This window comes from Pinus tabuliformis, chromosome 3_2, assembly GCF_031772625.1.
Source record: "Pinus tabuliformis cultivar Carrire ecotype Pingquan chromosome 3_2, CPIR1, whole genome shotgun sequence".
NCBI lineage: Eukaryota > Viridiplantae > Streptophyta > Pinopsida > Pinales > Pinaceae > Pinus > Pinus tabuliformis.
Genome location: NC_142302.1, coordinates 784,333,117 through 784,405,205, shown reverse-complemented (window position 1 = coordinate 784,405,205; position 72,089 = coordinate 784,333,117). Strand labels below are relative to the sequence as shown.

General features: G+C 37.7%; 2 protein-coding genes across 2 annotated transcripts; both read right to left on the bottom strand.

Moving 5' to 3' along the window:
* Positions 1-40,115: 40,115 nt before the first annotated feature.
* Positions 40,116-44,261, bottom strand: LOC149182956 (uncharacterized). The gene is made up of 2 exons (XM_089414742.1): positions 43,659-44,261; positions 40,116-43,508 (listed from the first exon to the last, which is right to left on the bottom strand). The coding sequence occupies exons 1-2, from the start codon at positions 44,259-44,261 to the stop codon at positions 40,116-40,118; spliced, it is 3,996 nt and encodes a 1,331-aa protein (XP_089270868.1).
* Positions 44,262-47,565: 3,304 nt separating this feature from the next.
* Positions 47,566-49,839, bottom strand: LOC149182955 (uncharacterized). Its single transcript, XM_089414741.1, has one exon. The coding sequence runs from the start codon at positions 49,837-49,839 to the stop codon at positions 47,566-47,568; it is 2,274 nt and encodes a 757-aa protein (XP_089270867.1).
* Positions 49,840-72,089: the final 22,250 nt, after the last annotated feature.

The following is a 72,089-nucleotide window of genomic DNA, read 5'->3' as shown; positions in this document are numbered from 1 at the left end:
GATATGCTTCTTCTATATTCTTTGGAGAAAGAATACTTATTTCGTCCAATATTTCCAGCCTTAGGCCATTCACAAACCTTGTTGTCTTCTCTGGGGTGTCTTCAGTATATCCAGCTCTCAAGTTCACCCGATAGAATTCTTCAGTGTATTCTTTCACCGTCATTCCTCTCTGCTTCAAATTTTGTACCTGTCAATGTAAAGAAATCTGATAATATTTGGGCAGAAACCTACCCTTCATCTTGGCGACCATTCTGATCCACTTTTTAATTGGTAACTTGTTCAATCTTCTCCTTTCTGCCTGGACACTATCCCACCATAAGGCTGCGTGTCCCTTCAGCTTGGTAGCAATGAATTTAACTCTCCTATCTTCGCTGACCTCCTCACATTCAAAATACTTATCCAACTCACTAATCCAGTCCAACAGCACCTCTGTGGACAAACTTCCATCATAGTTCGAAATTTCAGGTTTTGGCTTACTGCTAGCCAACAAAACTGACCTTAATAATTTAATCTCAGGTCCTTCTTCATCTGATCCATCTGTTGTAACTATAGCCTCTTCCTCACTGTCATCTCCTACTTCCGGATCCCTTCTCCTTCCTGCTTCTACTGCCGCCAAACAGGCATTCAGGATCCTAAGCTCTTCTCTCAACCCCTCATCTACGACTCTTCGAATAGCTCTGCCACAACCTCTTCTCCCAACTTCCATTTCAGTCCACTAACCTGCTCTGATACCAAAATTTGATGGGACCAGCCCGCGTACTCTAACTGGACACAAGATTTGGTTTATTTGAAATTATTAAATTTATGATTTTTGGTAGGGTGTAGTGGTACTTAGATATTTTGGTTGTGATTAATGTGATTGCTATGGTACTCTTGTGAGGGAGACACCTGTCTCGACCTCGGGCTCTGTTCTCCCGCCTTCACTGTGCTTGTAACCCTAGCTCCTCACTTGGTCCGTCATTTCGACTGTTGTTTGTTTGCACTGAGAGGGTCTACTCTCTGGTTTTCCTCCTAAGGGTTTCGTTAATGTTGCTCTGGCGCTCAGCATGGATTCTCGGCCACGGCTTGTCTAGTAACAGGACTCTGCTAGTGATTTATCTGTTTTGATGGATGCCTGTATTTGTTTTCCGTTCTACGTGAGGGTTATGGGCTGTCTTTCGGCATTCTGCGACTATGTCCGAAGGTTTTTTGTGACATGATGACAACTTATTTCCTCCTGAATGTGTCTGGCATTATTGTGTTTATGTTTCACTAGTTATTGTTCGATGGCTCTATTATTTAATCTTACTTTTGGTTACTTGTGCATTTAGGTTGCGGCCACGAGGTGACCCTGTTCTCGGCCTCAGTTCGCAGACTCCTCAGGTATGTTTTCTTTCTTTGCTTTAGTATTTGCTATGCTTCTCTTTCTAGTCCTGACAGTGAACGCTCCTTGTGAGTAGGGTCTCTTGCTGGTTTGTGACCTGTTGTCGTCTCTTTGCTTGCAGTTCGTCGACCCCTTCTCTGGTAAGTGAAACCCTTACCCTGTCTCTTTACTCGTTCGATTTCTGTTGTGTTCTTTTTTTTATTCTCTACTTGTGGTGGTTGCAGGTGGAAGGTGAGTGAGCAACGGTGGCTTCGGATCTTCTTGCGCTTCGCTAGACTGGGTAGGGTCTTTCCATGATGTTCATACTTGTAAACTGTTGATGCTACTGTATCTTAGTTTTAGGCTTCGGCCTCTCTTTCGTTTAATTAGTCACTCGGTGGAATATGGATAGGTAGCTTTTCTTGCTTGAAATCTTTGGGGTTTAAGGGTGAGCGCATGTTTAGGGCTTCGAACACAGGTCTTCAGTCTACTTGTGACACAAACTCGTTTAACTTATGTATATGTAATTCAGGGTTTTGAACCCAGGTCTTCGGTCTACTTGTAATATGAACTGTTTAACTTAACTTATAAATTACTTTGCAAAGACTCTTGTAACTTATTTTTCAAACCGTGTTTGCAATGAAAAGATTTATATAATGAGTCTTGTAGTACCTGGTCTTTGATGTTGTTTTTGTATTGGTGATTCTAGTGATATTAAATGTGAAACCCTTTGCTTGTTTGCTTTGATGTACGCTCGTTACCGCTCAGAACTGTAGGTGATTTCTTGTGAGGCTTTTCGGTTCTTCGATAGTTTCCTCTTCGTATGCTTGCAACGGCACTTCCACACTCTCGGTCTTGCTGTCTTTGTTTGTCTTGATGTCTGCTAAAATATTTCAATTTCTAATGCTTGCTTCTATTTGGAAATGTGCTCAATATATTTTAAGAACAGGAAAGAAAATAATTGAACATGGAATTCAGATGACTGCAAAATATTACTTGTAAATTCTTTATTGCTCTTCTACTGTGATGGAAATCAACCTTACAGTGATTTTTTATTTTTGCTTTTATATGATTTGTTAAAAAAAAATTGGAAATTGTTAACAGTTACATACAATTACCATAAGAAACTATCAATTTCTAATTTATCTAAATTCTAGGATTAATTTTAAAAGAAAATGAGTTTTTCTTTTATTTCTGTAAATAAATAAAACAAAAATCCTTAACAGAAAACGAAATTGAAACTGCTTTCGTGTCCCAATTGCTGATAACTAAGGAAATAAAATAAGAAAAAAAAACAACTCAGGTACAATTACCTATGAACCTGTTTAACTTGCGAGACAAACACCTCCACTTGTCTACCCCTGGTTGGATGCTTCTGCATCAGGCTCCCGGGGTAACAAAAAAGTCATGGCTCCGATCCATGAGCTCCTCGATAGAATACCTTGCACGTTTTATCTGTCCCGCATCAAGCCACGAACTATCCTCTATAGGGTGGTTCTTCCACTTGACGAGGTACTATAGGTACTCCTTCTTCCGTGTCCGCCTGGCCACTTGTGTGTTGAGGATTCCCTCGATTTCAAGCGGCTGAGCTGAAGGCATTTGTCTCATCCACGAACTACTCTCCTCCTGGGTGTCCTGTTTTGGCTGTGCCGAACTGTCCTCTTCTGAATTGGCAGTGTATGGGAATAAATCTGCCACATTAAAAATGGGTGATATTCCTATACCTAGAGGAAATTGCAGTTCATAAGAATTTGAAGAAAACTTGCGCAGAATCTTACAAGGTCCAATTTTTTTGAATTTCAGTTTGTTGTATTCGCCCCTAGGAAATTGTTCCTTGCGCAAATGCACCAAGGCATGATCCTCCACATTAAATTGTACTCACGTCGTTTCAAATCAGCTTTCTATTTGTACTTCTAACTGTTGTCCTGTAATTTCATCTTCACCTACTCATGTAGGTTGTTAATTGCTCTTCCAAAGTCTTCCCTGTACGCACTTCATTTCTCTAGCTATCCCAAATCCCGCAGTTCATGCACTCCTTGGGGATGAATTTCATACACAATCTGAAAAGGATTGCTTCCTGTGCTTCAGTTTGGTGAATCGTTGTAAGAAAATTCTGCTTGAGCAAGCACACGATCCCACATACGTGAATTTTCTCCCACTAGACTCCTTAGCAGGTTTCCTAGACTTCTATTCACCACCTCTGTTTGCCCATCCGTCTGTGGGTGATAAGCGGAGCTGAAGTTCAACTATGTGTCCAGCTTCTTCCACAGGGTGCACCAAAAATGTCCTGTAAATTTCACATCTCTGTCAGAGACAATGGACTTAGGCAAGCTGTGTAACCTGACAATCTCTGTGAAAAACAAGTGTGCTATGTGAGTGGCATCACTGGTTTTCCTGCAAGGAATAAAATGCGCCATTTTTGAAAACTGGTCTACTACCACCATCACAGAGTCATGACCGTGTTGTGTTCTCGGTAAACCCAAGACAAAGTCCAAGCTCACTGAGTCCCACGGTCTACCTGGAATAGGAAGTGGTGTGTAGAGTCCCATATTCTGACTGTGTCCTTTTGCCAATTGACACACTCTACACCTGGTTATAAATCGTTGCACATCCCTTTGCATTCTCAGACAGTAATAAAAATGACTAAGCTGATCTAAAGTCTTCTCAATGTCGAAATGTTCGGCAAGACCTCCAATGTGTTTCTCCCGGATGATGTTCTCCCTCATTGAAAAGTCGGGAATACATAGTTGTCCTCCCTTAAATAGCAGCTTCTCCTGTAGGTTATAGTCCAGCCATGGACTATTATTCCTCATCAAAGGGTTTTGGCAGGCTTCATAAGCCTCCTTAAAATCTGCATCTGTCTGATACAAGTCTTTCAGGTGTTCAAAACCCAGCACTTGTATCGTGCTCTCCTGCAAAAGAAAAACCCTTCTGCTCAATGCATCTGCTACCTTGTTGGCCTGTCCACTAATATGTTTCAACACAAACGTATAACTCTGCAAGTATTCAACCCACTTTGCATGCTTGTGGTTTAGTTTGTGCTGCTGCATAATGTACTGCAATGCAGAATTATCTGAAAACAAAACAAACTCATTACCCAGCAAATAGTTTCTCCAATGCTTCAATGCTTGGATGACAGCATAGAACTCCTTGTCATATGATGAGTACTTCTGCCTGCTTTCATTCAACTTTTCACTGAAATAAGCAACAGGTTTGTCTTCTTGGCTGAGTACGGCCCCAATGGCTGTACCACTGGCATCACAACAAACTTGAAAAAGTTTGTTGAAGTTAGGTAGCCTCAAAATTGGCCTCTCAGTGATCTTCTTTTTCAACATCTGGAAACTCCTTTCCGCCGCTTCAGTCCACTGAAAAGGTTGACTTGCCTTCTTGATTGTATCCAACATAGGTGCGTAGATTCCACTAAAGTCCCTTATAAACTTACGATAAAAACTTGCCAACGCATAAAAACTTCGAACTTCGAACAGACTCTTAGGGAATGGCCAGCTAAGTATAGCTACAACTCTTTCTTGGTCCATTTTCAGCTCATTCTCTGCAATCACGAAACCCAAATAGATCAACTCCTTCTGAAAGAAAGTGCATTTCTTTAGATTTATTAGCAACTTGTTTTGCTGTAATTTCTCCAAAACAGATTGAACATGTCAAAAATGCTCCTCCCTAGTTTTGTTGAAAATCAGTATATCGTCAAGATACACAATCACAAATTTCCTAATGAACTCCTTCAGCATTTCGTTCATCAGCTTCATAAAAGTACTAGGTGCATTACTTAACCCAAATGGCATCACCAGCCATTCATACAGCCCTTCATCAGTCTTGAAATTTGTTTTCCATTCATCCCCTTCCCGGATTCTAATATGGTGGTATCCACTCTTCAAATCTATCTTCGAAAAATAGGCTGCCCCACTCAAACAGTCCATGATATCGTCCATTCGTGGTAATGGAAACTTGTACCTGATCGTAATCTTGTTTATTGCTCGTGAATCTATGCACATCCTCCATTCGCCTCCTTTATTGGGAGCAAGCATCGTCGAAACTACACATGGGCTTAAGCTCTCCCGAATCAGTCCCTTATCCAGCAATTCCTGTTCCTATTTTCTAATCTCCTCATTGTCTTTTGGGCTCATCTGGTAAGCAGCTTTATTCGGTAGACTAGCTCCAGGGATGAAATCTATGTGATGAATGATACTCCACTTTGGTGGCAATTTATCTGGTAAATCGTCCACCACAATGTCACTGAATTCTTGCAACATTTCATGAATTCCTGCAAGTAAATAAAAAATTTCTGTGTGCAACAACACTATTTTTGGTCTTCTCACAACAACATATTTCACTTCATCATCTTCAATCTGCTTTAAAAATTGTTTTCAACCCACCAATAACACTTTTGTTCTGATAGTTTATGCTTTTTCCTCCCCCTTGAGGGGCACCAACGTATGCTTAATTCCATCCTTAACAAACTTGTAACAGTTTGTCTTCCCATCATGAACGACTTTTCGGTCATACTGCCACGGTCTTCCTAGTAGAACATGACACACATCCATGGGCATGATGTCACAAATAACTTTGTCCTTATATCTGCCAATATGGAATTCCACCTCACACTGCTTCAACCAGCAGTTGGTGACCCTTCTGTAACAACGACACCTTATAGGGGGTTGGATGCTTTAGTCGTTTCAGACCCAATTTTTCCACCATCTTTGTTGCAACTAGATTATCAGTGCTTCCACTGTCTATAATCAACTTGCAGCATTTGCCATGTGACTTGCACACCGTCCGAAACAATGCCTTCCTTTGGGTTTGTTCAGTTGTTTCCTTCGCTGATTTCAGCAATACCTTATTCAAAACTAAGGCCTCTCCTGTTTCTGGTGCATTTTCTACCTCCTGAGGTGGTGCCTCTGCTTCTTCTGTCTAAGCAACATATGCTCCTCTTTGACCAGCCTGTTCTCCTTCAAGACATTCAAAGGATTTGTGCCCCCACTTGTGGCACTTGTAGCACTGGTAGGCAACTCCTCTACGTCTGCCATTTCCCCCACCTCTCTAGTATGGCCTTCCTCCCCTTGTGCTGCCATCCTTTTCTGTTGTCCCTAAAGTTTTGGAACTACTACCACCTTCATTGTTATTGGCAGTCCTTCCTCTGCCAAAGGATTGTCCTTTTCCTCTGCCCATTCCTCATCCCCTCCTAGCATTCTATTTTCTTGTGAGCTTCTCTTATGTCTTTAAGGCACTCTAATATGCTTCTTCTATATTCTTTGGAGAAAGAATACTTATTTTGTCCAATATTTCCAGCCTTAGGCCATTCACAAACCTTGTTGTCTTCTCTTGGTTGTCTTCAGTATATCCAGCTCTCAATTTCACCCGATAGAATTATTTAGTGTATTCTTTCACCGTCATTCCTCTCTGCTTCAAATTTTGTACCTATCGATGTAAATCAATCTGATAATCTTTGGGCAGAAACCTACCCTTCATCTTAGCGACCATTCTGGTCCACTTTTTAATTGGTAACTTGTTCAATCTTCTCCTTTCTTCCTGGACACTATCCCACCATAAGGCTGTGTGTCCCTTCAGCTTGGTAGCAACGAATTTAACTCTCCTATCTTTGCTGACCTCCTCACATTCAAAATACTTATCCAACTCACTAATCCAGTCTAACAGCACCTCTGTGGACAAACTTCCATCATAGTTCGGAATTTCAAGTTTTGGCTTACTGCTAGCCAATAAAACTGACCTTAATAATTTAATCTCAGGTCCTTCTTCATCTGATCCATCTGTTGTAACTAGAAGCTCTTCCTCACTTTCATCTCCTACTTCTGGATCCCTTCTCCTTCCTGTGTCTACTGCTGCCAAATGGGCATTCATGATCCTAAGCTCTTCTCTCAACCCCTCATCTACGACTCTTCAAATAGCTCTGCCATGACCTCTTCTCCCAACTTCCATTTCAGTCCACTAACCTGCTCTGATACCAAAATTTGATGGGACCAGCCCCTGTACTCTAACCAGACACAAGATTTGGTTTATTTGAAATTATTAAATTTATGATTTTTGGTAGGGTGTAGTGGTACTTAGATATTTTGGTTGTGATTAATGTGATTGCTACAGTACTCTTGTGAGGGAGACACCTGTCTCGACCTCGGGCTCTGTTCTCCCACCTTCACTGTGCTTGTAACCCTAGCTCCTCACTTGGTCTGTCATTTCGACTGTTGTTTGTTTGCGTTGAGAGGGTTTGCTCTCTGGTTTTCCTCCTGAGGGTTTTGTTAATGTTGCTCTGGCGCTCAACTTGGCTTCTCGGCCACGGCTTGTCCAGTAGTAGGACTCTGCTAGTGTTTTATCTGTTTTGATGGATGCTTGTATTTTCTTGCCGATTTGCCTGAGGGTTTTGGGCTGCCTTTCGGCATTCTGCAACTATGTCCGAAGGTTTGCTGTGACACGATGACAACTTATTTCCTCCTAAATGTGTCTGGCATTATTGTGTTTATGTTTCACTGGTTACTGTTTGATGGCTCTGCTATTTAATCTTGCTTTTGGTTACTTGTGCATTCAGGTTGTGGCCACGAGGTGACCCCGTTCTCAGCCTCGGTTCACAGACTCCTCAGGTATGTTTTCTTTCTTTGCTTTAGTATTTTCTATGCTTCTCTTTCCGATCCTGACAGTGAACGCTCCTTGTGAGCAAGGTCTCTCACTGGTTCAAAACCTGTTGTCGTCTCTCTGCTTGCAGTTCGTCGACCCCTTTTGGTAAGTGAAATCCTTACCCTGTCTCTTTACTAGTACGATTTCTATTGTGTTTTGTTATTGATCCTCTGCTTGTGGTGGTTGAAGGTGGAAGGCGAGCGAGAAACCGTGGCTTCGGCTCCTTTTGCGCTTCGCTAGACCGGGTAGGTTCTTTCCATGATGTTCATACTAGTAAACTGTTGATGCTAATGTGTCTTAGTTTCAGGCTTCAACCTCTTTGTCGTTTAATTATTCCCTCTGTGGAATATGGATAGGTAGTCTGTCTTGCTTGAAATATTTGGGGTTTTAGGGTGAGCGTATGTTCAGGGTTTCAAACCCAGGTCTTCGGTCTACCTGTGTCACGAACTGGTTTAACTTATGTATATGTACTTCAAGGTTTTGAACCCAAGTCTTTAGTCTACTTGTAATATGAACTGTTTAACTTAAATTATAAATTACTTTGCAAAGACTCTTGTAAATTATTTTTCAAACTGTGTTTGCAATGAAAATATTTATATAATGAGTCTTGTAATACCTGGTCTTTGATGTTGTTTTCTTATTAGTGATTCTGGTGATATTAAATGTGAAACCCTCTACTTGTTTGCTTTGTTGTATGCTCGTTACCGCTCAGAACTGTAGGTGATTATTTGTGAGGCTTGTCGGTTCTTTGATGGTTTCCTCTCCATACGCTTGCAACGACACTTCCACACTCTCGGTCTTGCTGTCTTTGTTTGTCTTGATGTCTGCTAAAAGATTTCAATTTCCAATGCTTGCTTCTGTTTGGAAATGCACTCAATATATTTTAAGAACAGGAAAGAAACTAATTTCACATGGAATTCAAATGACTGCGAAATATTACTTGTAAATTCTTTATTGCTCTTCTACTGTGATGGAAATCAACCTTACAATGATTTGTTCTTTTTGCTTTTATATGATTTGTTAAACAGTTTTTGGAAATTGTTAACAGTTACATACAGTTACCATAAGAAACTGTCAATTTCTGATTTATCTAAATTCTAGGATTAATTTTAAAAGAAAATGAGTTTTTGTTTTTTTTTCTATAAATAAATAAAACAAAACTCCTTAACAGAAAACGAAACCGAAACTGTTGTCATGTCCCAACTGCTGATAACTAAGGAAATAAAATAAGAAAAAAATACAACTCAGCTACAATGACCTGTGAACCTCTTTAGCTTGCGAGACAAACACCTCCACTTGTCTACCCTTGGTTGGATGCTTCTGCATTAGGCTCCTGGGGTAACAAAAAATTCATGCCTCTGGTCAATGAGCTCCTCGATAGAATACCCTACACATTGTATATGTACCGCATCAAGCCACGAACTGTCCTCTATAGGGCGGTTCTTCCACTTGACGAGGTACTGTAGGTACTCCTTCTTCCGTGTCCACCTGGCCACTTGTGTGTCAAGGATTCCCTCGATTTCGAGCAGCTGAGCTGAAGGCATTTGTCTCATCCATGAACTACTCTCCTCCTGGGTGTCTCGTTTTAGCTGTGCCAAACTGTCCTCTTCCAAATTGGCAGTGTATGGGAATAAATCTGCCACATTAAAAATGGGTGATATTCCTATACCTGGAGGCAATTGCAGTTCATAAGCATTTGTAGAAAACTTGTGCAGAATCTTACAAGGTCCAATTTTTTTGAATTTCAGTTTGTTGTATTCGCCCCTAGGAAATCGTTCCTTGCGCAGATGTGCCAAGACCTGATCCCCCACATTAAATTGTACCTCACGTTGTTTCAAATCAGCTTTCTGTTTGTACTTCTGACTGTTGTCCTGTAATTTCATCTTCACCTGCTCATGTAGGTCGTTAATTGCTCTTGCAAAGTCTTCCCCGTCAGCACTTCTTTTCTCTAGCTTTCCCAAATCCTGCAGTGCATGCACACCTTAGGGATGTATTCCATACACAATCTGAGAAGGATTGCTTCCTGTGCTTCAGTTTGGTGAACCATTGTAAGAAAATTCTTCTTGAGCAAGCACATGATCCCACATACGTGAATTTTCTCCCACTAGACTCCTTAGCAGGTTACCTAGACTTCTGTTCACCACCTCCGTTTGCCCATCCGTCTGTGGGTGATAAGCGGAGCTGAAGATCAACTGTGTGTCCAGCTTCTTCCACAGGGTGTGCCAAAAATGTCCTGTAAATTTCACATCTCTGTTAGAGACAATGGACTTATGCAAGCCGTGTAACCTGACAATCTCTATGAAAAACAAGTGTGCTACGTGAGTAGCATCACTAGTTTTCCTGGAAGGAATAAAATGCGCCAGTTTTGAAAACCGATCTACTACCACCATCACAGAGACATGACCATGTTGTGTTCTCGGTAAACCCAAGACAAAGTCCAAGCTCACTGAGTCCCACAGTCTACTTGTAATAGGCAATGGTGTGTAAAGTCTCGTATTCTGACTGTGTCCTTTTGCCAATTGACACACTCTACACCTGGTTACAAATCATTGCACATCCCTTTGCATCCTCGGCTAGTAATAAAAATGACTGAGCTGATCCAAGGTCTTGTCAATGCTGAAATGTTCAGCAAGACCTCCACTGTGTTTCTCCCGGATGATGTTCTCCCTCATCGAACAGTCGGGAATACACAGTTGTCCTCCCTTAAACAACAGCTTCTCCTGTAGGTTATAGTCCAGCCATGGACTATTATTCCTCATCAAAGGGTTTTGGTAGGCTTCATAAGCCTCCTTAAAATCTGCATCTGTCTGATACAAGTCTTTCAGGTGTTCAAAACCCAGCACTTGTATCATTCTCTCCTGCAAAAGCAAAACCCTTATGCTCAATGCATCTGCTACCTTGTTGGCCTGTCCACTAATATGTTTCAACACAAATGTATAACTCTGCAAGTATTCAACCCACTTTGCATGCTTGTGGTTCAGTTTGTGCTGCTGCATAATGTATTGCAATGCAGAATTATCTGAAAACAAAACAAACTCATTACCCAGCAAATAGTGTCTCCAATGCTTCAATGCTTGGACGACAACATAGAACTCCTTGTCATATGATGAGTACTTCTGCCTGCTTTCATTCAACTTTTCACTGAAATAAGCAATAGGTTTGTCTTCTTGGCTAAGTACGGCCCCAATGGCTATACCATTGGCATCACAACGAACTTGAAAAAGTTTGTTGAAGCCAGGTAGCCTCAAAATTGGCCTCTCAGTGATCTTCTTTTTCAACATCTGGAAACTCCTTTCCACCGCTTCAGTCCACTGAAAAGGTTGACTTGCCTTCTTGATTGTATCCAACATAGGTGCACAAATTCCACTAAAGTCCCTTATAAACTTACGATAAAAACTTGCCAACCCATGAAAACTTCGTACTTCGAACAGACTCTTAGGGGATGGCCAACTAAGTATAGCTGCAACTTTTTCTGGGTCCATTTTTAGCTCATTCTCTGCAATCACGAAACCCAAATAGATCAACTCCTTCTGAAAGAAAGTGCATTTCTTCAGATTTATCAGCAACTTGTTTTGCTGCAATTTCTAAAAAACAGATCGAACATGTCGAAAATGCTCCTCCCTGGTATTGCTAAAAATCAGTATATCGTCATGATACACAATCACAAATTTCCAAATGAACTCCTTCAGCATTTCGCTCATCAGGCACATAAAAGTACTAGGTGCATTACTTAACCCAAATGGCATCACCAGCCATTCATACTGCCCTTTATTAGTTTTGAAAGTTGCTTTCCATTCATCCCCTTCCCAGATTCTAATATGGTGGTATCCACTCTTCAAATATATCTTTGAAAAATAGGCTGCCTTGCTCAAACAGTCCATCATATCATCCATTCGTGGCAATGGAAACCTGTACCTGATCGTAATCTTGTTTATTGCTCACGAATCTGTGCACATCCGCCATTCACCTCCTTTCTTGGGAGCAAGCACCGTCAGAACTGCACATGGGCTCAAGCTCTCCCGAATCAGTCCCTTATCCAGCAATTCCTGTACCTGTTTTCTAATCTCCTTGTTGTCTTTGGGGCTCATCCGATAAGCAGCTTTATTCGGTAGACTAGCTCCAGGGATGAAATCTATGTGATGACTGATACTCCACTTTGGTGGCAATTTATCTGGTAAATCGTCCACCACAATGTCATTGAATTCCTGCAACATTTCCTGAATTTCTGCAGGTAAATCAGAAATTTCTGTGTGCAACAGCACTATTCTTGGTCTTCTCACAACAACATATTTCACTTCATCATCTTCAATCTGCTTTAAAAATTGTTTTCCACCCACCAATAACACTTTTGTTCCGCTAGTTTCTGTTGTTTCCTCCTCCTTGATGGGCACCAATGTATGCTTAATTCCATCCTTAACAAACTTGTAACAATTTGTCTTCCCATCATGAATGACTTTCTAGTCATACTGCCACGGTCTTCCTAGTAGAATATGACACACATCCATGGGCATGATGTCACAAATAACTTTGTCCTTATATCTGCCAATATGGAATTCCACCTCACACTGCTCATCAACCAACAGTTGGTGACCCTTCTGCAACCACGACACCTTATAGGGGTTGGATGCTTTAGTTGTTTCAGACCCAATTTTTCCACCATCTCTATTGCAACCAGATTATCAGTGCTTCCACTCTCTATAATCAACTTGCAGCATTTGCCATGTGACTTGCACACAGTCCGAAACAATGCCTTCCTTTGGGTTTGTTCAGTTATTTCCTTCGCTGGTTTTAGTAATACCTTATTCAAAACTAAGGCCTCTCCTATTTTTGGTGCATTTTCTACCTCCTGAGAAGGTAACTATACTTCTTCTGTCTGACCAACATATGCTCCTCTTTGACCAGATCGTTCTCCTTCAGGACATTCAAAGGATCTGTGCCCCCACTTGTGGCACTTGTAGCACTGGTAGGCAGCTCCTCTGCCTCTGCCATTTCCCCTGCCTCTCTGGTATGGCCTTCCTCCTCTTGTGTTGCCATCCTTTTCTGTTGTCCCTGAAGTTTTGGAACTGTTGCCCTCTTCACTGTTATTGGCAGTCCTTCCTCTGCCAAAGGATTGTCCTTTTCCTCTGCCTGTTCCTCGTCCCCTCCTAGCATTCTGTTTTCTTGTGAGCTTCTCTTCTGCCTTTAAGGCACTCTGATATGCTTCTTCTATATTCTTTGGAGAAAGAATACTTATTTCATCCAATATTTCCAGCCTTAGGCCATTCACAAACCTTGTTGTCTTCTCTGGGGTGTCTTCAGTATATCCAGCTCTCAAGTTCACCCGATAGAATTCTTCAGTGTATTCTTTCACCGTCATTCCTCTCTGCTTCAAATTTTGTACCTGTCGATGTAAAGCAATCTGATAATCTTTGGGCAGAAACCTACCCTTCATCTTGGCGACCATTCTGGTCCACTTTTTAATTGGTAACTTGTTCAATCTTCTCCTTTCTGCCTAGACACTATCCCACCATAATGCTGCGTGTCCCTTTAGCTTGGTAGCAGTGAATTTAACTCTCCTATCTTCACTGACCTCCTCACATTCAAAATACTTATCCAACTCATTAATCCAGTCCAACAGCACCTCTATGGACAAACTTCCATCATAGTTCGGAATTTCAGGTTTTGGCTTACTGCTAGCCAATAAAACTGACCTTAATAATTTAATCTCAGGTCCTTCTTCATCTGATCCATCTGTTGTAACTACAGCCTCTTCCTCACTGTCATCTCCTACTTTCGGATCCCTTCTCCTTCCTGCTTCTACTACCACCAAATGGGCATTCAAGATCCTAAGCTCTTCTCTCAACCCCTCATCTACGACTCTTCGAATAGCTCTGCCACGACCTCTTCTCCCAACTTCCATTTCAGTCCACTAACCTGCTCTGATACCAAAATTTGATGGGACCAACCCGCGTACTCTAACCGGACACAAGATTTGGTTTATTCGAAATTATTAAATTTATGATTTTTGGTAGGGTGTAGTGGTACTTAGATATTTTGGTTGTGATTAATGTGATTGCTACAGTACTCTTGTGAGGGAGACACCTATCTTGACCTCGGGCTCTATTCTCCCACCTTCACTGTGCTTGTAACCCTAGCTCCTCACTTGGTCTGTCATTTCGATTGTTGTTTGTTTGCACTGAGAGGGTCTGCTCTCTGGTTTTCCTCTTGAGGGTTTCTTTAATGTTGCTCTGGCGCTCAGCTTGGCTTCTCGGCCATGGCTTGTCTAGTAGCAGGACTCTGCTAGTGTTTTATCTATTTTGATGGATGCCTATATTTGCTTGTCGGTCTGCCTGAGGGTTTTGGGCTGCCTTTCAGCGTTCTGCGACTATGTCTGAAGGTTTGCTATGACATGATGACAACTTATTTCCTCCTGAATGTGTCTGGCATTATTGTGTTTATGTTTCACTGGTTACTGTTTGATGGCTCTGCTATTTAATCTTGCTTCTTTTTATTTGTGAATTCAGGTTGCGGCCACGAGGTGACCCCATTCTCGGTCTCGGTTTGCAGAATCCTCAAGTATGTTTTCTTTCTTTGCTTTAGTATTTTCTATGCTTCTCTTTCCGGTCCTGACAGTGAACGCTCCTTGTGAGCAGGGTCTCTTGCTAGTTCGCGGCCTGTTGTCGTCTCTCTGCTTGCAGTTCGTCGACCCCTTCTCTGGTAAGTGAAACCCTTACCCTGTCTCTTTACTCGTTCGATTTCTGTTGTGTTCTGTTGTTGATTCTCTGCTTGTGGTCGTTGTAGGTGGAAGGTGAGCGAGCAACAGTGGCTTCGGCTCCTATTGCGCTTCGCTAGACTGGGTAGGGTCTTTCCATGATGTTCATACTTGTAAACTGTTGATGCTATTGTGTCTTAGTTTCAGGCTTCGGCCTCTTTGTTGTTTAATTAGTCCCTATGTGGAATATGGATAGGTAGCTTGTCTTGCTTGAAATCTTTGGGGTTTTAGGGTGAGCGTATGTTCAGGTTTTCGAACCTAGGTCTTCGGTCTACTTGTGACACAAACTCGTTTAACTTATGTATATGTAATTCAGGGTTTTGAGCCCAGGTCTTCGGTCTACTTGCAATATGAATTGTTTAACTTAACTTATAAATTCCTTTGCAAAGACTCTTGTAACTTATTTTTCAAACTGTGTTTGCAATGAAAAGATTTATATAATGAGTCTTGTAGTACCTGGTCTTTGATGTTGTTTTCGCATTGGTGATTCTGGTGATATTAAATGTGAAACCCTCTGCTTGTTTGCTTTGTTGTATGCTCATTACCGCTCAGAACTGTAGGTGATTGTTTGTGAGGCTTGTTGGTTCTTCGATGGTTTCCTCTCCGTACGCTTGCAACGACACTTCCACACTCTCAGTCTTGCTATCTTTGTTTGTCTTGATGTCTGCTAAAAGATTTCAATTTCCAATGCTTGCTTCTGTTTGGAAATGCGCTCAATATATTTTAAGAACACGAAAGAAACTAATTGCACATGGAATTCAGATGACTGCGAAATATTACTTGTAAATTCTTTATTGCTCTTCTACTATGATGGAAATCAACCTTACAATGATTTGTTCTTTTTGCTTTTATATGATTTGTTAAATAGTTTTTGGAAACTGTTAACAGTTACATACAGTTACCATAAGAAACTGTCAATTTCCTATTTATCTAAATTCTAGGATTAATTTTAAAAGAAATAGAGTTTTTATTTTATTTTTTCTATATAAAAAAAAAAAAAAAACTCCTTAACAGAAAACGAAACTGAAACTGCTGTCATGTCCCAACTGTTAATAACTAAGGAAATAAAATAAGAAAAAAAAAAAAAACTCAGGTACAATGACCTGTGAACCTGTTTAGCTTGTGAGACAAACACCTCCACTTGTCTACCCCTGGTTGGATGCTCCTACATCAATGAAACTGATACAATAGTTAACGAGTTTTATCGTTGGATTGCCATCGATCCTTACAATGATCGACGGTAGATGAATGAACCAATTACACAGGAATTAACTCAATAGCACATAAACACATAGACATACGAATTCCACATAACACACAGTTTATATTATACATAGTACAATTATAGTCTAAGGCATTTCAGCCTTAGTCACAAATTCTCCTCTCAACTACATTGAATCCACACTCTGTTTACACAAAGGTTTCCTGCCCCTCTCTCTCTATCTCTCTTCTCACACACACAAACTCTTTATAGAGAAATTACAAAGTCGTGGATCATCTCAGATCTGTGATTTCCTCTCACAAATTGCCTAAATCTCTCAACACACATACATGGCAGATAATTACATTAAATTAAGTCTTCTCGAGACTTATCAATTCCATCAAATTAGCTCGTTTTTAACATAAATTTGCTCTCGATTTACATGATTGTCCACGTCTCCTCCTCCATAGCTTTGACTTTGACTTTTGATTAAGGGTGGTTGGATGCTCCTGCATCAGACTCCCGAGACACAAAATTTTATGACCTTCTGGTCATATTCTTTTCCTTCATCCCATAGCAATTCTACCCACTTCGTCAGTGGAATTGCTTTCATGATATTTTTGTGAGCAACAAAACCTTTGCAGTAACAATTTTCTTTGTTACACGATACCTCACCAAGCTTCCCTCCTGGCTTAGTCTTTCAGTATCTCTCTAGTTCGCTCTTCTATGGAACCATATGAGCACTCCAAGCTCAGGCTATTGCAAGTTTTCTCACCTTCTGATGCTGCTACGTGCATAACAACATAAAGATCACAAACTCACCAATTTTCACATAACTATACCTCCTTTCACACACAAAATCTTCTTTCTACTCGCAGGAAATCTTTCCCTACTCTGATACCACTTTGACGCAGGAAAAACCGCCTAAGTCAATTTCCCTGGTTTTCATAATCACCTTACCATGAACCTGTGGGTTATGGCCCACCTATACAAATCGGAAGCGTTTACATTAGTGGATTTTAAACAAAAAAACCTAAACAATCACCAAACAACGTTTCTACACATAATCTGCCAACGAACGTCGGTCCCACCTGGATGCACAAAATCAGACTCCAAATAAAATGAACTCGTGTCCATACACTTCTCGGGTCTGCTCCTTTCCAATCCGTCAATTGGACAACAATTGAACAACAATTGAATAGCAATTGAACTGCAATTGAACAGAAACCGAACAACAATTGAACAACAACCGAACAGCAACTGAACAACAACTGAACAACAATTGAACAACAACCGAATAGCAATTGAACAGTAACTAAACAGTAATTGAACAACAACCGAACAACAATCATCCATCATTTGATCAGGGCACACTTGATCCGATGGTCAACAACGATATCGCACGGACCACTTGCGCGATGTTTAACTACCCTCACGAAGCCGATAAGGTTCATAAACCTTAGTCTATAAAAGTTTGGGTCCACCTTTGAAGTTAAAATCTAACCTCTTTATGGCCCAATATCCGTTGGATAATGGAGGCCATCAAATCCTACGATCTACGACCCTTCAACTAGCACGCGAGATATTGAACAGCTCAACCCCCGTAATTGGATGTAACCCAAAAGTTTGAATTTGTGATCGACGACTAAGATCGATTGCGAGCCTTCGACCATGATCAAGACATCCATACACTCCTATCCCCCGCAGTCTATTCCTCCGCCATTCTTCTTCTGCCACTTATATCCATCGATCTAAACAATCTTACGACTCCCTCTGCACTTGTTTTCTTATGATGGACTTCGCAATTCTACCCAAATTAACTCTACCACACTCTGTTTAAACACTCACGACACTCATACAACAGTTAATGAGTTTTATTGTTGGATCGCCATCGATCCTTACAGTGATTGATGGTTGAGTTTAATGCATTCCAAATATTCATAACCCCTTGGCTCAAAATCTATTTGTTGTTGTGTTGTCGTAACTTCCTTATCAAACATAGTTCTTTGATTGGCAATATGCTGGCATAATTATTTCATTAGATACTCTGCTTTGATTGCGGGAACAAGCACCAGGATCGCGAGTGTAGACTCAGAGACTGCCTTTGTTATTTCTGGGTCATATGAATTTTTAAGGTTAGTCTTATTGTTCTCTGCCATTGTTAGCGTAAAATAAAATTTCGTGGAGATCTAAAGTACATGTATTGCTATTTCAATTTTTTAGAATTGAAATTCTTTATTGTTTTAGCAAAATCTCTAATTTTTTCTTTGAAACATTATTTAATCTCTGCCTTTCTTGGATCCCACTTCATATGTTCTACATGTTAAAGTTTTCAGGCTCTGCAATGGAACCACCTGTTGGCTATACTTTTTTACATGGGTTTCCTACAATGCCAATAATAGTTTGCCTAGATTTTAGCCTAGATAATAGTTATCCAATAATAGTTAGTCTAAATAAATTATCTCCTTGCTAAGTGCGGCCCACGTTTTTGTTTAATCAAATATCTCAATTTACTCCATGCATGTGTTACTTTTCTTGGTTCATCAGATAAATGAAATTTAGTCTGTCCCTGCAATCTGCTTCATTATTTGCTTTTTTTTTATTATGTTTTTTTATTTAAAAAATATCACAAAATATTATAACCTGTGTAACTGAAACATTATTAATAATCTACAATTAAATTAAATTATATTAATTAAAAAATTAACATAAATTAACAATACATCGTTTAACTAACAAAAGAATTATGTTTAGCTAAAAAATAGGTTTATATTTTACTTTTATCTAGTGTGTATGTCTAATAAAAATAAGTATTTCGCATTTTGTTTTTAAATCAAAAAATCTATATATGTCTAACTTTTATAAGTGTTTAGGAAATATGATATTGTAATGTATTTAAGTTTTCTATAAATAATAATATTTCAATTTTTATAATTTCATTTTCCATGTTTTTTATAATTTTAAATAAAATAATAGTTTAAAGATAAGAAAATTAACATTAATATTGGAGTGAAAGATTATTTTTCATTTTCTTTAATATATATATATATATATATATAAGGTTTAACAACAATTTTAAGGATTTAAATTTATCTTAAAATTTAAGAACCTTAGCAAATTATATTAGTCTCTAATATGCAAACTGTAAAATGCTTAGTCATATTTTTTGTAAAAATTTCAAATTTGAGTTAAATACATTTTATGCTCTAATCATAAGAGTCATTGGCTCACTTCTTTCAGTGTTTTTGACTCCAATTTAACCATACTTAAACAAATCAATGAATTTAACTCTTGTTCAAATCTGCTAATTAGTACAATAATTAAACTAGGCCACAGGGAATGCTAGCTATGCGGCCTTGTTTTTGTGAAGTAATATGAATTAGATAAAAATGTGTTTTTTTTATATATTTATATTTTATATGGATTTGATATTAATATTATGTTGCTCACTTAAGTAGGTGTATTTGATTATTAAGTTTTATTGCGTCGAGAGGTGCATTTTATAAATCCACCATGAAGGTGATGTATTACTCTGTCCATATCCAACTTTCAATTGACATGTATATCTTTTAAAATAAAAATAAAATATTCACTAAATAAAAATACAAAGTTGGCTATTATAAAAAATAATATAAATATAGATGTTTGTTTAGTTTTAGTTATCTCATTAGTTGGTATTACAACCCAATATGAAAGATGTGTAAAAATCTTTCAGTCTCACTCTCAACCATAAGTAAAACATTTATAAGTAATATGAACATATCCACAAACATTTTTTTATTTTTTTTTACCTTCTTAATTTATACAAACATGTAACTCTTTGATTACTATTGGACTTATTCATTAATATAAAAGTGTTGACTTTAACGATAGTTCTTGGTTATAATAGACCATTTATATTATACTTATATGTTCCTCTTTTTGTTGCTTAACTGATGAAGCACAAAGTCATAGGGAAGGGAATGCTCCTCCCAAATTATAAGACCAATCACAACATTGTATCTCCCCCTGAGCTAGCTTCACACCCAGGGAAGTTTTGGAATGTGACCTACACAAAATCTATCCAATGGCTATCTTGATCTCAACCAGACTTAGCCTAAGATTGAAATTAAAACTGAGACACGGGCTTCATTTGGATTCCACTAGCCAACCAGCTCAAGAATCTTGGCATTGATAAGGTTTTGTCAGATTTTGCAGTTTTTCTTCTCCTCTAGGTTGCCTCAGGTTCCTCTCTTACCCTCTTGGCTCCCTCTTCCCATTGCGAAGCTCTTATTCTCAAGGAGGAATTTAGGCAGGTAACCACCTTACCCATAATTGTTTCCTACTACCTGGAATGTGAATTTTCTCAGCATTTCCCAATGTGAATTTATGGATAACTACATACAGAATCTATGCATTTAATATATTAGACAAAATATTTCATTTTAATAAATATTCAACCTTCACCTAGTCCATAAAACAAAGTAGTTTCTTTCTTATTTGCAGTATATAAATATTTACCAGTTTTACCAAGGGATATTACATCTCCCCCTGAACGAAACACTGTCCTTGGTGGTTTCTAGCCTTTGGAATAGGCTGGGATATTCTCCGCGCATAAAATGCTCATTCCCCCGAGTAGCCTCTAGGCTAAAGTGCTTCCACTGCACTTTAACCTGGGAAATAAATTGCTTATGTAACATTATTTCTCTCCGTTCAAAAATACATAGAGGTTCAACTGGGACCTGGGCTAAAGTGCTTCCACTGCACTTTAACCTGGGAAATAACTCGCTTATGTAACATTATTTCTCTCCGTTCGAGAATACATAGAGATTCAACGAGGACCTCTCTGTTCGGCTTGACATACATTCATAATCATCAAAGTTATCATTAGTTATCCATAATTCATTATTTAAGAATCATATACATAGTCATTTTACACTTTATTACATACACCATCATTTGTTGTTTATCTACCCAAGAAGAGTCATCAACATTCATCACAACCCAACAACGGTTAGCAATTTGCACTAAATAAAAGTTAGTGGCATCACTATAAGCTCATCAACAATAGAAATAAATCTATTTTACGTAACCAACAATTATGCCAATCGACAAAGATCCCAACGTGTGGTTCTACTGTAATTCCATACCATGGAAATACCAATTCCATTTGTACTATTTACATAAAGGTAATAATATTGCAGAAACTATTTACTATTTTTGTCTTGTTATGATAGATTACAACAAATGTATTATTGTGCTAGTTAGTACTACTACGTTTTGATCTTAATTCAATGTTACACATGCATTAGTAATGCATGAGTACATTTTAGGATAGCTTCATTTTTCCTATCATGTGCAAAGTGGCTATATTTTTGTCTACTTTGTCCAATTAAACTTAGTCATGCCCATCTTGGGCTGATTTTTATTTCCTTTTAGCTTAAAACGAAGAATCCACCTTGCAACATTCCTTCAATTTTTCCCTTTATCATCCTGCATTATAGGTTGTTGATGAAAGTTATATGCAATTTTTCTTTTGTGTGCAGTCATTAAAAAATTCCCTTTTTGCGCTCGTAAGCATATTTTTTGTCTCACACTTTCTATGTTACTCTAGTATAATTCCTTTCTTCTATATCGATTCACAACATGTTATTCACTTTATTCAACAACAAGTTATTTTACTACCTTTGACCTTAATCCAAATTTAAACAGGAACGCAACAAATTACAAAAAAAACCATAAATAGAAATATGCAACATAAATAACATATCATTTCATTAATATCAAATATTGAAATATGCTTACAAATTGAATGGAAAGAAGACTAGATCGGGCGATGGTAGCTTATCTCTGAGAAGAGATGTGGTAGCTAACTTAAATAAAATAGAGTGAAGGGAACACTACTTGAATGGTTCATGAGGCACAATACTTGCTAAGGTTTTGCAAATGGGGTAGCAAGCTAAGTGGGTTTCATTGTGGGGAAAACTCCACAGTTAGGCGCGCTTGAGCTAGAGGCGATCTGGGATGGGTGACCTCCCGAGAAGTTCTGGTTACTGGGTGCAAGCCCCGGAAGTGATGATTGACACTTTGTGATTCATTTCACTAGTTTCAATCCCACTTCTTCACCCTTGTGAGAATCACCCGATGCAATGAGTGCTAATTGGACTATTCAAAAATCATGAGAAATTAGTCAGTTATGACTACCTCTCATGGAAATGGTCATAGATGAATGACTTACTTAACGCAATTGAATCCCAAAAAATGATATCTAATATAATAGTTTTACAAACACCTGCCCGTGTGCATTTTTTTTTCATAAACTCAAGGTTGTTTGTTGCTCTTGTTTACATTCTGGAAATAAGGGACCATTCTACGGTTGTTGTTTTTATTGACTTGGCCTAGGAACTAACATGTGTTCCTTATTAAATGTTATCAATCCCTTCTTATATATGTTCTGAAACTAATTGTCAAACATTATTTTTCACTCTATTATTACATCAGACCTTCTCATTTTGCGATCTGATTCAACATAAGATAACTCACACAACATTTTCAGGAACTTTCTATGAATAACAAAAGAGTCGCGGTTTGATTTACATTATTTGGCACAACAGACATTTTATATTATACTTATATGTTCCTCTCTTTTTTTGCCTAACTGATGAACGACAAAGTCACAGGGAAAGGAATGCTCGTCCCAACCTATGATACCAGTCACAACATTGCATCTCCCCCTACCCTTGAGTCAACTTGACATCTAGGGTAGTTTTGGAACAATGATCTCCACAAAATCCTCTTCCCATTGAGAAGCTTTTATTCTCAAAAGGAGTTTAGGAAGGTAACCACCTTAGCAAATGTGAATTTAATTATTCAGCCTTCAAGTGGCCATAAAACAAAATAGTTTCTTTGCAATAAATAAATATTTACGAGTTTTACCATAGATATTACATAATATAATTTTATAAAAAAAATAGAGAGAGATAAATTAATTAAAAATATAAATATAAATCCTATATTTTCTTTTTAAGTGTTAAAAATGTATAATTCTGATATTTTAAAAAAATATTTGGATATACAACTTAAATAGATTATTTGAATATCAATGACAAAGTGTATATATATATATAATGTTCATTATAGTAAAAGAAATCAAATATTTCTCAATAAAAATAATAAAAGAGAAATTTGTAATCAATGTAAATCATAAATAAGAAATTTCAATATGGTGAATTAAAAAATATACACATGTTAAGTAAAATATTTTGATATCAACTATATATTGATTATATATAATTAAAAAAATTATTTATATATTATATAAAACAATTAGAAAAAAATATTATAGTTAAAACATTTTAAATAATTTCACTATTTTACAATCCAATTATTTTCCAGCTATGTTTTTTTGGTGAATTTTATCTAAATTTCAGCTTAAAAAAATTAATTGAAATTACAATTTTAACTATATTCCTTAAATAATCCAAATGCCCAATATCAAAACATTAATCCATATTTTAAATTAATCTACCAATCTCAAACACCCAAAACCACCTCCCGTATTCGAGCCGTTTGGCTTGGGCATCCATGAAAGAAAACACGCAAACTAATTGCTAGTTTGTTTAAATGTAATAAAGATCCATGAATTTAAAAACCTTGCATTCTGCTCAACAATAATATCCTTGACGCTGTAAATAATTTGCGGTATTATTTCATTCTCTATAAAATGAAACCAATTTATCAAACCACATATTGTATCTGTTTTTGAAGTTATCATGAGAGCAAATACACTGGATAATATATGGAAAAAATTATAGATATAACTTCACATGGGGAATATAATAAGAGATAACAATGGTGCTTAAGTGTAGTGTATAGATAATAGTTTGTTAATTTTACTATTGTACAGGTATTTGTAATTATGTATTAGTATGATTATATTAATATAATTGATATAGTTAAAAGCTTTATAAATATAACAAAAAAAAGTTATTGTAATAAAAAAATTATTGTGATATAGAGAATGTCTTACTAATGTATATATTTATCTTACTAATTATATATAAAAAAAGCGACGTGTTAATTTTAATTTGAGGAAAAAAATAATTACACATGTTATTGTAAAATGAACCATTTTGCTAAATAAATTTTGCTTATATATTAATTTTTCCATCTAATTAGAATATGAATATATTAGAATTGGAATAATCTTGAATCCCTAGGAAGGAAGCCACCTTGCACGAATCTAATTTAACTTTGAGAAAAAAAAGAAGGATTTACACATCTTATTGTAAAATGAACCATTTTGTTAAATAAAATTTTCTTATATATTAATTTCCCCATCTAATTAGAATATGAATTTATTAGAAATTGAATAATCTCAAATCCCTAGGAAATTAGTGGGCACATGACACAAATATAATTGTTTAATTTTATTAAAAGTCAATGCAACCTAACAAACTTTGTAACAAACAATGGATTTAGACAAAACATATGCTAAGCATATTCCAATTAATTTAGGCCAATGCAACTTAACAAACTTTGTAACACACTATGTATTGAGACAAAACATATGCTAAGCATATGCCAATCAATCTAGGCCAATGCAACCAAAGTCAATGCAACCTAACAAACTTTGTAACACAGAATGGATTCAGAGGAAACATATGCTAAGCATATTCCAATCAATCTAGGCCAATGCAACCAAAGTCAATGCAACCTAACAAACTTTGTAACACAGAATGGATTCAGAGGAAACATATGCTAAGCATATTCCAATCAATCTAGGCCAATGCAACCTAACAAACTTTGTAACACACTATGAATCACACTATGAATTCAAACAAAAAATATGCTAAGCATATTCCAATCAATCTAGACCCTCAATTAAAAAATAAAAAATAAATCAACAAATCATCATCCACCTTAAGTTGAAATAGAAAGCCTTATTGATAACTGAGAACCATAACTAAATTCTTTTAGAATTTCAAATTAGAACTATTCTATGGCATTGGAATAGAAGTGCTAGTTGATAGGTTTCTTGCAAATACTTTGGGATTTCGCAATGCACTTTGATTTTCATTTTAATTTTAAAGATTAATTTCGAGGAAAATGTTCCACATTAGCTTTGAGGAAAACTGTATGAATATAAAATTTAAAATTTTTAATGTATAAAATTGATTAATAACTAATATCAAAATTATTATAATAATATATTTAAAAATAAAAATTAAATCTATTTACAGTGGGAAAATTTATCATAATTTGGTTGTTAAATTAGTACGGGACTAATTATCACTAATTGTGATTCTTTAATGTAAGTTAACTCATCATTACTATTCAAAAAAATCAAACCACCTAAAATTATCTACTAATAATTCTAGCGAACTTTCACTCATAATAAATACCATTAACTTAATAAATTAATTTGAATTTTAAAATATTAATAAAAATAAAATTTAAATAAAATTAATAACAATTATTTCTTTCAAATATCTAAATTAAACCTAATTGAAATTCAAAACTTTTGGTACGTAATAAATAACCTATTAAAACCGAACTCACAAATTGGAAAAGCATTCCTACAGGATGATTGCCATCATATATTTGTTATATTACCTTAGATTTGTGATTGCTATGGAGCATCTGTTTTGTTATTGAGTCTAAAGGTTTATTCTACAATATAATGTGTAAAGGCGTCCATTTGTCATTGAGCTGAGAGGCTCATTTTACAACCCAGGATGATGTGTAAGGGTGTTCATTAGTCATCAAAATCGACATGTTACTCATGTTGGTCCAAATAAAATTTTTAAAAATCTAAAAACAAAAATAAAAATTAATAACTATACAAAATATTTAAATAATATAACTTCATAAAAAAATTACACCTGAAAAAATTAAATCTTTTTTTCTAAAATTATCCATATTTAAAATAAATCTATACTGGTAATACTCTACACTTATACTCCATATAATATAAGTAACTTCCTTAAAAAAAAACATGATGTCTCATAAAGAAAATTAAATTACAAATTACAAATATCGAATCAAGGCAAAGGTTGCGTAAAAAGAAATGAGCAGAATAAGAATCCTGCCCACTGTGATTCTACTATACGTCCCAAGTTCCATTCTCGATAGCACCCAGCTTGCTTTTTTTCAGGTTAATTTAATCACCGGATAAGAAAGCCATTCAGTTTTTGAGACTGAAAATGTTCGAAAGATTGTGACACACCATTTATCATTGTGCTTTCGGAGATATTCTTGTACCAGGACAAGCTGTCAATGACGATTCCTATCAAACCTCATTAAAGTAGACACCTGCGTTTCATAAAGTTTAAATTGCTTTTTTTTACATGCGAGTGTATGTTGGAACGGTTGGGGCAGTCCGACGGCCCCAGTCTGTATCGAGTTCTGCCGAGACTGCGCCAGCACTATATTTGGGTCATGGTCATATGTAATATGTACAGTTGTATTATGATATATATAGCTTCTTCAGCGGGGCACCACCCGCTCGAAAAAATTTAAATTGCTTGTTGAAAAATAATGATGACGTTGGAAGAGTTTCAAATAAATTTGCATATGCTTCACTTGTAATGGACAGCTCATCGTTACAGGCACGCATGGATCTATGGGGTGTAGCCCAAAAAAGCTCCTCCATGCCTGTCATTAAACTTAAAGAATATGTCAAATACTTTTAATATATTTAAAAATATGTGTTAAATAGTTTAATAAATCCGTCCAAAATCAAATTAATAAGGAAATATAGTTTTTAAATCCCAATCCAAGTAAGGATTAAAAAGTTTGAAGTATGTCGAGCTTTTTTAGTTACAATTTAGTTTTGGATGTATGGGAATAGGTCAATAGTTAAGATTTAGAGGTATTTGAAATGTCTATTTTTTAAGTGATATGGTTTTTTTTAATAATGATGATGAGTGGGCCTAGATTTCTAAATAGTAGTCAATAATGATTTTGTTTTAATAATGATAATAAATTAGTTTAGATTTTTGGTGGATAGTAACCAATAATAACTATCACACTAGTAATTTGACTTCTAAATTACAATAAATTTTTCCATGCAAAAATCACTCTAAGGCTTCATATCTCTTATTGACCATAGTGGTGATTGTATGGAATCTTCCTTGTCCCTATTCAAATTCATAAGTGCTCACTTGCCTTGTATCTAATAAAAGACAACCAACTAAATTGTCTAAATAAAGCTGGTGCCCTTTTGTCTCATTAGAAAATACTACAATTAATTTAATTGGTATTAGTTTACAATTTGGTTGGTATTCCCTTTCTTATACAAAATAATCAAATAAGTTTTAGAGCTTTGATTGTATTATTTATCAGCGTAGATTTATTTTAACTCTATTTTAATTCTAGATCTACCAAAGGTTAAGAGGAATCAAATCTCTTTTCACTCTAAAATAGTTTGTGTCAAGAGATATGATTCCTAAGGTTAAGAGGAATAAAATCTCTTTTCACTCTAAAATAGTTTGTGTCAAGAGATATGATTCCTTTTAGCGCTTGGTAAATCTGGAGTTAAGATGGATGTAGCCCCTTTTATATTCAACATGGATACCGTGGGTCAATACCATTACTTCTCTATACCATGGGTCATTTGTTTTTATTATTATTTTTTATTTCAATAGGGTTATTGTTATTTTGTTATTTTTATATTTATATCTATTTTTATTTATTTTGACCGAGTTAAAATATTTACATTACATTACATTACAACATCTCTACCATATTGGGTTGGAGAGCCCATCTTGGTGTAGTGAAGGGATAGTGATACAAGATCAAGGTTTAATTATTTTATTTTTTTATTTTTTTTTAAATATGGGTTCTTTACCCTGTTATTTGGGTGAGATGTGATATCTTTTCCTATTTAAATGATTGAATTTAACATTTCATTGATTTAAGTTTTCTTTTAAAAATATTAAAACAATATGGCTTTAACAATCTATATACCATCATAGATCCATCTTAACCCTGAATCTATCAAGCGCCGAGAGGGATGAAATTTTTCAAGGTGCAAACCTCTTTTTTCAATGCAAACCCTGATGAAATTTCTCAAGGTGCAAACCTCTTTTTTGAGTGAAAAACCTGAGGAAAGGTTTTGCACCTCAAGAGATTTGATCTCTCTCGGCGGTTGATAGAACCATGGTTAAGATGGATCTAGGATGGTTTTAGTCATGCATTCTCACACAACATTTGTTGAACATCTAATTATTCTAATTATTTTAAACATGCTAAATATGTTTAAGATGATTTTAAATTTACTCAGTTACCACAAATTTTTGAGATGATAGACACTATGAATAACTTGAATGATGAAAAATTATGAAATAAAAATTTTGAATGCAAAGTGACAATGTAACAGTGTTTAATGATAGAAAATGTGAATAGTAAGAATTTAGTCAATTACAAATAGTATCCGTTGTGATCATTCTCAAACTTGTTAATTTTTCCATCTTTTCATATCAATTATATGAAAATGGTGGTTGAAATCGTAGACCATTAAAATATTTAACTCAAGCTATTGTAGTAAATGTCCTACCTTGTCTCTCTCTCTCCAATATTAATAATATCTATCTCCAATGTCAATCATTTTTACTTATAGAGTGTTAAACCCCAAGTATGCATTTGAATGCAAAGTGACTAACAGTATTGAATGATGGAAATTGGGAATAATAAAGATGTTACAAATAGTTTATAGTTTCAAGAAGCAAACATTTCAAGTGAATATTTCATTTAAGATGAAAATTCAAGTATTTTATTTATGGTTGAATTATTGTAGAGCAAAAATCAATGCATGTTGTCAATAATTTTTTGTGCTTACACTGAAATCAATGTACACTATTAATCTAATTACTTTAAAATCAACCTACATCATACATCTAGTTACATCAAATTAAAAATCAACGTCTACACTAAAATCAATGCATGTAGTGCAATTAATCAAATAGGATGAGAAATCAACATCTACACTAAAATCAATGCACCTAGTGCAAACAATTAAATAGGATTAGAAATCAACATCTACACTTAAATCAATGCATCTAGTGCAAATAATCAAATAGGATTAGAAATCAACATCTACACTAAAATCAATGCATCTAGTGCAAGCAATCAAATATGATTAGAAATCAACATATACACTTAAATCAATGCATCTAGTGCAAGTAACCAAATAGGATTAGAAATCAACAACTACGCTGAAATCAATGCATCAAGTGTAATCAATCAAATAAGATAATAAATCATCCTCTACACTGAAATCAATGCTTATATTTCAATGAAAGACCAAATATTCATGGCTTTCTAAATCCAACTTCTTTTACCTTTTGTAAAAGTCTTACTTTCTCTTTCTCTATGGTTAATAATGTTCAATATGATATAATAACATATAATATATGTATTTGTATATGTCTCTCTCTCTCTCTTCTTCCCTCTTTCTATCCTCTCCATCTTTGTGTCTATCTCCCAACCTCTCTCATTTGTCTCTCTATCTCACCCCACACACACAAACACACACAATATATATATATATATATATATATATATCACTCTCTCCCCCCATATCTATCTATCTATCTATCTCCCTCCCTCTTACTTTCCCTCTCTCTCTCTCTCTTCACCTTCTCCCTCTCTCTCTCTCTTCACCTTCTCTCTCTCTCTCTCTCTCTCTCTCTCTCTCTCTCTCTCTCTCCTTGTTGAAGAATCTAGGGCAATTCTATGTAGTGTAATTTTTCTTGAATTGATAACAATTTGTGAAGCACTTTTACAATTATCTTAGCTTGATCTTCTTCTTATTATTAGTGTGTGTGTTTCATCAAACTGCTACCAAAAACATAAAGACAAGAACATAGATGTTGACTCTCTGCCAGGACCAGAACCTCTCTCTCTTAGAGAGGAAAACCCTTCGGTAAGTTTCTCTTATTGAAGTTTCTTATTGATCACTACCAAACCCTAGACCCTTGACTAGGATTTCCTCCAAGAACAATTCAAGTCATTCCTTCTCTTTTCTGCACTTGGTTCCCCGGTGCATAGAATTCCTCCTTCCGACACTTTGCTCCCCAGAACTTTGTCCTCCTTCTTTATCTCTTGTCTAGAGATATACCTTCCTTGAGTGAGCCTTCTAGATGAGAATTTCCTCTTTTATCCTTTTCTCAAGTAGACTTCTTCTTTTGTTGACCAAATGAGATCCTTCTTGAGGTATGGGTATATGACTATAATGTTGTTCTGTTACCCTAGTTTTCCCACGTGTGGAGGGTACCCTTAGTGAATTAGGGTCCTTTCACCTTCGCTAGAGAGAGACCTCTTCGCTTGACTTGGGAAGTCTGGTAGGCCTAATATCTAGCCCAAACACTAATGAATTTTGCACTGAAATACTACTGTTGTTATATCTGCAATATGTCCTCCTTCTCTTCACACGTGTGACTATTTCTAGCCCTAGAAACAATCCTCTACCTTCATTGAGCTTCCTCCTTCCTTCATTGCACTTTTGGGGGACCCTTTATACTTGCTTCTCCTTCCATTTCTCGACTTATCTCTTCGCTAATTTTAGAGTTTGTGTTGTTGACCTTATGAGGGAGTGGACAACCTCTATATATGGATTACTATCCCTCCTCTAGGCCGACATTAGGCCGACATTCTGTCTTGGGGCCGACTTGACCATATCTTCATTATTTTCATCGTTTTGCTTCTTTTAGAGGACATTGTTGCATGGTGTCTTAGAGGTATACCTTTGACCTTATACATAGTGTAACGTGCCCTCTAAGGGTCTTATATAAATACATTGACCTTTTGACTTGCTAGAAGCACTTAACCATGTGCTTGACCTACTTCAATGAGCAAGAAACTCATTGACAAATAATATAAAAATAATATTTATTTTCTTGAATAAATACAAATATCAAAAGTACATTTATGAAGACCAAACCTAGTTACATTTCCTTCAACACTCCTTCTTAACTAGGGAGGTATTCATACAACATTACAAGGTGTTTGGATATGTTTCAATCTTAAATAATTCACATAAGGGAAATCGGATTGGAAATCCATCTGTTATAGCATCATAGTAACCAACATTGTTTCCACAATAAGGCCTTGACTGACAGCTCTATCTCTCAATAGATCAGAGAACAATGTTGGTTAGACTAATGACTTATAGACACCTTAGTCATTGTCTCTCAAGGTACATACCCACCTGAGATTTCACCGAGTATGACCTTCTAGGACTATTATTATCTTGGGTTCCCAGCCCTCAAAGGATATTGGTCCTCTTGTCTACTCTTGTTTTGGATGCCCTACACATCCTTAAACAGTATTGGATGCCATATGATTACCCAATCCTCCCATTCTTTCTTCCCAAGTGAAGAAAAGAATGTTGTTTCTATAACTTCCTCTCAATTGAGGAAGACATGCCCAAGTATCCTGTAACAAGGTAGTTGTCCAAGTAATTGGGAACTTGTTATAACTCCCTCTTAGCTAGGCACTTGTCCATTCAACAACTTCTTCTTTGTGGGTCCTTCAACTACTTGATATTCTTCTTTCTTTCGATGTCATGAAGTCTTGGTTCAAAATTCCTTTTGGTAGGGCACCATCCATCAATCAATTTCCTTCCTGGTTTTTCATGTCATTTCTTCCTTTGTGGAAAGTAGTATTCTTGTCATATATCAGGGTCTCTTGTTATCTAGCTACTCCTTTGTTATCTTTTCCATGCTTCAGAATACTCTTCTCATGGATGCTTCGTTGAACTTGCTTGTTCCCATGCTTCAGAATACTCTTCTCATGGATACTTCGTTGAACTTGCTTGTTCCCATGCTTAGGTCGAGTAGCCCTTCATGAATTCATCTTGTTATTGTTTCAACTTTAAGTTTTGATTCTTCAAGATGGCATCTTCGTAGAGTAGAATCAGTTATCTGCACCTTTCATATCTCTAAGGCCTTCATAGGTGTCAAGGGTCCTTTGATCTGTTTCTTCCTTCATTAGAGTTGCCATGCCTCATTTTGGGAGATGTCTTTAAAGTATCTTGTGATATAGTGATTCTTGGTGATCATGGTGTTCTTCACATGCTTGATCTCTTTCTTCATTTTCTTCTTCTTGGATAGGTTGGTCAACCACTTTCTACTCCTTGTGAGAGTACTTCTTAATTGCTTGCTTCTAGGATTAGTCAACATTTCTTCTTTATTTTCTTCTTAGTCAGCAATATTATACTCCTTATGTGAGTATTTTCTTTTGTTGACTTTCATTTCATTGTATTACATGCCTTTAAGCATGTCATTGGTGAAAGAGATTCTTTCCTACTTGATCATGTTATAGAACTATTCCCATGACTCAATAATATACAAATGATAACATGACTCAACTTTGATGCATACATACCTCATCTTGATTCTCCTTTGATCATCTTAGCTTCATTTGGTTTTACTTGGTGTGGCCCTTCTTGCTTCATCTTAGCTTGCCTGCATATCATCCTTTTCTTGAATCCCATGAATGGGATTCCCAATGAGACATTTTCTTTGGTTCATGAACCCTCTTTTGAATTTTCCATCATAGGATCTTAAAGACCCTTGTCTTGCAAATGTTTCTTTCCTTTTAATAATGGAGGACTTCTAGGATTCTTAGTGATGATCAATTTTATTTCATTGTGGATGAGCTCCTATTCTAGGTATGCTCCTTCTACATGAATATCTTGAGCTATGTCCATTATGCTCCTATATTCTAGAAGATATTTCTAGCCATGCATTTTGTTCTCAATTATAAATGCTCTTTCTACATGAGTATCTATAATTCTATGTACTTCATGCTTCATGCAATTTTATTTTATTCCTACATGCTCCTATCCTACTCAAAACTTTGAAACAAGACTTTAAGTAAGGATTTTGGCTTAGTCGTAGTAGAGATCTGGAGGATCTTCCTTCTTTTTCTTCTTTTCTTCTTCTTTCACCTCTTGATTCAAGTGAGCTTCTTCCATATTTATTTTGTTGTTGTTGTCCTTCTTAAGCTTAGGACAATTCCTTTTGTAGTGTCCATATTCTTGGCATCCATAATGTTGGATTTTGGATATATCTTTGTTGTTTCTTCTTTGTGGACCAAATTTGCCAAATTTTCCCTTTCTCTTGGCCATGGTAGAAAATTCTTGCTCCTTTGATCTGACATCTTCCTTGGCTTTGAGTCTGGTTTCCTTTGTTTTGAATAGAGACCACATTTCACTTGATGTGATAGCTTCCTTATTAGCATCTATTCTAGATGTGAGGTTGCCCCAATCATCAGGTAGAGCATTGAGTACTACAGTTGTCATTATTTGTCAGACATGACTTCCCCTAGTTCTTGAAGTTGATATCTCATCTCAGAGATCTTCATGAAGTAGGGAGTTATTCCTTCCTTTGATATCTTCATCTTGTACAATTCATTTCATAGAGATATCACTTCTCCAGTTGTAGTTACAGAGAATAGCTCTACTAGTTTATCATAGATTTCTTTTGATGTTTCAAATTTGGAGACATAAGGAATGAGAGAGTCCTTTATATATTCTATTAGAATCCTTCAAGCTCTTTTCTCATCCTTATTGTACTTGGCTAAGGCTTGGGTTTGTTCCTTAGTAGGGATAGTGATATTCTCTTTGACATGTTCTAGAAGTTCATTCTCCTTGAGAAGTAGATCAGTCTGCTTCTTCCATGCAAGAAATTTATTGGTACCTGCCAATTTGTTGATTTCCTTGCAAAACGAAATTGATGTATATTTAGAAGGGGACATATACTTACTTGATATATTTTGAAATATAGTTGACTTCTTTTCTCCTTGAAGTCTTCATGGCTTGCTTTCCTTGAACCTTGATGTTCCTCAAGATTTTTTCTCCAAGTGGGCTTTCTTGATGATGATACTTTCTTGACGATTTGTGGCTTGATGTATGTCCCTCTTTGATTTGCTCTTCTTTGTAGGTGCCTTTATAAAGCTCTTCTTCTAGCTTTGTAGTCTCCCCTGATGAATGATAGATGATAGACCTTATTGTCCTTAATGTGATAGAGAATTATTGGCTTGATGCTTCAACTTTTGTAGATGTCCTTCCTTGATGAGATTTCTTGAGATTCCCTTTCCTTGATGTGTCACCTTAGCTTTGATACCATGTTGAAGAATCTAGGGAAATTCTATGTAGTGTGATTCTTCTTGACTTGATAACAATTTGTGAAGCACTTTTACAATTATCTTATATTGATCTTCTTCTTATTATTAGTGTGTGTGTTTCATCAAACTTCTACTAAAAACATAAAGACAAGAACATATATGTTGGCTCTCTACCACAGCCAAAATATCTCTCTCTTAGAGAGGAAAACCCTTCGGTAAGTTTCTCTTATTGAAGCTTCTTATTGATCACTGCCAAACCCTATAACCTTGACTAGGATATCCTCCAAGCACAAGTCAAGTCCTTCCTTCTCTTTTCTTGGTTCCCTGACACATAGACTTCCTCCTTCCGACACTTTTCTCCCCAGCACTTCGTCCTCCTTCTTTGTTACTTGTCTAGAGATAGACCTTCCTTGAGTGAGCCTTCTAAATGAGATGTTCCTCTTCTATCCTTTTCTCAAGTAGACTTCTTCTTTTGTTGACCAAACGAAATCCTTCTTGAGGTAAGGATGTATGATTGCAATGATTTTCTGCTGCCCTAGTTTTCCCACATGTGGAAGGTACCCTTGGTGAATTAGGGTCCTTCACCTTCACTAGAGAGAGAGAGACTTCTTCACTTGACTTGGGAGGCCTTGTAGGCCTAATATCTATCCCAAACATTAACGATTCTTGCATTGAAATACTATTGTTGTTATATCTATAATTTGTCCTCCTTCTCTTCACACGTGTGACTGTTTCTAGCCCTAGAAATATTCCTCTACCTTCATTGAGCTTCCTCCTTCCTTCGCTACACTTTTGGGGACCCTTTAGACTTTCTTCTCTTTCCTTTTCTCGGCTTATCTCTTCGCTGATTTTAGATCTTGCATTGTTGACCTTATGAGGGAGTGGAAAGACTCTATATATAGAGGATTTTCCCTCCTCTAGGCCACCATTAGGCTGACATTATATCTTGAGGCCAACTTGAACATATCTTCATTATTTTCATTGTTTTGCTTCTTTTGGAGGACGTTGATGCATGGAGAGGACTTGCACTTGTCTTGGAGGTATTCCTTTGACCTTATACATAATGTAACATGCCCTCTAAGGGTCTTATATAAATACATTGACATTTTGGCTTCCTAGAAGCACTTAACCATGTGCTTGACCTACTTCAATGAGCAAGAAACTCATTGAAAAATAATATAAAATAATATTTATTTTCTTGAATAAATACAAATATCAAAAGTACATTTATGAATACCGAACCTAGTTACATTTCGTTCAACACTCCTTTCTCCCTTACTCTCTCTCCATCTCTCCCTTTTCACCATATCTCTCTCCACCTCTCTCTTTATGTCTTTCTTCTTCCCTCCCTCTCTCTCACTCTCCAACTCAATATCTCTCTCCCTCCCTCTCTCCCTCTCTCTCAAGTCCTATCTATTTTCCCTCCTCTATTTCCCTTTCTCTCCTACCTCCTTGTGTCTCTCCCCCCCATCTCTCTCTCTCTCTCTCTCTCTCGCCTTCTCTCCCCCTCCATATTTTTGTCACCCTCTCTCTCTCTCTTTCCCTTCTCTCCATCTCTCTCTCTCCCTCTCTCTCCTCTCCTTCTCTTTCTTTGTGCCCTCCTCTCCTCTCTCTCTCTCTCACTCTCTCTACATCTCTCCCTTGTCACTCCCTCTCTCTCTCCACCTTTATCTCTCTATGTCTTTGTTCTTCCCTCCCTCCCCCTCCAACTCCATCACTTCCTCCATCCCCCTCCAACTCCATCACTTCCTCCCTCCCCCTCCAACTCCATCACTTCCTCCCTCCTTCTCTCAAGTCCTCTCTCTCTCTTCCTTCCTCTCTCCCCCTTTCTCTCCCACCTCCCTCTATCTCTCATCCCCCCCCCCTCTCTCTATCTATCTATCTATCTATGTCTCCCTCTCTCCCTTCCCCTTCTCTACCTCTCTCTCTCTTCTCCTTCTCTATGGGGTAAATGCATGTAGATGGGTTACACTTTTTGCAAATCACATGAGTTGGGAGGGAGAAAAAAAGTACCTCAATTGATCTATATTTGAGCGCTCAATTGAGTTGTTTGAGTGCTTAAAAATAAACCCTCAATTGAGCTCCTACGTAACCCATAGTTACATAGGAGCTCGATCGAGCCCTTTTTTAACCATGTCAAGAGCTCGATCGAGGCTATGTTAAACCCTCGATCTAGTTATTTTCAAATTTTACCTTAAGCTCTCGATCGATCTTTTTAAGTGCTCAATCAAGCTGTTGAGGACCTAAAAAATAGAGTTTTAGCTCCCCTTCTACAGATTTCTCTGTAACACCATTATGTACCCTAGCGGACTTTAGGCATAATTTGTCTTTATGTGGCAGACTTGATCATGTTGGATTCATGAAGGAATCATCTATCCAATGGCATATGAGTTTGACATTTTCGAATTCATATGATATTTTTCATTTGATTTATTTTAAAAATAATACTTGAAATTTTTTTGGATGATTTCAAAAGGGCAGAATAAAAAATCAATAACATAAAATATATAGAACGAAAAAATTTCAAAAAATACAAATATATTCATTTATGAGTCCTCTTCAAAAGGGCACTCTTGGTTTTTGAATTTATTTAAAGAGTAGAAAAAAATCTTACACGAACACATACGTCTACAAAATGCAATTCAAATGTTACTTCACCAACTTTGAAAAATAATAAAAAATATAATTTTGCTAAAAAAATAAAATGAAAAATGAAAAACTTAGTTCTCTCTGTGTGTGTGTATATATATATATATATATATATATATATATATATTACACATTTTAGACTAAGTTATGCTATGTGAACACACACATACCTCTTAAGATGTGCCAATATTTGCAAGGACAATCATTTCATTAAATGGAAAACTGACAGATTATATGACACTAAATTTTTCTGTAAAATTTTTATGAAGACAACAACATAATTCTCCACAATTTTTCTTTTTACTCCGAATCAAAATTGACAATGTTTATATGAATTTTGAGGGCTTCAATTGGATAAAAGAGTAAAATTTTGAAATTTCATCTCCACATTTGGCCCAAAAGTGTAACTCATCTTCATGCATTCACCCTATGTCTTCCCTTCTTTCCTCTCTCCCTCACTCTCTCTCCATTTCTTCCTTGTCACTTCCTCTTTTTCTACCTATATCTCTCCTTGTCTTTATTCTTCCCTCTATCTCTCCATGTTTTTAATTTGCCCCCGCCCACACCGCGCCCCCCCCCCCCCCCCCGCCCTCCCCCCCTCTCCCCCCTGCACCCCCACCCCTCTCTCTCCATATGATTGAGAATTGACACTTTGTGTAATCAATGATATATGTAAGGTATAACATATTTTGCATAATATTTTTTTATTGTGAAATGAGTTATGCTTTTTGTGAATGTGGTATTGATAAGCCATGGCATTGACCCATGATATTGTAACAGAACCTTTTTATAAGTTAATAATATCCATGGTAAAGTGGGGGTGAATATCCATGGTTAAGAATCTTGTTATATTGTAAGTATTAATTTTTATGTGCTTATGGCTATGGAATGATTATTATCCCTTGCGAAGGAAGGACTCTAACATTTGTTTGTTGATCACTATTAGTTTAGCATTGACCAATGCAAATTATAAAGTTTAACTTTGTTACTCCCACTAAAATTTATGCAAGTTCTTCTTGCGAGTAAATTGCTTAGTTTATTAGTTCCTTCCAAAACAAGATTATAGGATGATTTGTCCATCAACCATTATTAATTTAGCATTGACAAATATAATTTATTATTATTTATGCAAATTTTCCCAAAGCATAACTTCTAACTTGAGTTGGAGGGACTAAGCTACTTGCAAAACAAAATTACAATATGACAAATTAAATTTTATTATTGTTTTTTTTCTTTTTACTTTTTATTATTAATTGAGCCAAGATTTAAATGTTTACACTCATTTATGGGCACTATCACATCTCCCACATAATGGGCTCTATATTACTTTTTAATTGACCTAACATATAAATGTTAAAGACTTTGAATTGGATTAACATATAAATGTTCATGTCTATGTTTACAAACATTTACGACTACACATCTCCCCTTATACTGGGTTGTAGAGTGCCTCTTGAAGCAGTGAACTTAAATTAAATTAAATAAAACGTTTATCATACAATATAATACGGTAATTTATCCACAAAGGGTGCATTAATGCAATCCCTCCCCTCTCACTTTGACATCATGATCGTTCATAAAAACAAGTGGCATATCATGCAAGCCACCTACCAAGGGGTTGGATCGTGGGTTACCTCAAAGGTTCACTCAAGTCCAAATTCCAGGCTCTGACATCATGCAAAGTACCATGCACGTACCAGGCCACACAAAATAGTTTCATGGTGGATGATGGAGGCATCAAATGTTTATACCAGAATGATGACCCCTACTCATAGCGAGAACACTATGGATTAATCCTTCTATGAAGTGGCGACCATGGGAGTCTTTTGTCTTAGGGTCACTAACACGTTACACAATCCAAACAACATTTCTAAGCAGCACGTTGCATTCATAGATAATGAATGGTGTAGTTTGACGATTAGCTATACGAATACCCTTGATTTCAGAAAAAATGAGCGCACCAAGACTCCCTTATACCTATATCAGGATTATGCAGAACTATCTAGGAGTCGTATCCCTTTGTGTTGGCAAATTTTGTTTGGTGTGAGGAACTTTGCTGGTTTTTGACCTTGTAACAGGCTTCTCAACGTATTTGGTAAGCCTATTCTCAATAAAATTATGTTTCATTCACATAAACTTGTGTTTGGTTGGGCCATTTTGTGGCTTCTCTGGTTTGTGGATTCATATAACTTTGGAAAATACTATAATTCATATTGGCCTCCTAGCCATCCTTTTTTATCTGTGACTCTAACTTAACAACTCACTCCCAATGCTCTCAATTTCCCTCCCCACATAAAATCGCAACTGAATTTGTGAGAAATTGAAAGAATAGAACCCTTTGTGCACTAGGAACATCATTGTACTAATAAACACCATGTTCAAGCTAAGATCAAGGACTGGGTCCCTAATCTAGATACCACCACTTGCACATAATTTTCAAGCTGCATGCCAAAAATCAATGTTTATTGGCACATAAAAATTCTTCTGTGGTGCATCCCCACATACATCGACAATGCTCAATAGGCGAATTCTTACAAGCTAGCATATTTGGAGGAGAAATTGGATGGAATGGATCACAAAATAAGGATCCTTCTTAGCAGGTGCAACAACAACGCCATTCCTTGGGAGTGAGGTTGTCCCCTAGCAAACCCTAAGTTAGACAACTTAGAACAATAGCTACTATGCAATCTCAATTTTATGTTTTTAGTTCTTGTAATGGGTTCAGTCGGTTTATGTATCGTCATTTTCGAACCCAAATCTATCAAATATCGAGAGATCAAACTTCTTGAAATGTAATTTTTTTTTTAAATGTAAAACTTGAATGAAAAAAAAATAAAACCTTTGCATCTTGAAAGGTTTGATCCCTCTCTTGGCACTTGATAGAAACAGAATTAACATGGATCTTTGATAATTTTACGTTTCATGCTTGTTATGGAACGAATTGCACATCTCCTTTATTTTGAGTTACAAACTAATAAAACATTTTAAACATAAAACATTTTATGTTTTATTTTCTTATTTAATATATACATAATTAACATTAAACTATTTTACTAAACACAATTATCTAAATATTTTATTTATTTTTTCCAAAGAAAAAACGAACTTCTTATATTATAAAAAGTTTCATGTACATACACAGCTCCATTGCTGTTATAACAGTTTGATTTTACAAAAAATCTCATAAGAGAGTATTTCTTCTCTTCCCGAGAAGAGAATCATTTCACCACCGATCTTGTCCCTTGATTTTTCTCATGAGTCCATCCTGTTTCCTGTTTTTGCTGACTGTTTCATAAAGCAGAACGAAAAGAAAATATATATGCCTTGCTTCCATTATCCACTGTATAGCCCAAAAAATACTGTTTCAGCAGTTTATTGTAGTAAACAAAAATAAAAAAAAGAATGCTGATCAACTGGTTCTATTGAAGGATTTCTGCATATGGAGGCTGGTCCGAGGCAAAACTTTCACCGTTTGCTTCCTCCCTTATTCTCCAACTGCCCACAGCTTGTTCAATACCGTCTTTAGAAAGTTTGTCTGCCATATCATTTCGTTCCCTGTAAATATGATTGATGGACAGCGAATTAAAAGACAATTTCAAATTCTGAATTTCTTCAAATAAAGGCTGTAAAGCATAATTTTGGCATCTGCTATGTCCAGTTAACCAATTTATAACATTTAGTGAGTCTCCAAATATTTGAACTGTGAGGGTGTTTTTTTGTATCAACCAGCATAAGAGATATTTTAGAGCAGATAATTCAGCAAAATTATTTGATCCACTTCCCAGTCCGATGGATGCTTTAAGAGAATGAGAGTTGCTCAAATGGATAACAATTCCTGCACCAGCTTTGTTTTCCTGGGAGGCGCCATCAAAATAAGCCCAGGGAACCCCTTCCTTTATTTGCTCCTCCGTCACTTTCCGAGGTTCCCTCTCATTCTCAGCATCCAGGATAATTGAGTATATGGTCATACATTGAATCATTATTTGGAGTGCCTCTGTTTCCTTCTCCTGGAAGATAATTCTGTTTCTGGCTATCCAAATTCCCCAACTTATGATGGGGGGCAGATTCCTTAACTTCTGTTCAGGAACTTTGTTCCACCAATTTTGCCATGCTTCTGGTAAGGACTGCCCTTCCCATTTGATAGTTAAGGTCATCTGCTTTAATACTTCATCCCATACTTTTTTTGCTGATGGACATTCCAAAAAAAGATGATTCGCTGTTTCCAAATCATTTTTGCATAAGGCACATCTTCCTGGCCCTTGTTTAAATCTTGATTGGAGAATATCCCAGGTTGGGGCTTTCTTTTTTAGAATGCACCAGAAAAAAAATTTTGCCTTTGCTGGGCATTTTAGCTTCCATAGCGATTTTGCCCACCATTCCGGATCACCCCATCCTTTCTTGGTCATGAGGAATTTGTATCCAAATTTTGGAGAATAATTTCCAGTGTCCGCATGTGCCCAAATCAGTTGGTCTGGTTCATCCTTTATTCTTACATTTGTTCTGGATAGTTCCATCCTGTAAGCCTCCCATTCATCCCACCAACGCGGAAGGATATTCAGGTCTGCGCCCGACTTCCATGCTTGGCCCCAGATGGATGATGCACCTATCTTTTCCACCTGTTTTAGATAGACAATGCCTTTTGAATCAAGGTGTCTTATCAGGCCAGGGGATAGTGCAAATTTTTCACTGCACCCCACCCATGGGTCCCTTCCAATACGAATATTTTCCCCATTCCCAACCTTCCATGACAAACCTTGTTCAATTACCTTAAATGCCTCAATCGTAGCTTTCCAAATGATGGACACCTTTCCGCCCTTTTTCTCCGGGTTTCTTATCCATTCTTCCAAAGGGGATGGATCAATGTATTTTCTTTTTACAATTTTTGTCCATAGATTTTCAAGCTTTACAATTTTCCACCCTGATTTTGCTGCCAGAGATGCTGTAAAGGCATTCAAATCTTTTATGCCCCATCCCCCCCATTCCTTGGGTCTTGCTACTTTGTCCCAGGCGATCCAAGGTAAAACAGATTCCTCCTTTGCTCCTGCCCAAAGGAATCGACTGCATATTCTTCTTATTTTCCCCAGAACCCCCTTGGGAACCCATGACAAAGAAGCCCAGAAAACAGGAGTAGCCAGAAGGACAGATTTTATCAGAGTTAATCTCCCCGCTCTAGAAAGCCATCTGAAGCTCCAGTGAGTAATTCTGGCTTCTATCTTTGCTATTAGCCATGACCAGTCTTGCTTTTTGTAATTGTCAGGCTTCAACCAAAACCCCAAGTATTTAAAGGGGTCCCTCATTTTTGAGGTCTCTAGAGGTAAAATGGCCACAAGCTGGTTAATCTCCTGTCTAGAAAGGCCTTCTGTTATGAGCTGAGATTTTCGATAGTTTACAAGCATACCAGTAGCCTTCATAAACAGCTCTAGAGCCTCCTTTATTTTTTTGAATTCATCCCGACTTCCATTGCAAAAAAGGAGGATATCATCAACGAACAGGAGATGAGTGATGAAAAGATTTCCTGCCACCTCCAATCCTTTTATTGATCCCTCTCTTTTTGCTTTTAACAGTAGCTGACTTAAGCCTTCAGCCACCAGGAGGAACAACAAAGGGGACAAAGGGCATCCTTGCCTTAGTCCCCTTTTCCCTTTAAAAAAAGGAGAGGCTGCCCCATTAATGAGCACTGCGAAACTGACACTACTGATGCATCCCATTACCCAGCTTATGAAGTCTATTTTGAAACCCAGATGTGTCAACAGCATCCGGAGGTAGGTCCAGCTGATTCTGTCATAAGCTTTAGAAAGATCAATTTTTGCTACAGCTCCCTTCTTTTTCAACATCTTGACGCTGTGTATTGTCTCTTGAGCCACTCCTATAGCTTCATGGATTTGTCGACCATCCAGAAATCCGAATTGTTCATTGGAGATACATCTGGACAGAATTGGTTTTAAACGAGCTGCTATAGTTTTTGCTATGATCTTGTAGACACAATTGCATAATGAGATTGGTCTGAAATCTTCAAAGGATTCCGGCTCATCCTTTTTTGGGATGAGGGCAATAAAAGTGGTATTGAAAGGAGCATATATCTGCCCCTTCCTTCTGGATTCTTCCACCACCTCCGTAATTTCTGGGCCTATCTGCTCAAAGAATTGTTGGTAAAAATCTATAGGCCAACCATCCGGTCCAGGGCTTTTATTTTTTGCCATGGATTTTACTACCCTCTCCACTTCCTCCAGGGTAACCTCCCCCTGTAATCCTTCTGCTTCTTCTTCTTCTACATATCTGGGGAAGCTTAGCGCTGTCCTGATAATTTCTGCTAGCGAAGTCCCCCTCTGTTCAGCAAAAAGATTTTGAAAGTGGTTCCTCCCCAAAGAAGAGAGAGATTCAAACGTATTTGCCTCTCTTCCTTCTTCATCTTTTAGTTTCCATATAGTGTTCATAGTCTTTCTGCCTCTTGCGTAGTTGTGAAAGAATTTTGTGTTTTCGTCCCCAGCCAACAACCAAACTGCCCTACTCTTCTGCCTCCATTCCTCTTCTTTATCCAACAAAATTTTTCTTCTCTGCTTTTCTAGAATCATGATCCTATCCTTTGATTCCTGTGATTCGTATCTAGGTCCATCAGGGACTTCCAGACCCCCAAGTTCCCTCTCAATATTGTATAGGGCTTCATTTTGATCCTTCTTCCATTTTTTTGCCCATTCTATTGTTGCCTTCTTCAGCCTTTTTAGATTTTCCATAAACAGGTAAGCCTTATCTTCCAATGCCTCCCTGTTTGGATGAATCCATGTTTCATTGAATAGCTTTTTGAAGGATTCCTCCTACAACCATGCAGCGTTGAACTTAAAATGGGCTGCTGGCTTTTTTGGGGGAGTAGCAAGTTCAAACAAGATAGGGAAGTGATCTGAATTTCCTCCCTCACCAATCCACTGTCTGAACATCGGGACCCTGGAAGCAAGGTCCTCACTTACGAGAAATCTATCCAACCTCTTTGCAATCCGACCCTCCCCCGTCCTTCGATTCCTCCAGGTAGGCTTAAGTTTTTGCAAGCTTGCATCAACCAGCTTATGCAGAGAGAGAGAGTTTTGAAAAAACTCTGAGAGGGGATCTTCCCTTGCAGAGGGACCCCACGCTTCCGCTCTCCCCATAGAGAAGTTCAGGTCGCCTCCAATTATCAAATTTTGGATTTTCAACATGGGTTTCTCCAGAAGGTTATTCCAAAACGAAACCCTCTCTTTACATGGTCCATATATGTTTAAGATGGTCAGTGGCCACTCAATATCTGGGGTTAAAACCTCCATCCCTAGTCCATTAACGAAACCCCATGTGTTCAGCTGTTTAATTTTTCCATCTCTATACCCGACTGCCACTCCTCCTGAATGGCCATGGGAGTCCAAAGCGTGGAATCTCCATCCCGGGAAAAGAGTGCCTAAAGTCCTCTCTACTTCTGCACTTGTTCCTAGAGTTTCCTGCAGCATAATGAAATCTGGATTGTACCGCTGCAGCAACTCCTTTAGAGCCAGTTTTTTGGGTTTACTGGCTAAACCCCTACAGTTCCAAGAGAGGCAAATCATTTTGAACCCTTTTCACAGGGTTTCGCCGCTCTAAGCACCCCAGAAATCGACAACTGCTTCCCGTCCTCCATATCATATTTTGCCTTAACCTGAGCTTTTGATAATAAAGACTTTCGCCCCCTTGTCTTTTTTCTCGAGACCTGGGGTATCTCCATTCCTATACCCCCAATTGAATCTACAGCCTCCGGTTTTTTATCTTGGGAACGGAGGTTATAGTGGCTTTCGGATAATTTTCTCAGGATTCTCGTCTCATTTTTTGTCTCAGGTTTGCTGGTTTTGTATTCATCCCCATCACAGTTCAGAATATTTTGCGAACAACATGCATTTTTGGAATCGACCACATTAAATTCTTTTAATGGAGAAGGTTGATCATTGCATTTTTCATTTCCAATGATTTGAGAGAGCGAAGGAGAAGGGTTGGAGGCTAAATGCGTACCCTTCGAGCCTTCCTGAAGATTCACTGGGACTTCCAGGACCTCCTCGATCGGATCCGCAACGGCGGCTTCCACTGATTTTTTACCGGGACTCTGCAATTGAACTGATACCTTCTCACCCTGTTCCTGATCTTTCCCAGTTCCTGCTTGAATTCCTTTTTCACCGGATACAATCTCATCAGCATTCAAGAATTTCCCTTTATCCGATTTCTTTTGACTCCTCCTGCGGCGAAGACCGGATGGGCATTCCTTTGCCAGGTGGCCATGCTCGTGGCAGATGTGGCACCTATAAGGCAAATGCTCATAGTCCAGGAGCTGGTCATATACAAAATCTTTGTAATGAATCTTCATCTTCCCTGGGAGTCCCTTCTCCAGATTGAGCATAACCAGGATTCTTGCCATGGCTTTATTCCTAGTTTCCACGAATGACATGTCTGCCTCCAGGAAAGTTCCCAGCGTATTTCCAATCGATCTGAAAACAGAGTCTACCCAGAGGAAGGGAGGCAACCCCGGCGCCCTCACCCAGACTGGAAAGGTATCTACCTTCTCTCTCTGAGCATCGAACAGTGGAGTCCAGCGTCTAAAGAGCACGGGACGCTTGCCAAAAGCCCAGTTTCGCTCCAGGACCCAATCCACCATTTCTTTCTTGCTGAATTGGATCATAAACCAGCCCTTCGCTAAACCCGACACTTTGAACGCATCTCCCACATTCTTTTGCCACTGCTGTTCGGCCCAATTCTGAATGAACTGTACTGAGAAAACCTTCCCTCTTGCTCGACCCACCACTGTACTTTCTGCAACCTCCATTGCCTCCTCGATCTGCACGTCAACTCCCAGTATCAAATTTGCTTCAGATACTTGTTTTATCCCTTTCTGTTTCTTCCTTTTTACCCCGAGATTTTCTCCTTGATTTCCTTCTCTAATTACCGTGTTCCTCTCCCCCCTGCTACTTCTGCGCTTCAAGATGGGGACTTTCCCCCATCTGGATCCAGATCTAGGGTTTCTGCATGAATTGAGGCTTCCCCTACCTCCCGGGCGCTTGCCCTTTCACCAGCCCCTTCTTCTGTCCCTACCTTCCCCGGCTGCCATACAGCAATTTCACCCCGGACACCCTTCCTTCCATCCTCATGCTCCTTATTCCCTTCTATCCCCTGCAGATCTGATAGGGTACCCCCATACTTTGTTAGGGATGTACGTGATAAAGCCTGTGGGTTTCCTCCCTTCACCTGGCCGAGGTCCTCCTTTAACCCAGAATTTGAGGTTTGCCAATCCCAGGGTTTGGCTCGTTGTCCGTAGACAACATCTTCAAGACTTCCACCGCAAAGCAGAGAACCAGAGGGTTTGATAAGGGTACTTACATGGGTTTTTGGAAGGTCTTCAGGCTTCCGGCCCTCCTTCGCCACACAAGCTAGGACCTCCTTGCAGCTGCGCTCGACCAACCCCTGGTTCAGATCAATGCCCTCCGACGCATTTGGCTTCAGAAACTTCAGATCTGTGCTTCCTATCGTCTCCTTAAGCAGGTTGTCCCCTCCGAAGAAAAGATCCAGGTTCTGGGATGATATTTCCTTGCCCCAAACCGACAAAATGTCCTCAGGTTGAGGGTCCAGGTCGACATATTCCTCTGGGATTACCATGATTACTTCCTTAATTACCTCCGTTAATTACAGCACAGTTAACTCTCTTCTCCTGCAGGTAGTTTCCTTAGGCTAGGTGGTGAACCCAACCATTCCTCCAGTCAGAACGGCAACTGCGCTGAAGGCGACTCCTCTCCACCGCTTAACCCTCCGCCCTATTCCTAGACCGTGTTGCGGTCACCTGTTGTTTGCGCTAACCAAAGAAACCACCTGTCGCCTCCTCCTGCTGCGCTCCGAGCTGACTAGGCCCCTTCTCCTATGCCCTTGGCCCTATCGGCCGCAGGCTTCGCTCCTGCGACCGTTCGCTCGCGGCCTCAGACTCCATCCCGTCCATGTATACAAATATTTCTAAATATTTTATTTATATATCATATTATCCATGTTAAAATGGAATAAATTTTTTATATATAAAATAAATTTGAAATATTTTATTTATAATTTATATTAAAAAGTTTTATTAATATTTTAATATTTTTAAAAGGTTGCCTATCATCTCTATATTAAAATTGAAAAGAAAATATAATTTAAAAAAAAAATAGAAAAAAAATCGAGTACTTTATGTTTATTTAACTTCAAGCAGGTTGAATAAAATTGTTTATATTCGGCTACCTTGAAATCAAATTTAAATTGCGGTTTTGAATTCAAACATGGCAATAACCAAATTTGTGTAATTCAAAAGATATTCTTTAAAAAAAATAGCATTTCTTCACAGCATCCTTTAGCGCATTCCAAAGCAGTTCCTCCTGGCTCGCATAAATACGACTGTGCGCACTTTTCATAGACTCGATGCTGACTGTACATGTTTTCTAATGTTTATTTATTTTAGATTATTAATATTTCCTATTTTATGTTTATTTTATATTTGTGTCTAAAATTGATTTTTAACTTTTCTTATTTTTAATTTCCAATTTGTAGAGTTTCTCTGGTTTAATTTCTAATTGTATCACCTTTTTTTTCAGGAAGAAAAAGCGAGATTATATTATATGAGAAATATAAAAAAGCATACATATGTCTAGATTCTGAAGATTGGCGCAATACAAAACCTGCTAGTAAGACTATAGCCAGCATAACCAGGAAGCAAAGGAACAAATGCAGATCGCACATCTTGATGATGTTCTTCTTATGTTTTAATCACAGAAAAGCATAGGAGGATGCTTCCGCATGGACAATGATAGGAACTTCATCATGAAGAAACAAAAAGCAAAAGAAAAAACCTGAGAGATTGCATGCGAGAGACTAGAAATCCTGAAAGGAAAATTCCTGGATAGGAAAAAGGTTCCCTTCAAACAAAACCTGCAAGAACCAAAGACCCGGAGCTGAATGAAGACCCTCTTTTGACAGCGAGTCGGCCTGCTGATTTAGTTCCCTGCTGATATGATGTATGGAGCCACCTTCCAAGCTTCCCCAGTAAAAACTGATCCTGTTCGTCCATCCTACAAGGTGCGGCATGAAAATATGATTTTTTCCAGAGACAAAATCCACCATTACCTTAGAATCTCCAAACACTGAGACGTCCTGTATATTTAGGAAGATGCAAAGTTTTAGAAGGCCTGCTAGGGCCATCACCTCAGCCTTACTGTTGGTGCCTTTCCCACCGTTCCAATGGGCGAAAAATTGATTGTTTTCATTTACCATAATGATAGCTCCACATCCACAGGAACCGAGCTGTTCCGCTCCATCGAAGTACGCTCTTGGATAGAAGGAAGGATCCTCTGATAAATCTTTGCTGGCGCTCTTGCTTTTCTTGAGGGACCTTTGCGGAAGGGCTTCATGAAGAGAAACAATTTTGAGAAAAATATCCAGGAAAGGGGAATTGCAGCCATTGAATATGGAGTTGTTACGCCACTTCCATATACTCCACAAAGCAATGATGAAGATTGTCCTCCAGGATTCATTTTGTTCACTGCACCATAGGAGAGAATCTGTGATAGAAGCATGAATATTGTGCTGGACTCCATAATAATTCTCCAAGGCATGCCACAATTGCTTTGAACCTTTACATTGCAGAAATAAATGGTCATTGAATTCCTCCTCAGACCTGCATATGGGACATAGACCGGGGCCATGCCATCCCCTTTTCTTTAAGTTTGCCCAGGATAGGTTCTTATTGTGGAATGAGAGCCAGGCAAAGAAGATCATTTTGGGCAGGCAAGCAGCCTTCCAAAATATGCGAGGGAAGATGGGATAGTGGGAGGACTGCTTAAGACTAATCAAGTTCAGATATACATCTTTAACTCGGATACTGTTCAGCCCTTTCGATGATTTCCAGGTGAGGCTATCAGATTCTTCAGAGCGAAAAAATCCACAGTTCTTTAGGCACGTCCTGATATGCTCCCATTGAAGGGAAATCGGGCCAGGCATTTTTAAAGTTCCTGCATCTTTCCACAGTGGAATAGATCCCTGCCATGACGCAATCAGACTGTCCCAAAAGAAGAGACCCCTTCTGTGAAAGAAGTTTAGTAAAGATACAGGCACATTGATCTCCTCAGCACCGCTTAAGAATTGATCTTTCCCGATAAGGATCTTGTTTCCAGATTGGAAGCGCCAAATTAAATTCTTTAAAAAGAAATTTTCAATCTTGCAAAAGCTGAGCCAGATTGGAGAACCATATGGGGCGCCAATCCTTCCCTTCCTGAACCAAAAAGTTAAGTCCTTCCTACCCAAATATTTCTTCTGTATAATGGAGCTCCATGATCCTTCTCCATGAATCGCTCTCCATAATGACTTGCATAGAAGAGCCTTCCCAAAGGTGCGCATGTCGAGCAGGCCCCAGCCACCCATGCTCTTTGGCAACGAGATACTGGACAGTTTTGAAAGGTGATATTTCGATCTTCCCACTTGACTGCCCCAAATAAAGTTTGTTGTGAGTTTATTCATGGATTGAATAATGCTCGCCGGGAGAAAAAATAAATGTGCCCAGTAAACCACAAGTTGATTCAGAACTGATTGTGCCAAAGTCACTCTTCCCGCCAGTGTTAAAGTTCTGTATTCCCAAGCTGAGATCTTCCTGTAGTATCTGTCTGTGATCCAACTCCAATCTGCCTTTGAGTAGCCATTTGCTTTTAACTGAAAGCCCAAATATTTGATGCCAAGACTGATAGTTTGCGTTTTTATTCCAAATAGATTAGCCAGCCATGCAACTTCAACCGGATTGGAGTCATTGTGGAAAATAGCTGACTTCGCATAGTTTATTTGCAGTCCTGTAGCCATTTGAAATCTTTTTAGGATTTCATAGAAGCATTGCCAGGAAATCCTGCAAATCATCCCGAAAAGAATAACATCGTCTACAAAAAGATTATGGGAAATAGAAACATTTCTGCAAATTTTTAAGGGTCGGCATCTGTTTTCCTTGACAACCTTGTTGATATGGAGGCTAAGCGAGTTCATGGCCAATATAAACAGGAGCGGCGCAAGAGGGCATCCTTGGCGAAGGCCTCTGGCCACGCGGAAGAAGGAAGATGGGATCCCGTTTATGATGACCGCATAGTTCACTCCTTCAATGCAAGCCATAATCCAGTTGATCATGCTGGCTCTTAAACCGATCTTTGCGAGCAGGCACCTAGTGAAGCCCCAATCAAGGCAGTCATATGCCTTACAGAGATCAACCTTGAGGATAACCGCATCAGTTTTTTTTTAATGAATAGCGAACAACGCTTCCTGTGTGCTTGCAACAGCGTTCATGATATTTCTACCTTTAAGAAAGGCGTGCTGTTCCTTTGTTAGATGTTTTGATAAGGTTCCTTTTATTCTTTCAGCTATGATCTTCGAGATGATTTTGAAGGAAATGTTACAAAGAGAGATCGGTCTATAATCCTTGAAGGATTCCGCATCACCTTTTTTTTTGTTGAGAGCTATGTTGGTGGAGGAAATCTTTTGATTGATGCAGCCTGACATCCTGGTTGCTTCCACCATCCTTAACAGGTCTGATTTCATAAGATCAAAAAAGTGAGAGAAAAATTCTATCGTCCAGCCATCAGGGCCCGGACACTTATCCCTCTTGAAGGATTTTATTGTTCTCAGCAACTCCTCCTCAGAAACCGGCTGAAAGATTTGGTCATTTAGATCATCATCAAACATCCTGGGAAACTCTTCAATGCCCCAAAGAACATCCTGGATATTGCATTCTTCTGACCTTTTGTACTGGTTCTCAAAGTATTTGACCGCCCCATTTGAAATGTCTTGTTGGGAATATAGAAAACCTCCTTTCCCATCGCTGATTTTCCATATGGAATTCTTTTCGCGTCTAGAGCTGGCGAAATTATGAAAGAACTTTGAATTCCTGTCTCCTTCCTTCAACCAGATCACTCTGCTTTTTAACCTCCAGAAAGATTCTTCCTGTTCCAAAATTTTCGCTTTTTTCTTTTGGAGCTCCTTTATCTGGCATCTTGTTTTGAAAGGTAGCATGTGTGTGGCCATGGAATCTGCAATGCTATCCAGTTCCAGTTGAACCTCCCGGAGCTCCTTTCTGTTCGCATGTCTTTTTTGGTTCTGCCATTCCTTTACCATCTTTCGTATGGCCTCCATTTTGTCTCTGAAAGTCAATAGAAGAGGAGCAGCTTCGGAGGATGACATCTCAGACCAGGATTTGGTAATGATGTCATTGAACTCCGGGTCTTCAAGACATGTCCTGTTGAATTTAAAGGAGTAACCATTTCTAAACCCCTTTGCCCTCCATCCGAGCATAATCGGCCTGTGATCAGAGATGAAGACGTTCTCAATTGTTGAGAAAGGCATGCCTAATTTGTCAATTAGACTTGCATGGAGTATAAATCTGTCAATTCTCTTGGCAATATAAGCTTTCTCAGCCCTTCCGTTTTCCCACGTCGGATGCAGCTTGGGAGGGAGAATGTCAACAAAATTCCTACTAAGCAACTCGTTCTTAATTTTGTCGGTAGTGGGATCCTTTTTCTTGTTTATGCCCCAAATTTCGTCCATGTTTAAGGTGAAATTGAGATCACCTGCAATCATTAAAAATTCAACATCAAATATTTCTGATGCAAAAAGAGTTTCCCAGAAAGGCAGTCGATTCTTGTATGGTGCGTATATATTCAGAATATTAATAGGGCATTTGTGTCCTCTAAGTTGAGCCGAAATGAGAATGCCCGCGAGACAGCTGTAGGTTTTGGCTATTATCCAGCTAGGATCCCATAATACCGCCAAACCGCCTGAAAGGCCGTTTGCTTCCAAGGCAGAAATGTGCCAAAGGGGAAACATCTTTCTGAAATAGGAAACTGTTACAGAGGAGGGATGCATGGTCTCTTGAATTAAAATAATTTTGGGGCTTGCTGACAGTAGAAAATCCTTTAAGGCCACAAACTTTAGGTCTGCCCCCAGACCTCTAATATTCACTGATATGATAAAATTCATTGAGAAGGCTTTCCGGCCTTGCTTGCTCTAAGGGGCCTTTCCTCCGTCATATCGATGATGGGTATATCGACAAGGGATAAATTACTGATGTTTCTGCCTGCTGCATCACCCCTCCCCCTGAAGTGTCTAGAGCCTCTGTTGGTTTTCCTCCTCACCGTAATATTACTAGTAGAATTGGGGCTTATCAGGGGGGATCTTCAGATTCCTGGCTTATGAATGGTGAGAGGCTCAAGCTCCAGAGATTTCTTGCTTAAAAGGTAGTCGAGATCACTTCCAATCGAGTTTGTTGGAGAAGTGATTGGAGAATTAGCAGGGGTGGGCGAAACCAATGGCTCGTTCTCTATTCCAGGGCGAGGTTTGTTCTTATTCGGGGACGGGGATGGGGATTGAATAAAATGGATTTCCTTTCTGATGTTAATTAAAGGCCGTGGAATCGGGGGAGGGTTTGGGACAGGATGGTCAGAGAGAGGCTCCAAAGGAGGGTTCTGCGGACAAGAGAATTCATGTTCAGAGGCTGTCTCCAAAGGGGGCATCGAAGGAGAGATTCTATACAGAGGGTCAGATTTGGAGAGCGGCGGAGGAGTTTGCTGGTGATGTTCAGAGGATAGATTATGTTGCACAATCGGACTATGGGGAGACTGACTATTTGGAGATGTTGTTTTCTCCAAATCCGAAGAGGAGGACTTTGCCGCAAAGTGAGGGGAAACATGGTGTTTTCGGCTTCTTGGAGGGCGCCGCAGGCAATTCTTGATAAGATGGCCAGTGCGATGACAGGCTGAGCACCTGAAGGGGACTCCCCAGAAGTCTAGCCTCTGTCTGATTTTTTGCTCCCTCCAGAAAATGTCTATATGGGCCGGAAAGCCGCCTCTAAACGCTTTGTCAATCAGTACCCAGGCTACTCTTTTATCTTTCTCCCCTAAGCACCATGGATCTACATACACACACCTCCCTATGGCATTCCCTATCTCTGCTAAAGTCTCCTTTGACCATAATTCCAGAGGCAAACCGGGAAGCTTTACCCATATTAGGTTATTGGGAGGGACATTCGTGAGCGGGTTATAACCCAGGTACCATCTGTGTAATGCTAAAAAGCTTCTTCCATGAACCCACTGATGCTTCAAGATGGTTTCCAAGTCACCTGTATTAAGAAAGTGGAAGCAATACCACTCCTTTAGTAATCTGGCCGCGATAGGAACGTATCCAATTAATGGCTTCCATTGTTTCTCAAGCCAGCTTCTCATTTTTTGGTCGTCCATCACCGGGAAGTGCCACCGCCCTACTAAAGCCTTTTGTTGAAGGCTTCCTATGCGATCTGCCAGATAGACACTATCAATCTTTAATGCAGCAGGAGAGGGAGTGGTTTTTACAGGCTTCTGGCTTCTTGAGTGAACTTTTTCATATGTTCTGCCTGGGGGCCCAGTCCCGTTGTTGCTGTTTCCTCGCGGCGATCTTATTTTATCAGATCCACCCAAATCCTTTTGAGAGCCTGAGGGACGGATTACCATGGCATCCAAGGTGGGCTGCCAGTCGTTTGACAGCTTGGCACTGTCGTGGAGGGACTCCGCCTGAATGGCTGCTTGTACCATGGCCTCCATGGCAGGGGAGTCCGCCAGATAATCCATTCATAAATGCCACTCCTAAATCTTATCTTAAGGGTACGTGAGGAAATCCAAGAAGGATATGTGTCGGACGCTAAAGACAGAGAAGGACAGGTGTGGTCATTTATAAGAACCTGGAGAGAGAGAGTTCACAATACTTCATGTCTGACCAAAGTACAGGCGCGTGGAAGTCTCGAGAATGAGAGACAACTTCCAAAAGAGGGTAGATTTCAAAAGTGAGGCCAGTTGTCCCCCTATTGATAGACGGATGACGGAATCATGAGCTGGATTATGACAGAGGAGATAGAATATTTGAAAGCTGACGGCTCTATTTATTTCAGGAATTCAAGTCGCGTCCGACGATAATAAATTATCCTGAAACAAAGTATATTGGGATCAGAAAAACTCTGTCCTGGGGAATCGGGGAGAGTGGAAGAGGACTGGGTTTTGAACTGCCAGCCGGAAACCAGTGACCCCGGAAAAGATCCGAACCGGAAAGTCCAGGGAGGATAGTGAGAAGTGAAGCGAGAGCCCAAGACTCTGCTGGCAATCCTATGATCTTCCAGACTTGAAACTGAAAGCAGAACCCTGTTTCAGAGTGAATTATGTTTTTTCATAACACAGTACTTCATGTTGTTTCTTCTGGACAAGCTATGCAGCAACACAGAACTACACAGACACACCACCAGGACCCTAGCTTAAACCGTATATCAGTGCATGGCTTGGTGATAACACAAAAATTCTGTATCTTTGGTACCGGAAGCCACGACCAGCATGAGAATGATATTCCAGTCATGAGAGAAGAAGAAGGAGAAAAAATTACTTCTATAAGCTCTTCTTCTGAAACCAGTATTTACATTGCTCATATCATAAAAATAAAAAAAAACTAGCGCCTAGCTTCCAGTAGATCATCTTCTTAATGCAAAATTTATCATATTTTGCTCATTCAGAGAAAAAACTAATAACTTTCTTAAATTAAAAATGTTTAATCAGGAGAATAATGCAAGAGGAGTAGGAATAAACGGACCTGGAGACGCAGACGCACCGAGGGCGAGATGCAAAACAGTAATAAAGAAAACCATCCAGACCAGCGAGGATCAAAATCAAACTGGAATTCCAATAACACAGAGAGAGCTCACCACTGTTTTGGAACGTTGTGAAAGGAATTCCGCTAAGAGCGAAATCAGTCGAAAAGTTGGTCAGGTGAAGAGGGAGGAGGATTAGCCAGCAGCGCGCATGACCTGAAGGCTTTAGGCATGCTAAACACATTATGTCTGATGATAACTAGTAAAAAAGTTGGTCAGGAGGAAAGGAGGGAGAGTTATTCTACAAACTAGGCTTAAGGCATGCTAAGCTCATTATGTCAGATGATTACTGGTGGATGGGGGAAAGAAGCATGCAGATGGACTAAATGGCATAAGCATGGGATGTGCATAAGCCATCTGTGCTCAGTGTATGGACTGACTTACCACTAATCCGAGCGCTGGTTGGTTGCCTTAACCTGCACATCACCACTCGGCCGTCGCGCACCAGTTGCCTCCCTCAAACATTCCTTCAAAAAGCATAAATTTTCAAATTGTATCACCTATGTTTTCCTTGTCTATTTTTTTTGTTGAACTTCAATATCACCTAATTCAAACTCGAACCAGGTCACTATTACTGTATTATCTCTTATATATATAAATGCACAAAATACATCTTTATTAAATACAAAATGAATTATATAAATTATTTAACTTTTTCATATTGAATTGTAATATTAAAATTATTTTTGAATATCATATATCAATTTTATTTTGAGTAAAGGAAGAATTGCACATGTTTTTCATAATAGAAATATAAATCTCTTGTATACTAAATTGATATTAGTATTTACCAAGCTTCAAATCTTTCAAGAGACAAAAAAAATTTTGAGTGTAAAACTTGAAGAAAGATTTACACCTAAAAAAATTTGATTCTTATAGACACCTCTAGATTCAAACTTAAAATAGAACTATATTGATTCTTAATAATATTATTTATATTTATACAAGCATAGATCCATCTTAAATACGGATCCAACATGAGCCGAGAGAGGTCCAATATATTTAAGTGCAACTTTTTTATGAATTAACTTTGCTCAATAAATTTCACATTTCTCTATAAAAATATTCATAATTTTAATTTATTAAAATCTATTTTTTTTTTGTAATTTTTAAAATTATATTTATATAAATTTCACATTTTTATATATCAAAATATTTTTAATTTTATATTTTTAATTTTAATTTTCTTAATTTTTTTGGACATATTTTATAATTTTTTGAATTTAATTATTTGGTATAATATATAGCATTGATATCATACCAGCTTAATGCGAGGAAAAAGAATTGTTGTGAGTTTTTATATATTTATTACTTAAATTTAAATACAAAATTTTAAAATATAATAATAAATATAAATCATTATTTGAATTTTAAAATATAATAATAAATACAAATCATTATTTGAATTTATAGGATGGTTAATCATTATTTCAAACTATATGTTCAATGGTTTATATATTTAGAAAACAAATTTTATTGTATACTTAATAATGTGAAAGCTTTATTACTACATATTTGTTGCTTTATGTCTCTTTTTCCTGGTCTCCATCCTGCCAGCGTTTGTAACTTTCTATAATGAAAATGTTTTTTTACACATCGCTTTCGCATGACCATGTTGAGATTCCATCTTCTAAATTTTATAAGACAAGGTTCTTAATGATTATTAACCAATTTGGAACGAGGGTTAAAAACTCTCGTTGGCTAGTCTTTTTCTTCAGTTGGTTTTTTTATTATTATTATTAAATTATTAAAAGACAAAATATATATCAATATTTTTGATTGGTTAGTAGCTGTGAATTCGACCAATAGAAAATACATATATAGTGTGATTTGTTTTCAATATACATAATAACAATAATATCGTATCACTTTATGAAGAGATATAAGTTTAGCTAAGTAAATAAAAAATAAAGTAACTAATTATGACAAATTAATTTAAAGGATAAAAGTTGTGATTGTGATATGCCCGAGTGTTTACAATAGGTAGAAACTTATTTTTATCTTTCTTAATTAAAGCATTACCTCATGTAAATCAAAAACTTTTTCTCGGGGATCATCCTTGTTTTGAAAATTTTGTGTGAATCTAATTCAAATTTTTGTTATGTTAGGTGTCTTTAGTTCTAGAATTACCCACATCTAGCACTTAGTGTCCAATCTCAACACCTACATTCCAATCATGCATGGCATTGCAGTCTAAGTTGATTTCTCCTTTAGCTCATTAGTTGCCTTCTAAGTAGTGTCATGTACTTTCAAGCCATGGGCCCCTCTTCTTCTTCTCTTCCCTATACAACGGCCTCAACCTCTTGGCATGATGGACTAGAACCCCCCATAAATCGACCTACCCATATACAGATCCTCGCATGGGCTAGGAGGAATAGCACTAATAAATTAAGGGTTATTAGAGAAGGTAATAGAGAGTTGAAGGATGGCAAGGAAAGCATACAATGGAAAAAAAGGTAGGAAGACTAAGACCCAAGATACGAGTCTCACCTAGAGAAAGCGGTACATAGAGATATAAATCAAACCTAGAAAGGAAGAGGCTCAAAGGACTTGCATGGATATTTGGAGCTAAGGCTCAGGGGAACAAGATGAAAAAGATAGATGAAGTCAGAAAGATAGTCTTGGAAGGTTGGAGCATGAGGAAACAAGTCAGGGATCCTCCAATACTAAAAAGGTACTTCGAAAACAAGACTAGAGGTAAAACAATTACAACCTTAGCATAGAGAATTGAAGGAGAGACTCATATTAAGGCAAATGGAGAAAGTATAACCAAGGAGCTTGATGTACCTGATGGTATTGAGTTATCTTCTATTTAACATGGAGGATACTCTCTAACACTGCCCCTCATCCCTTAACTTATCGAAGTGATGAACCATCATGACCAAGCAATGCAAACTCGTCACTAATGGTGGTTTGATATTGCACAATGAACAAAGAGTTTGTGGCCAAGTTGGGGGTACCATGCCCTTATTATGGAAAACAATGTTCTTTTGTTTCCATCACACTTAAACCATGTAGTCTTGGCACCCTTGAAACACCAACTTTCTTCTCCATATCATGCAAGGGGTAGGAAAGGTTTTTGATGCCAACAACATTCTCTAGGTCCTCATGAGATGTTATATTTATGGTTGTCATCCCACTTGGGGAACCTTGTTTGTTATCTTTACCCATAGTTATTTTGAGAGAAAACCATTGACATGTTTATTTTCCATATGGATACTATTTTTTCTTCCTTATTATGGTGGTTAGGCTATTTTAAAGTGTGAATTATTTTGGATAAAGTAGTATTGATATATTTATTTATCATATTGATATGTTTTATATCAAATACATGAGAATGAAAATCATTTCTTTGATTTAAAATTTAATACGAATAATCCAATTTTACTAAAGGTATTTGAGGGTGCTAAATTCATTTATGCATTAAAAGTAAAGATTTCATTAATCCAAAATATAAAACAAGTTTCAAGAAAGAGAAGAAAGTAGGTTCCAAGGGGGTCTCAACCTACCTTCAGGCCTCATCCTCCCTCCAAGCTCAACCCCGTGATAGCCCTAGGCAAATTCCCCCTCATTGTAAATAATCCATGCACTTTGATTATAATTTTAAAAAAGGCTTGAGAATTGGGACACAAATTCCAAAGTTTGAGGAGGGAGGTTTCCTTGGATTTAAAATATCCTTTACTTGTTTATGACATCCATTGAAGGCTATTTGGTGTGCCTTTTTCCCCCTTGGAAAAATTGTAATTTTCATTAAGATAGGAAAATTACATGTTGTAGATGTTATAAGCATATGCATAATTTAGTGGTTGTGTGCCTGTCCAAAATTTAAGAAACAAAAATATGTGCTCCACATAGGGAGACAGTCTTTAAATAAAGTGTTGTGTAAATAAACTCAAAATTTTGTTACTCTACACAGAGAGTATTCCTGAAAACATGTGTTGATTATGTATAAGCATAATAAATATAAACATAAATAAACAGTCAAATATCAAATGATTTCAGGCTCCTGTTGAGCTTGTGTTGCATGGTCCATGTACGGGCGGTGGTAGTACTGGTACTGTTCTCCTTCTCGTTGCTCCTGGATCATCCAGAGGTTGCATGGCCTGATTGTTGCCGTTTTGGAAAGTTTGTTAGCGAGTGTGTTCCATTCCCTGTAGATATGGTGACAAGCAAATTTTGTCAAAATATGTGATGTATCTATGCACCTCATCCAATATGTGTCGCAATGTGTATGCTTGACATGTTGATGTTTTGTTAATCTAGTTGCAGACAATTTTCGAGTCACCAAAAACTTGTAGATTATGACAATTTTTTCCAATTGCAAATTGTATGAGTTTTTTTGCAGTGATGAGCTTTGCATAGTTGTTTGTGCCATTTCCAAGTCCCATTTGAATATGATAGAAATTTGAATCTGTAATATATAGTGTTGCCCCTCCACCACACCCTGTCTCTTGTGCCGATCCATCAAAATATGCCCAGGGCTGTGAGTGATCAATGGACTCAGGGATGATAGTTTTGGGAGGAGAGTCGGCCTCATCCTCGGGTAGTGCACTGTAGTCGGCTATAATTCTGGCTATGATGGATGGCCAATGGGGGGCAGAGTCTTGAAAGATGGTGCGGTTCCTAGCTATCCAAATTTCCCAACTAATGAGCAGGGGGAGGTTCCTAGCTTTAGGTGATGGTATAGATGACCACCAATTTGCCCATACCTCCTTAGTGGTCTGACCCCTCCAATTGGTGGATGAGGGTGTGTGAGATAGAATGGAGCTCCAAAGTTCAATTGTGATGGGACATGAGAGAAAAAGGTGATCCAAAGTTTCAGTGTTGTCCTTACAAAGGCAGCACCAATAAGGTCCATATTGCCCTCTTCTGTTCAATTTGTCTCCCGTCCGCACCTTATTCTTTAGTATGGACCACATGAGTATCCTTGTTCAAGAGGTGCTTTGAGCCTCCACATTCCTTTCACCATGGATCTATATGGTGAGGCTTGTGTCGATTGGCCAGATGTAGATACCCCTCTTTTGGGGAGTACCAACCATTTTTTGCAATGGCCCATGTAATCTCATCCTCCCCTTCTCTTATTCGAATGTGTGATTCTATGAGGGTTATTTTGTAAGTGCTCCAAGCTTGGTGCCATTGTATAGGAAGGAGCAGGCTATGGGCTGACTTCCATGCTTGGTGCAGGAAAGTTGATCTCTCCTGGTCCACAATGTGCATTAAGTGTGTGATTCCTTTCTCGTTAAGGTTTAGGAGTAAGCCTTCAGGTAGCAGGTGTGCATTCCCACATCCTATCCAAGGGTCACGACCTATTCAAATAGATGCCCCATCAGATATTCTCCAAGTAAGGTCATCCCATATAAGAGAAATTGAGTTCAAAACCGCTTTCCATATATTTGAGACTTTAGATTTGTTCCAGCGTGTTTGTCTCAGCCAGTCCAATGGCCTTAATGGCTCAATATACTTAGCAACTACAATTTTGGTCCAGAGGCTGTTAGTGGTGACTAATTTCCACCCTAGCTTGGCCACAAGTGCAGAGGAGAAATCCCCCAAATTCTTTATACCCCAACCACCCCATTTCTTAGGGATAAACAGAAGATCCCATTTTTCACATGCATATATCCTCCCTGTTTGTTGCCTTTCCACAGGAATCTGCAGCAGAGGTTTTGTATGTGATTGAGGATGCCTCGTGGAATCCATGCGAGGGACATCTAGTATACAGGGGTGGCCTCCAGAACCGCTTTGATGAGCACCAATCTTCCAGCTCTAGAAAGATGCTTATGATACCATATATTGAGTCTTTTCTCGAGCTTGGAGATCAACCATATCTAGTCCACAATTTTATATCCGAGAGGTTTCAGTCTGTATCCCAGGTACCAGAGGCCTTCATCTATCTGCATCAGGGTAAATGGGAACCTTTGTATTGCAAAGTGTATCTCATGGGGAGAGCATTCCGAAACAGTTATGGTGGATTTTGAGTTATTAATGATCATGCCTGTTGCGGTTTTGAAAAGATTGATGGTGTGATGGATGGTGGTAAGGTCTACTAACCCCCCATTAAGAAACATTAGTACATCATCCACGAAAAGGAGGTGTTTATCGTGCATCCGTCCGATATCCTGATACCCGAGAGCCTGCCTCTATGGTGCATGTCCTTGATCAGTCTGCTTAGGCCTTCCTCTAGTTGATGTGCCTTAAATGGATTGGATTTCTAAATTGATGAGATAAAGATGAAGGAAAAGAAATTATGCTTCCTTGGGTAATTATGAAAGGCAGAAAGGGCAAAATTGAATGAGATATGGGTTGCACTCGCAGATGAGGGACAGAGAATTCAACCAACAAGAAGTGGGGAGAAAGGAGGTACTGACACACATAATTTCCTCCACCAATCAAACACAATAGAACCACCATGGACGAGAACGAAGGTGTGACAACATTGTTAGTGCACACAACAGAAGACAGGTGCAACAACGTGAGGAAGAGAAAAAAGGCATCATCGAGGATGAAGATACCACAGATGAGAGAGTGAAGAAGTGGGGAGTAAGAGAGCACTCTCACAAACAGAGGAGAAGGATGGAATTCTGATGTAGAAAGAAACCAATGAGAATTTAGGAGAAAGAATGAGAGAAGATAGCTCGATAATACTAACAGAGCGCAAAGAAAAAGAGTGACTATTCGGTTGAGCATTAGGTGGTAGAAGGATTGCTCTCAGGTGAGGATAGTAGTCTCTGGAATCCCTATAAGTTTTGAGGGTGGAGATGGTTTTCTCTAGATCCCCTTGATAGCTTGGGTGGAGGTGTATTCCTTGGATTCATGGTAGGAGAATTCTTTAGCTTCCCTCTACTAGTTTTCTTGGTTTCTTTCTGTTAGCTCAAGGAGTTACTCCTAGACTGCAAAAGGAGTAAACCTTACACATCATAATTTCATTTAAAAGGGTTTTTTGAGTGGTGGGATGGCTTCTGAAGGGGTTTTGAAATGATTGAGTTCCTCTTTAACTTTCATGCATTTGGCAAGTTGTGGCAAGCATAAATTGTATGGTTAAGTGAGTAGTATAGGGGAGCAGAGGAAGGAGAACAGGTAGCTAATACTTATCCTAAGAAACTGAGTATCTTAAGATAGTTACTTCAACTACATAAAGCCTTGTAGCAAACTCTATTTTTTGACAAGGAGAATAATAGTTAGAAAGTAGGAAAAAGTATCAAATCCTTTTTGAAACCTCCACTAGAAAGTTCTACTTGAACACATATTATAATTTGCAGAAAATTGGACAGTAGATAAGTCATCATCAGATCCTCTTAATGATTCTCACTCATACTATACTATCTACTACAAATTTATAACTCAGAAAGTGGAAAATAGGAGATAGACAAACCACACATTAGATATGACTTGAATCACAAAATCCTCCAGCATGAAGTGTAGAAAAAGCTATTTTATTAAGTTGAGTCTTCAGGTGAACCAAAATCCAACCTTGAAATGATATTTACAAAAGATATATATAGAGAGAGAGGCACCAACTCCAACTCTCCTAAATTGGTGGTTCCACTATTTCCTTGTTACATAGAAGAAGAGGAAAAATGACACTTTTCTGCTGGAAAAACTGACTGGCTGCCCCTTTTGCTGCTGATTTTTCTCTTTATGGTCTTGACTATTGAATGACCATATGGCTTCATTAAATACAACCTTCAACAACCTCATGATGAAGTCGAGTTTCTTTGGAGAGTCCAGCTGATCTGCTACAGGTGGTTGTACGAGAATCTTGCAAATCTGGCAATTTTCCTGCATTAATTCGGATTAGCCAGAAATTCTGGTAGCGCATTACACGGAACGGAAAGAACGACATTGGAATTTAAATAATTAGCTGAGACTGATGCTATAGACATGCTTAAGACTTTGGGAAACCTGAGTTATTTAAGATGGGTGGGGTAGAAAACGGTTGGCTATGGCTGTGGCTAACACCTAGTAAACATGATCAACCAAAACAATTAATGACTACCAGTTGTCTTGACTTGGAGTTTGTGACCTATCCAATCACAAAATCTCATGATTTGGATTAGATATTTCGCTGCTATGACACATAGACAATTGAAGACGATTGCGTTTTCGGCTTTATTTTTAACAACGGGAAACACTACTAGAAATTTCGGTAGCGCATGATTTTTTTTTTTGAAATTTACAAAATTAATCCTAAAAAATAAAAAATTCGAAACCTGCTGATGACTTAGCCTAGAATTGTGTTAACATTGGCTCCACAGGCGATAGAGCTCTCCCTGCAAGGCTGTAAGAACTTTTTGTAGTTTTAGTGCCTTGTCATTGGGCTATGGAGTCTTATTATGAAATTACACTAGTATTTACAGTGAACTAAGGCTACCAACAGCCTTAGTAAAAGTATTTTTTGAGAAAATTCCCATTAAATGGGCCTCCATATAGTTCTGTCCCATCAAGATGTTGCAACTCAAAAGTATTGTTCTACAAGAAATTTGAGATTTTGGAAGGACCAAGCCATAAAACATCAAATTTTGAATGCTTACCTAGATCTTGGTGATGTGCATCCCACTTCAACACCAGATCTCCAATCTGAAAATCTTCTTTTTTGGTCCCTTTATCAAGGACTTCATTCACAGCTTGCTGATATTTTCTTACCAAATCATATTGATGTTCTCTCTTTTGCTACACTTCTATGATCTAATACATTCTTCTGGTCATGTCATTTGGTTTAGCTTCATGATATTGCAGTAGTTTGGCTACAGGAATAACTAATTGGACTGGAAAAACAACATCAATCCCATAAACCATCTGAAAAGGTGATGTATTAATAGACTTTTTGATTGTCACCCTATCAGCCCATAAAGCAAACTTGAGTTTTGAGTCCCAAGCTTTCTTGTTTTGCTCCAACAACTTGGTGATGATTCTTACCAAACTTTTATTAGATGATTTAGCTAAACCATTCCATTGTGGATAGTAAGTTGTAGAATGAGTAAGTTGGATACCATATTCTTCACAGAAATTTACCAATGGTGTGGCTTTAAAAGCAGTTGCATTATCTGCTACTAGTCTTGATGGACATCCAAATCTAGTTATGATTCCTTCCAAAAAGTTAATAATAACTTTATGAGTGGCATTCCTGGTAGGTATTGCTTTGATCCATTTGGTGAAGTAATCAATAGCAACAAGAATCCAACAATGCTGCCCACTTGAAGGTGGATGAATTTCACCAATGAAATCTAATCCCCACTGCTGGAAAGGTGCAAAAACAATTATGGGCTTGAGAGGTAATGACTTTAGATGCTTTTTACCAGTGAACCTTTGACATTTTTCACATGTTCTCACCTCAGCATGTTCTCTCAATATTTTGTATGCAGTAGTTCTCCAATAATGATGACCTCCACAAACACTACTATGCATTTCAAATATGACCTTTTTAGATTCCTCTAGATCAATGCATCTCAATAAAACTCATGTAGGATCTTTCCAATACAAATAATTATCTTTGATGCAATACTTAATGGTTTTCAACTTCAAAGATCTCACTCTGCTTTTATCATACTCTGGAGGGGGTTTAAAATATTTCAGAAAATAAACAACATCTTTGTACCAACTACACTCAACAAGCTTTGAATCTACTGTCATATCATCAACAAGTTCTGAAATTTTCCCTTCTAGATTATCATCCATGAAATTCAAACCCAACACTTTACAATTTTCTTCAGCAAGTAGTTTAGCTAATCCTTGACCTTTGATTAGTTTAGTAGGCTTTATCTCTAAATCAAATTCAAGAACTTTAGTCACCCATTTACTTCTCTTTCCATCAATATCAGGTTGAGCCAGTATCTCTCTAACAGTAGATGAAGGGACATAAGCTATCACTTGAGCATGTAGAATATAAACTCTAAAAGCTTTCAGAGCTTTAACTAATGCATAAGCATGCTTTTCCAACATTTCATACTTTAATTCTCCATCTCTAAGAGCTCTACTGAAAAAATCTATGGGCGCTTCTTTATTTTCTGAATCTTTTTGTAACAAAACAACAACAATGGTGTCTTGAGAAGCAAATGAGAAGATTAAGAAAGGTTTTGAATATTCATGACTTACCAATTGAGGTGCTTCAATGATAGCCTTTTTTATCAGTTCAAATGAATTTCTGGATTTAACTATCCAATTAAATTCTTTGTCCTTCCTTAACATACAAGTAATATGTTTCACCACTTCAGCAAAATTTGGGATGAATCTTCTGAGAAAATTGATCTTACCAAGGAAAGATTGAATCTCTTTCTTGGATCTTGGAAGTGTTAAATCTTGAATTTCAATCACTCTTTTTGGATCAATCCTCACTCCATTTTTAGAAACTATGTGACCCAACATCTTACCTTCTTTGAGAGCAAAATGAGACTTCTTCGGGTTCAAGGATATACCATATTTTCTACATTTAACAAATACTTGTCTCAAGTGTTGAAGGTGTTCTTGATCTGAAGCTGAAAAAATAGTAATGTCATCCAAATAGATGACCAAGAACTTGTCCTTTTCTCCAATGAATGCAAAGTCCATAACACGTTGGAAAGTAGCTCCAACATTCATGAGCCCAAATGGCATCTTTGCATACATGAATGTACCCCAAGGAGTAGTGAATGTTGTCTTCTCTCGATCTTTTGGCCAAACAGATATTTTATTATACCTAGAAAAACCATCTAACATGGAAATTTTGTCTAACCCAGACACCTTTTGAAGAATATGCTCCATTTCGGCAATGGATAGTTATCTTTCTTGGAGCTTTTGTTAAGATTTCTGAAATCCACACACAATCTGATTTTAGCATCCAATAGCTTTTTCACTTCATTTTCCATCACTAGTAGAAATAGTGTATTGATTTGCCGTAACTTCTGCCAGAAAGGTTTAGTACCATCTTTCAATGGTATTCTATGCTCAATGATAGATGTATCATATGTCTTAAGATCTTTGTATTTCCAGGAAAAAACATCAACAAATTCACAAAACAGCTTGTGACATTCCATCTTTCTTTCATTTAGTAAATCTTTTGACAACTTCACATACCTTGGTTCTTGTGTGGTACCCAAGTTGAAATCTTCTAATTCAACATCTGCTTCTGCTAACTGTGGCTTGAATGAAACATCATTTTGATCAAAAAGTTCCTCAAGTGGAATTAACCCCTTGGGAATATGATTGGTAGGCAGTTGTATGATAGGCTGATCAACAATCTATTTTTTAAGATTTCTGGAATCTTGATGATCAACATCAATTTGTGGTAGGTATTCTTCTTTATCAATATTTAGAACAACAAACTCTTCAGCAACTTCAATGAGTTTTCTAATCTCCTGGTCATCTTCAAAAACTTTCCAATGCTTAACATTATCAGGAATGCTAGGTCTGAACCTAACTTCCACTTCATATTTCAACTTTACAGGCATTAGAATTTGGAATGCGCTGGTTGAAATAGAGAGTGAATCTACTAGAATATTTCCTTCTCTTGGAACAAAAGAAATGTTAAAGGCCAGGAAGGAGTCTTCTACAATGTCCCATACCGCATTCTCTGAGTCTAGGATGCTTAGTTTGATAAACATTTCTGGTTTGCTGAATAATAAGTTCAGCATCTCCAAAAACAGAAATTTCTAATATATTCATATCTTTTGCCTTTTTTAAGCCAATTAATAGAGCTTCATATTCAACCACATTATTAGTTGTCTCAAATTCAAGTTTGAAAGAAAAAGTGAAACTTTCCTTCAAAGGAGAAATAAGAACAATCCCTGCACCAGCACCTTCTTTGGAACATGAGCCATCAAAAAACATTTGCCATACCTTTGATCCTTCATGACTGATTTGATTTTCAATAGGCTTTAAAATCTGAGAAAAATTTTGTAGGCAAGGCGGAGTCAAACATATGTAGAATGCTTGAACCAACTCCAGTTGTTCTAGTATATATCAGATGATTAGTAGGGGCTTTGTTGTCACTAATCATATATGCCAGCTAAGCTTCTCTGTAAAGTCTTCTTTGTTCTCCTCCAAAAACAGGAACAGTAGCATAAGGTAAATCCATTTGCAAGGTTCCTCCCAACCTTTTAATCCATGGCCTAGAAAGTAACATACCAAATCTTGGAGGGATATCAGCTACAAAAATATCCATTACCATCCCTCTCATAGGTAACTGAAAAAGAATTACTGCAAGGTCTTTGATAACACCAAGGCATTGGAATTTCTAGGAATCAAAAGAATAGAGATCTTGGTATTCTCTAGTTATCTCAAGACCTAGTTTATCCATAACTATCTTGGGCATTAGATTATGTGAATCTCCAGAGTCCATAAGAAAATTATGCAGGGTATTTTCATGAATATTCATAGATAGATAGAAGGGAGGGGTAGAGTCATCTTTTTCTTCTGCCAATGGACCTAAAATAACAGTGGGCTTATCATCTTGAAGGTTAACAAAATTAGAGACTACTTCAGTAGGTGAAGGCTAGAAAGCTTTCATAAAAGTATTTTTGAAATCTTGATTTTTCATGAGATCAACAAGGGGAACAAGAATCTTGATCTTCTAAATCTCATTTTCAAAATTGAAAGAAGAGTGTGGTTTGTGAGAAATTTTTACCTCAAGTGAAGGAAAATCAGACACTACCGGAACTTCCGGTTTGTTGGGTTCAGTCACTTGTTTCTCTACTGGAATATCGGGTGTGACCAGAATTTCCGTTCTGTGAGATTCTTTCACTAAAACTTTAATTGCATCTTTATTGTTCTTTGGTTGTGCAACATGCTTAGAAGTATCATCATTTTTATTTGATCTAAGATTATATATGCTTTGAAGATTAGTTGCAATCATGGAATGATTAGGACTCACTTCATTATTCTGAGTATATGACATGAAGTCTTCCTACTATGCTTGTGTAAGATAAATCATCCCTTCTTTGTATCTAAGACAATTTATATCAACACCTCTTTCCAACCCTTCAGCTTCTTCTTTATCTTCAAATATAAAATTCAACAAAGGAGGTTGCACCTTTTGATCATCAACATGTCTTCTTTCTCTCTGCAGAATTTGAGGAGCATTAGGTCTTCTAAAATATTGTCTATTTGGAAAATCAAATGAAACATTTCAGGTAGTAGATGGTCTTGATTCCATCTTCAACTTAGACATATCAGTAGTCAATGATTTGACCATGTTGGTAAGCTCATCTAGCCTAGGATCTATGTTAGAAGTTCCTGAAGTAGAAACTTCAGATTTTTGCTTTCTTTTTTCTTTGTAAATCCCTCCTCTAAGTCTATTAGCTGCTAATATATTTGATTCTACCTCCATTGCATTGTCTTGCATTTGTGATAGCGTAACAGATCTTCTTTCTCTCAACAATAAACAAAAGTCAGGATCAAAAGCACCAGCATAAGTGATTTTAGCAGAGGCCTCAGTAGGCTTGATTTTAGTAGGTATTTTGCTATACATTTTATTGAATCTTTTAGAAAACTCAGAAACTGATTCTCCTTCATTTCTTTTGACTACACCAAATTTTGTGATATAATACAAAAAATCTTTCTTGTCACCCCATTTTCTTAAAAATGTATCATCTAGGACTTCAATTCCAATGATGCTACCAGCTGTCAAAGATCTAAACCATTTCCTTACATCACCCTCAAGGCTCTGAACAAAAACTCTCATCCAAACATCTTCATGCTCAATGTTCAGATTATCAGCATAAGCATAAAAATCAGCAAGATGTTCTTCAATTGTTACCTCCCCCTCACCATTAAATTTAGGCATATGCTTGAGATAATCTCCTATAGGTAATGCATTCATAGGCTGAGGTAAAACTAAAGGAGAATACCTAACATAAACAATTGCATCCATTCAGTTAGGGGGTGGATTAGGACCTGCCATGGTTGGAGTCACTAGGGTTTGTGGAATAACAATTTGAGGATGTTGAGCAGTAGATGAGGAAGCACCAACACTTGATGTAGAGGTTGTTTGTTGACTGGAAAATGAGAGAGGTAAAGAAATTTTTGTAAAATCAGGGGACAGAATTTGTTGTACTTTTTCAGGCATAGCTTTTGAAAAACCAGAAACAGAAGAAACAAGCTTTAGCTTACTCTTTTTCTTGATTAGCTTCTCAGGATCGAGGACTTGGGTTTTCAAAGGAGAATGTGAGTTTTCCCTGGTTCTAGCCTTACTTGGAGCCATAAATTCTATAATGGAGTCACCAGGTGTAAAGCAATCTAAAAATACATATGGAACTATACACCTCAGAACCAGACTTATAACTTTGTTATTTACCCAAGGATAAACTTCAATTTGCCTCCCTAGTAGTGACGCCAAAGATGTTAGAGCAAGGAGTTACTCCTAAACTGCAAAAGGAGTAAACCTTACACATCATAATTTCATTTCAAAATTTAAAAGGGTTTTTGAGTGTTGGGGTGGCTTCTGAAGGGGTTTTGAAATGATTGAGTCCCTCTTTAACTTTCATTCATTTGGCAAGTTGTGGCAAGCATAAATTGTATGGTTAACTGAGTAGTATAAGAGAGCAGAGGAAGGAGAACAGGTAGCTGATACTTATCCTAAGAAACTGAGTATCTTAAGACAGTTACTTCAACTACATAAAGCCTTGTAGCAAACTCTGTTTTTTGACAAGGAAAATAACAGTTAGAAAGTAGGAAAAAGTATAAGTATTTCACATATCCTTTGTGAAATCTTCACTAGCAATTTCTACTTAAACTGATATTATGATTTACAACAAACTGGATAGTAGATAATTCATCATTAGATCCTCTTAATGATTCTCACTCATACTATACTAGCTCTTGTAATTTATCATTGAAAAGATTAAAACAGGTTTGACAAGGAAAACAACAATTAGGAAGTAAAAACAGATATAAAGTATCTCACAAATCCTTTGTGAAACCTTCACTAACAAGTTCTACTTGAACACATATTATAATTTACAGAAAAATGGACAGTAGATAAGTCATCATTAGATCCTCTTAATGATTCTCACTCATACTATACTAGCTAATGCAAATTTATACTTCAGAAAGTTGAAAACAAGAGATAGACAAACCACACATTACATATGACTTGAATCACAAAATCCTCTAGCATGAAGTGTAGAAAAAGTTATTTTATTAAGTTGAGTCTTCAGGTGAACCAAAATCCAACCCTGAGATGATATTTACAAAAGATATATATAGAGAGAGAGGCACTAACTCCAACTCTCCTAAATTGGTGGTTCCACTATTTCCTTGTTACATAGGTGCATTTTAGATATTAAGATCATCTTCCATCAAATTGCAACAGAAAGTACAGGTGTAGATGAGAAGAAGAGGAAAAATTACACTTTTCTGCTGGAAAAACTGACTAGGTGCCCCTTTTGCTGCTAATTTTTCTCTTTATGGTCTTGACTATTGAATGACCATATGGCTTCGTTAAATACAACCTTCAACAACCTCATGATGAAGTTGAGTTGCTTTTGAGAGTCCAGCTGATTTTCTACGGTGGTTGTACGAGAAACTTGCAAATCTAGAAATTTTACAGCATTAATTCGGACTGTCCAAAAATTCCGGTAGCGCATTATGTGGAACGGAAAGAACGACCGTCAAAATTTAAATAATTGGCTGAGACTGACGCTGTAAACACTCTTAATACTTTGGGAAACCCGAGTTATTTAAGATGGGTGGGGTACAAAATGGTTGGCTATGGCTGTCACTGACACCTAGTAAACATGATCAGCCAAAACGATTAATGACTACCACTTGACTTGACTTGGAGTTTGTGACCTATCCAATCACGAAATCTCATGATTTGGATTAGATATTTCGTTGCTATGACATGTGGACAATAAAAAACAGTTGTGTGTTTGGCTTTATTTTTAAAAACGGGAAACGTTACCGGAAATGCCAGTAGCGCATGATTTTTTTTTTAATTTACAAAATTAATCCTAAAAAATAAAAATTTCAAAACCTACTCATGACTTAGCCTAGAACTGTGCTAACACTTTCTTACGAAGAGCTCTAGATTCCCTTGTTGATTATTTGGTGGAGGCAAAACCTATGGATTTCCTTACTACTTAGAGGGTGGAGGCATTGCCTCTGGATTCCCTTGTTGCTTAGAGGGTGGAGGCTAGAGGATTGAGTAAAATATTCGCCATGCCTGGTGAGAGATTCGCCAAAAAATTATATATACATATTATATTATTGATAAAATCGACTTCCATTTTTCCTATATACCATGGAGATTCGCCCATTTATTATATTTATAAATTTAGGGGGGTTCTTAAAATTTTCCCTGGGCACAACCTCTAGATTCCCTCGCTTCTGAGATGGTGGAGGTGTAGGTTTTAACCTCGTACAGAAAGTACCTGCATACGAATTCTAAAAACAGAAAATAACCAATGGCGAGAGCATAAAACATAAAACAGATATACATAGATATTTTCAACTGGATCCCAAAATCGGGACTACCATATTGATTTTTCATTATATTCCTTTCAATGTTACAATACATATATATACATGTTGAAGTATCAATAAACCCCAATCCACTAACCCTAGATTAGAACATAGCTATATTTTGCTTAACCGGATCTACAAAATACCATCGACAAAAAGCCATCGTGCCCAAAACCATGTGTGAAAACCATGCACAAAACCATAGGTAGGTTCTCCCACCTAATATAGGGTCCAAAAAACAATTTCCCTATAGTTGGAAATTGGATAAACCAACGCTCCCCGTCTGTTTCATGACATGGACTAACTGCCTCTCATGGATCCTTATCTCCAGCGATGCGATCATTGACTAACACCTGCTGGTTTTGGTTTAACGACAATCATGATTCCCAAAACGAGGCATAACTTTTGGATTTCCTTGTTGATTAGGGGTGGTAGAAGCATAACTCTTAGATTCCCTACTTGACTTAAATAGTGGAGATGGAGGATTTATGGATTCCTCGAGAGACACTGACTACATGACATAATTGGTGGGTGGAGGTGGATGGTCCTATGGAGTCTCTGTTTTAGTTGGAAGATTTGGTTGATCCCTTAAGCACTCATCCTCTAGCTTTGGAATCTGGCTCAGGGGTGGCTACTGAAAGAAAGACTTGGCTGCAATGTGTCTAAGGTTGGGTGGAAGGTTGAATTCCTAGTTTCATTTGTTTGAATCAATTCATCAAAGATAAGTGATTATTGATGTCTCTTGTACATGAATACCTTATGCTTATTTAATTTATTATTTCTATCATGATTTCTAATATTAAGAATGTGGTATTCCTGCTTGAATGAGCATCATTGTTTAAAGGTGTAGATATGGAATGGTTTAAGTTCTTGTGTTGGCCCAAGGCTTGTACTAATATGTATTCAATGTGTTCATTCAATGTGTATGTCATGAATATGGTATTCTTTGCATGCTTGAGGAAGGATATATATATATATGGACGCATCCTTCCTCAAGCATGCAAAGAATACCATATTCATGACATACACATCTTGAGTAAATGTAAGGGTTTCCCTGTATGACCTGTGGGCTTGTTTATGTTCAATATTGGTCGAGAGGCCTGCAACTTGATGAGATGTGATGATACCAAAATTTATCTAAAAGGGTCATAATGAAGATGAATGTGTAGACCATGGTATATGTGCCATAAACTTGAAAGAAATGATTACTTAATGCATGTTTAAATATTACTAAGAATGAGAGAGATAGCTAAGATATACCTATAACCATGTGTGTGTA

Coding starts and splice junctions, on each gene's coding strand:
- LOC149182956 (XM_089414742.1), bottom strand. CDS start 44,261: ATGATTTGCCTCTCTTGGAACTGTAGGGGTTTAGCCAGTAAACCCAAA. Junction 43,509..43,658: donor AGAGGTTGGATAGATTTCTC/GTAAGTGAGGAC, acceptor GCATGGTTGTAG/GAGGAATCCTTCAAAAAGCT.
- LOC149182955 (XM_089414741.1), bottom strand. CDS start 49,839: ATGGCTTGCATTGAAGGAGTGAACTATGCGGTCATCATAAACGGGATC.